This window comes from Rousettus aegyptiacus, unplaced genomic scaffold (assembly GCF_014176215.1).
Source record: "Rousettus aegyptiacus isolate mRouAeg1 unplaced genomic scaffold, mRouAeg1.p scaffold_m13_p_2, whole genome shotgun sequence".
Classification (NCBI taxonomy): Eukaryota; Metazoa; Chordata; class Mammalia; order Chiroptera; family Pteropodidae; genus Rousettus; species Rousettus aegyptiacus.
In genome coordinates, this window is record NW_023416295.1 from 117457299 (window position 1) to 117529387 (window position 72089).

Below are 72089 nucleotides of genomic sequence, written 5' to 3' on the forward strand. Positions count from 1 at the left end.
AACATTTGTTGGTAACACTAAAGTGCCACTTAAAAAAAAAAAAGAGGAACAAAGATGATTACATTATTGGAAATAGAGAAACATTCCAATGACATGTATTTGAAAGATGCCTTGTGACTGGTGCAGCTGAATCTGAAGTTTGTCAATGATGGTTTTGAAACAGACTTTACAGTCCCTGCACAGACTAATTAGAAGATGGTATTTCCAAAACTATCCTATCATCTCCTTAGATTAGTAGCCTACTCCTAAGAAGTATATACAGAAACAGATACAAATGAATGAAATCACTGCTGGCCTATAGCATAAGACAACTGGAGGGAACCTTATCTTGCTCCCTGCCATCAAGGATGTTGTATTCTCAGGCTATAGAGGGCTATTTGCTGCCTTGTCTTTGTTAATAGCAAAGCTATGGACTCCAACCCTCTCCTCCCATTCCCAGCCCTCTTAGGCCAGACTGTCTTATTTTTCTTTCTCCAAGCTTAATCTTTATGAAAATAATTTCACTCACATTCATGGTTTTAGTTGCCTCCTATATGTGACTTCAAGGTCAACTGGTAAAATCTGCCTCTCCTCAAAAGATATTCATAAAAAATATTTCACTTAACATAAACTTTGTCTTACCAACAAGGTTTGGCTCATGTACAAAAACCATGATTCCTTGCTGGCTTCTCTAATTTATCATCGTTGGCATTCAATCCCTCTGGTTCTGCTAATGTAATCAGACGTTTCTTTCACTCTCCTTCAGCCCCCACAGCTAAGCTATTAACCAAGTCTCTAGTTATTCTTTAAAAAATTGCTTGGTCTCCTCTTCTCATCACAGCTCCAAGCCTAACCACTTCATGCTTCCAGCAGCCTACAAGTTGGCTAGGTCAACTCTAGCTCTACCATCACTCCTCCCTGAGCTATCTTTCAGACAGCTGTAAAATCTGTTACCTTAGTTATGAGATTCTCATTTAGAATAGTAGATTGGCTGCTTGGTAACTATCTACTATACATCATCTCGATCTGATTGTACTCCACGTCCAGTAGGTAAAGACACTCATTTTTCCCTGTCAGCCATGTAGTTCTCGGTCACTGATTGATTTGCTCAGAGAACCTAATTAACACTGCCTGGAGTAATAATAGAAATATAATTCAAATAGTTCAGAGCAAAAATACAGTTGTTACTGTTAGTCACTTGCATTAGTATGAATAAAAAAGCACAAACTATTTGTGGTTAGATATCAGTTATTAGATTTTCACTTGATACTTTTAAAAAATGAGTTTCAAGTATACAGTACATTAGACATCTATAATGTTCATAAAACGACCACCCCAATTACTCCCTCCCTCCCCTTAGCCATCATATTGTTAACTACATTCCCTCTTCCATGCTCCCCATGCCCAACTATCAATTATTAATTTGCACTTCTTTAATCCTTCACCCCATTCTCCCGGCCTCCCAACCACTCTCCCCTCTGTCCATCACCAAAGTGTCCACTATATTTGTGAGTCTGTTTTTGATTAGTTCTTTTTGTTCCTTAGATACCACATGTAAGTGAAATCATATGGTATCTTTCTCTTATTTCACTTAGCATAATAACCTCTATGTCCATCCATGTCATTGCAAATGATAGGATTTCATTTTTTTTTTAATGGCTAATATTCCATTGTATATAGGAACCATGATCTTTTTATCCAATCATGTCGGTGGGCATTTAGGTTGCTTCCATATCTTGGCTGTTGTAAATTGTGCTGCCACGAATATTGAAGTACATAGATCATTATGAATTATTGTTTTGATTTCCTTTGGATAAGTACTCAGAAGTGCAATTGCTGGGTCAAAAGGTATACCCATTTTTAATTTTTTGAGGAACCTCCATACTGTTTTCCATAGCTGTTGTACCAATTTGCAATCCTATCAACAATGTATGTGGGTTCCTCACTTATTTGATACTTTTTGACTGCTCTTCCCCACCATCAGTGCACTAAGCACCTTTCGAGCAGGGGCTGAGGTTACTGTATCATTTATTGTTTGCTACTCCACTCTGCCCCAAGCACAGCAAGTTGCACATTCAAAAGTCTGACAGTAGTCATGTGCTGCTCAATGAAAGTATGTTCTGAGAAATGCAGTTAGGTGATTTTGTCACGTGAACAACATAGAATGCACTTACACAAACCTAGAGAGGATAGCCTACTGCACACCTGGGCTATACGGTATGCCACCATCGTATATGTTACACGTCATTGATAGAAACATCGTTATGCAGCACATGACTATAATAGTTTCTTGTTCTGAACTAAGTGCTTACAAGGGACATAAACTACCACACTACAAATAAAAATCTGAACGGTTAATAATGGCAGATGACAAAAATATTAGCCTTTGATCTTTGCCTATGTAAAAACTGCTGTAAGTTTTTGACTTAATATATTATCCACTTAAAAATACTCTAAGAGCTGTCTGTGCTTTTCCAAAACACCTGCATTTTGACCCAAATAATAAATCTGGGTAATTATTCATCACTGCATAAGGAAAATTAGGTTAACCCAGGTTCGTAATAGACGAAGAGTAAAAATTCTCTCCACATCCTTTCAGACAAATCAGAAATTACTGATATCTATATGACAAAACATGTAGATATGTAATACTGAATACATTTTTTGATTCTTAGATACAAAAATCAGGTACAGTTCTCTAATTTGGGGCAAAATCTTTTAATTCTTAATGTCAGTAATCTATAGGCTACTAACAAGGATGTTTTAAAGGAGCAAGCTCAAATTATGTGCAACATGTGGAAAAGACTTTTTAAAAAAACCTGCAACATTTAAGAAACACCTGTTTAGCAGTAAATATTTTATTTCTACCTTTCAAAGATAAACTAATGTCAATCCTACAAATTCATTCGCTCCTTTAACAGGTTTTGTAGCCAATTTTGACAAGTACCATCAATATCCTAACAAATACTCATGTACTTTTCTCTAGACAGTCATGTTAAGAGAATACAGGTTTAGTTGTATTCCCAATTTATTACACTTCTCTCATGCATGCATAAAATACCAGCTGTATCGATGCACTGTAACAAATTCCAGGAGATTTTTAAGTTTGAGTCCTATAAATCAGTTTGTTAAAGCTTACTGATAGTTTAAGAGAGAAGACTGCAAACACTAAGATTTCTAAGATAAAGCTGTAAAAAGTATTAATTATAAAATACTATAATTCCTTCTTACATTTCCAAGATTTAAAAGAGAGGAGAAAGAACAACAGATGAAGACACAGAGGTTTAAAAAAATATTGCAGTGATGAGTTTTGAGTCTAAGTTTGCTGCCCCACATCTAGTCAGGATGATTAAAAAAGCAAAGTAAAACTTACTTTCATAAATGGAGGTTTTGAAACTTTGTACTCATTATACATGTGGTAAAGATTACATATTTAAGAAAAAAAGCTGAATAAACATGAAAGTCAAAATAGGGTTTTTATATTGCTTAGAAAAATTAAGTGAAACACCCTTCTGGTTTTCTACTAAAATCCAAGTATCCTAGCCTGGGGAAAGGACGTAAAGGAACTCAGGGGTTTTCTGACTGAATTATTTTACTGTTTTCCCATTAAAGCACCAGAAAAGTCCATTTACATATAATTTACATGTCTAGGGTTTTGTTATTATTTTAAATGGGAGATAATGGTACTTTTGGCATAACCACAGCCCTATTTCTATTAGTAAAATACAGAATTAAAATATATATATTTTTAATCTAGAGGATGGTACTGGCATTTCACTTTTAATTTAATTAAGAATGCGTTATATTATCATTCCCATTTTACAGATGAGGAAATCAAGGCACCTAACCAGGGTCACATGCTAGGAAGTGGCAGAGCTGGGATTAGAAACCCCGGAAATTTGGTTTGAGCCCATGCTCTCATTTACCAAACTATCCATTTGTACCCCTAACATTCACCTGTAATTAAAACAGTGGTTCTCAATTGGAGTGATTTTGCCCTTCAACACCCCTTCTGGCCATCCCTGAACCTACTAGAAGACACTTGCTTATATCTGAGACAATTTTCGTTGAAACAGCTGGCGGGGGGGGGGTGGGGGGTATGACTGGCATCTAGTGGGTGGGGACCAGGGATGCTACAAAAATCCTGTAACAAACAAGGCAGCCCTACCCCCTCAATTTATTATCCAGTACAAAACATCCGCAGTGTTACAGCTGAGAAACCCTACAGTAGAGTATAAATTCTAGGAGGGCAGGGTCCTAAGTTGATCTCAGTTGCTGCTCTATCCTCAGACCCAGAACAATGCTTGACGCAGAAGTACTTAAATTTTATCTGTTGAATATTTAAGAGCCTAGAACTCAGACTGGTACACAGTTGGTAGGCAACAATTAAAGATAACTGAATTAATTGGGGTACCCTCAAAGAAGGTCAAATGGATATAACAGGACAGTAAATTGAAGTGATTTTAGTGTTCCACAATCCCACTTTTGGGGGGGTTTTCTCTCGATGGCTCTAAATAAAACCAGTTTTGCCAAAGGGAGTCTCTTAGGTAAGTAGGACTTCTGTGAAAACAAGCTTTCCTTTTTTTTTTTTTAGATACATGGAACCTTTAAATAAACGAATCTCTGCGAGTGAAATATATAAGGAATGAGACCCTTTTCTTCTTGAAAGACTTTAAATATCCCATTCAAATAGCATTGTATTGAGGGGATTAGTAGGCCCCCTAAATTAGATGGTACCACGAATTAATTGCTATGTTCCAGTGGCTGGCAAATCCTTACAAAGTTTGAGTTAAGATTTGTTTAGAAGTTTCAAAAAAGAACTGAATTACAGAATGCACAGACAAAGACATATCTGTTATCTAAAAAGAAAGTAGTACTTTGAGTCCACTTCATTCAAAAAGTTTTGTAATCATAATATTCAAACTTTATCCTGTATTTTTTAAAATTCCATAAGCATAACATCTGTTAAAGTACTTTAATTCTTCTCCTATGCTCAGAGCTACTGAACATTACCCAGAAGGCATATGTTCTTAAATAATTTGCTTGATTTACAAAATTCTTTCCCAAGGAAAAACTCAAAAAAGGTGATTATGTGGATATTCAAACAATACTAGGAAAAAAACGTGACATCTTTCACTCATCATTTCTGTACTTAATAAATTTGGCTTGCCCAAATGTTAAATTATGAAACCACACTACGTAAAATGCACCTAGTACATTGAAAAAGTTAAGCCTATATTTATTTACTAGCACTGTTAAACATTACAGAAAACACATTCAAGTGGCAAGTAATTATAATGCAAGCCCTTGCATGGCAATCCAAATTTATTGAACTACTGATGCTAAGTCATACAAAATTGCACCACTTTAATTAAGGCTTTTAGTTTACATTTGGCCACCTCAAAGTAGTTGTAACATTAGGTTGGTCAATTTAAATACTGTGGCTCCCTGTTGGATAGACACACAATCTTTACACCCAAACGTTAATGCATACAAAGCAACAAGGCATTGTTAAATAAAACAGCAATAGGTACTGCAAATTCGGCCTTGTGACCAATTACACATGATTAAAATTACTTCCCACATTCACATCCACAGTACTCGTCCACCATTTAACATCTCAACCAAAACGTTACACATGTGAAACAATCACTAACAGGCAAAAATACTAAACCTGTATATTTGGTATTGCAAATACACTTATGCATGAGCAAGCAAGGGATTCACAGTGAGAATCTACAGCTGCAGAAGCCTGAAAATGATTTACAAAAATTGTTAAATCATTAAAAAATTGTTTGAAAATATACACTTCTTGTTGTAGACCCCCACTGTACACACAACTATAAACATTGTTCCCTATGTAAACAAAAAGGAAACATATAATAAGAGATTTGAAAAGTCTGGACATTTCCTTCCCAACAGATATTAAAGGCAACGTCTTTAACCTAAGACATTATACTGAAAGGACTATCATATTTTAAAGACAAGATCACTGTCTCCACAGGTTTTTTAAAAATTAAAAAAACTATATAGCTGTGTTAATCAAAGCGCTTATTTGTACAATACAATGATAATGACCTCGAATTTCTTAAAAAAAATTACAATAAGCTACAAGTATCAAAGAAGCAAAGTTATCTGGAGTAGTCTATATAGGAGCTCTTTGGACTTTCTTTTATTATGCTAAAATAGTGGTGCTTTTAGGATTTACATTATTGTACTCTCCAATACAAAGTATGGGGTGTGTTAAAGTATACAGTACACCATTTTCATACATGTACAACATTGGTGGATGAAAAATGTCTCTTAGCAGTAATACTGGATTGTAGCCTCTGGTTTTACCAGCTGCATACTCTAGAACTATTATGTAAGTAAAAATCTCTCTTGTGATACTGGAAAGGGATTAGAATGTGCAAACTGATGTAGTAGCTTTCATCCGCCTCTTAAAGGGTACCACCACAGAAAGTCCATTTAAGATGTTGGTAGGTTTAACAAAGTTGGAATGCTGGCACTGTTGAATTGGGCAACAATTCCTCAGACCTGTTGAAAAGAAAAAAAAAAAATGAAAACATGGGTTAAAAATAAATAGCACACTAAAGATCCAAAAGAACACATTAAGAGCAGTGTGAAAGTGTCAGAAATGAATATAATTCAGGCTCTTGTCCTTGTCATTACATTAATGACAGTGTTCCACAATTCACAGCAAAGCAAAGCATGGGTAGACATTTTCATTTTTTTGGAATGACTTCATCATGACTTCTGCTGCCTTCTTGAAACTCAGTCAAATAAGTTTTTAGTTATAAAAAGGGAATGTAGCTCCGTGCAAATTTCTGTGTATTACTTTCCAAAGATTAAAAGTGGGGGAACAAAAAACTCACATTAGAATTTTAGGTCAGGCCAACTTTATTAGAATTATGATTAAAAGACAGACAGCAATATTAACAAAATGGGTGTTCCTGTGTTTACAATCCTAGAATTATATCATGAATACAGAGTGCACATCTCACCAGGGTTTCTAGTATCAGAAAATCAAGACCTTTCTTCCTTACTTTTCCAATAAGAGTGGCTAAAAAGCTGGTTCAGAGAAGCTGACAAAACAGAATTTATTTCATGATGGCTCTTTACAGTCAACAGTTATGTACTTTCTAATTTCATGTTTAAACTGATTCTATCAACTTTTAGATATTATGTCATTAAAAGTTGGTATGATACTAAAATCATATAATAGTAAACTTAAAAAAATTGTGGGATGACGCAAATAAAATAAAATCAGAATTCACTGTCTGCCCAATGTTTACTTTAGATGACTTTCTGCATACATGCCTGGGCTAAAACAGTTTCCTTTTTTACTGTTTTTCTGATGATTGGACTTATTGCACGTTCCAGAAACATTGTTATATGTATGTGGCTACTGAAATAATTTTCAGAAATGCCTTGAACTTTAATCCCTCATTTAGAGTCTGAATGAGTTCACTAAATTTCCTAAATCCTAGCAGACTGATTTTAGCAAACTGGAAAGGACAGATGGGAATGTGTTAGCTCAGGGACATGTGTGCTAATAATGGGCATTTGGTCAGGAATGAGAGGATATCAGAAATGAGAGGATATCTCTCTAAACAGAAAGCCTTAAACAGAGAGTAGGGTCAAAAAACTAAAAAGACACAGGATCGGAGTGCTATGAGAATATAGAAAGCAGCAGAACCACAAACACCAAAAATATCTAAGGGTAAGAGTATAATAAAATATGGTTTAATGATAACTGAGTAGGAAAACATTATCACTGGTAACTAGTAGCAGCTAATAATTGAGGGTTTAATATATGCCAGGCTGATCTAATTGCTGATCTAACTCATTTAATATGATTGTTTTCAAAAACTATATAAAAATGTGATATGCTTAATTTTCATTCACTATCTAATTTCTGGGCTGTATTTGTGGTTCTCAGCCTGAGAACTTGTCATCCCCTACACAACTTCTACTTATGCTTTAGATGTCAGCTTAGGTGTCTCTTACTCCGACAGATTTTTCCTGGATCCAGAGTTCACATCTAACTGGTTTGGTGCTCCAGTTATATGTTCCTATAGCACAGTGACCAAGCAGGAACTGGGTAGCCAGTCCATGGCTCAAATTCTGAGCCATGGTACTCAGATTACTGAATTCAAATTCTGGCTCTCTATTTACTAACTGCAGGGCTTGAACAAGTAACAATATTTTTGTGCCTTAGTTCATTCATTGTAACATGGTAGTAACAATAGTTCCTGCCTCACAAGACTGTTACAAGAACTTAATTAATATATAGATAGTACTAAGAGTATTGGTATATGATAAATGTGTCTGGGGTACTTAATATCAGTACCACACTGGATTTATTCTATCATAGCATATATCCTATTTTACAATTGTTTTAACTCGTCCACAGACCTGAAGTAGCTTAAAGCAATGAAGAGGCAAAGACAGACTGACCTTGTTTATCACTGTATTATCAACACAAACCAGTGTCCTATTGGGGTACAAGTATATACTGGATGAACTTAATCTAGAATACTCATTTATTTGGAATAACTTACTTCTGACAATGATATGTAAGTGAAATAAGTCTTTCAATTACTAGGGTATCACACTAACTCATGGATATCTTTAGAAAGGAAGTAACCACTTCTTTTTTAGAACAAAAAAGTCTATATTGGCTTTCTTGACAAGAGTGCCCTAAATGAAGTTGAGGTTAAAAGAGGAAAGGGGGGAGGGGAGGAAAAGATAAATCAACATACCTGGCTCAGAGCTACAATTCATTTAGTATATTAAAGGAGCTGACATGATGACTTTTTGCGGGCCTTCCCAGGCACTGGAGTTTTTCTGTTAATTTGCCGCACTAGGTCATAAAAGATCTGCAAACATATTATTTTTAATTTACAGGAGAAAAAAAATCCAAAAATAAAAAAATAAAATGAAAAAATTTAAACTTTCCATGGATATAAATGAACCCCAGAAAGCAAATATTCTATTCAGTTACGAAATGAAGGGGGAAAAAAACCAGGTATTCTTGTAACTGCCAAGTTCTTTTCTGTTTTGTTTATTTTGTGGGAGGGCTAACATTTTTCTCCTTAAAATAAGTTCTAAGTTGAAGGAGTCACAGAGATCTTAATCTTAGTTCATTTAGAATATTTACTATCATCTAAAGAAAACAATCCTTTACTCTTCAAATCTTTTTGTGTATCCTTACAACATGACTTTAAATCCCTCTAGGCAAGAACCATACATGCCTTTCTGAATGTCTCTGTCTTTTATATAATATCCTTCATACATCTGAAGAATTAATCTGTTTTCCCCATCCCTATCATTTTCTGTCAAGCCTCCCTCTTTTCATGGTACGTTCTACTGTACCAGCATTTAATAAAGAGGCTAAAATGGTACTGCTGCTTATTATAAACATGTATATATTTATTATTATAAACATGTATGTATTATTATAAACATGTATATATTTAACTAAAGATTTCTGTCTATAAGATCAACAAAGCATCCTGAGTACATATTACCTTGGGGCTGTGTTAATACACATTATTTTCCATTAATTTTGAACACTGAATTCCAAATAGAGCTTTTAAAGGATATTTCACCATACCTCATTAACATTTATTTTTGATTTTGCAGAGGATTCTAAGAATGCACAGTTGTTCCATTGTCTTGCTAGATTCTGACCTTGTTCCTTTCCTACAACTCTTTCATCTTCCAAGTCACACTTATTACCAACCAGAATCATTGGAACCTAAAAGTTTATTTGTGAAGATAAACAAAAATAGGTAAATAAATAAGTGACATAAATTCATATCAAAAAAATTCTAAGAGTCAACTCTAAGGATTTTTTTATATTATGTCAGAGAAAAATACTAAATTAATAATGTATAATAAAATTTATGGTTAAACATGAAAGCCTTAATAATGCTAATTTAAGAACTTTTCATGTGAAAGATTTAGGAAAAAAGCTGTGATCTATTTAGAAAAGGGGAAATAAAACCCTTAAAATTACATCACAATGGACTTAGCTATTATAATAAGCAAAACACAAAACTTTTTTAAAAGGAAGTACAAAAGAGTGTTGCTGTGAAAAGCCAATATATTTCAAAATTTTAAATGTTTCTCTTAGAGATGTGAATCAACTTCAAGTTTTCTGGTTTCCTCACGTGTAACTTATCAAATAATTGTTCTCAATTTCATAACACAAAAAGCAGAAATTTGGAAAGTCCCTAAGGAAGAATTTTTAGTTTCTCATACAGTATACATTAAAATGCTAGGAAGTAATATCATGTTCATTTACTAAAGATGTAGGCCACATTAATTATATGTTTGGATACATGTGATATTTGTAGTGTTAAAAGGACACTCTGGAAAAATAATACTTATTTTGCAAAACTCTATTCATCATTTAGAGATTAACTTTCTAAAGAATTTTTGGAAAAAACCCCCAACTAAAAAATCAAGAATTTTGGCTTTTTAGAAACACGTATAGACTATTACCCTAATAAATAACTTTAATGTAAATGACAGAAGAAAACTACAGTAGTTGCTAGAGGTAGTAGAAAATAGATTTAGTAATTGAGAAATGCTCACTCAGAGTGTTTGTTGTAAATATGTACAGTCTTCCAAAGTTCTTGTTTTAGAAGTCCAAGAAATGGCAGCGTTTCCCAAAAGTGGCTCTGAACTCTCGTAATAGTTGATATAATTAAATTACAGAAAGTACAGTGATTTTAAAAGTGTGGTGCCCAGATCAGCAGCAGCACAACTTGTTAGAAATGCAAATTCTAGAGCCCTATCCCAGACCTACTGAATCAGAAACTCTGGGAGCAAGGCCTGGCAATCTGTTTTAACTAGCTTTACAGGTGATTTTGATGCAAGATCAATTTTGAGAAACATAACTAAATATAGAGTGATGAGGAATTAAAGTCATCCTTTTGAAGTTTCCTACAGGGATTAAACTCCATTATGGTGAACTCTGAAGGGGCATGTAAATTAACATTAGTCTAATATATTTGTTGGTTTCCTTTAAAAATTAGTTACTATGGTCTATCATAATTGCTTCAGACATGTTCATATGTGGCACTAATTCTTATTAAAAAGGCTCTTAATCTATCAGAAATATGGCAAATCAACATTTGCTCTATTAATAACATTTGCCACCCACATCTCTCCTTCCTCCCCACCAAAAGCATGATTTAAAAATAGGAAAGGTATAAAATTTATTTTAGACAAGGTAAGGGACAAGGATGGTGTTTCTTACTTTCCACATTATGTATATTTGAAATATGTATGAGTGTTAAAGATATATTTTTGCCTTTCAAAGAAAAAGCTTCTGAAAAACTAATCCCCCGAAATAAATCAACTTTAAACTGGATTTAAATACTAACTTTTAAGTTGGGTATCACTATAATAAGGGTTTAAAATAAAATATATTTATTTATTAGGAAGCCAGCTTACATCATCAGTATCTTTAACTCGAAGAATCTGTTCTCTCAGATCTTGTAAATCATTAAATGTGGACTGTGCTGTGATGGAATAAACTAATGCAAAGCCTTGTCCATTTTTCATGTACAAATCCCTCATTGCTGTAAATTGTTCCTAGAGTAGAAAGAAAGAATCATTAAAAAAATAACAATATTGTGAGTTAAGTGGACAATTTTCAAAGTCTAAGAGCTCAATGAAGAATATTACAGTATTATGTAACCTTTCTTTAAATTATAGTCTGTGTGGCAAGATGCTATTTGAAAAGTTGGTATTTCAAAAATTAAGTTTTTAATTTAAAAATGAATATCAAAGCAGATTTATATGCAATAAATATACTCAAGTGGTATGGAAATATCCTGTCTCTAAAAGCTACTCAAGGGTAGCCTTTTAATATACCACAATGGACAGGGCACCCAAATCGAATCCTCATTACTCATAGCTAGCTCACAGCGCTCTAGTTCTATGGGGTCCACCAGCATGCACACCTATCTTGCCATTTTCCCATACTTTTCCTCCTTCACTAGACTGTCACTTTTGAGGGTAAAAACACAGCCCATGGCACATAGCTGGTACTCAAACATTAGCTGAATGAATATAATATATCCAGAATAAATCTTCCCTTCAGATACTAGCTGGTTCATAAATACTTTGAAGGAGGAAAGATACCATTTGAAATGTTTCACCGAGGAATAAATATGTTATTTATGTAAATAAATAGGTAGACAAACAAACCCAAGTATTTGCCACATTATTTAAAATATGGTAATATATTTTGTTTTATAAGTACTAGTGAGACTATGAATATTCATCCATTTTTGTACTTATTTCTTCAATAATTGACCCATTGTAATTATAAAACACATACACAAAAAGCAGAATTTAAGAGAATAAGAAAAACGGCTTTAAGATTTAATGCAAGCAGCATTTTAAAATAAGCTTAGCTAATATATGTCTATAGAGTACTAGCATTTACAAGGTTAATATCGCACAAGTTGTGCATATATTTTGGTACTTTGTCTTACATACCGTTCCTGCAGTATCCAAGATTTCAAGCATACACTGTTGTGCATCTACTTCAACTTGCTGGGGAAAAAATTAAAACACGCCTTCATTTTTTTAATGTAAACAAAACGTAATCTACACAAGAGCTAATATGATATTTGAAACAAACACACAAAATTATAGAAACTCTAATCTCAAACAATACTTTAACAGGTGAAAAAATAGCTAGATAACCAAGGTCCACCATCTCCTAAATTGTATTAAGCGCAAAAACCATGTGTTCTGATTCAACACACAGATACCTACAAGAGCCAAGCTCAACATGAATTGCTCAGCACTTAATTCTGGAAAGGAAATGATTTTAAAATAGCTCAAAATAATATTAAAACCAGTAAAAGTTCGGATAATATCAGAAGTAATTCTATCTCAATTCTGCCATACTTTAGATATACCTACATTTCCATAGATAACCATATCCCTACCCCCTTCACTGTATTGATATAAAATTTCTAGTAGGAAGGAAGCAAAAGACAGCTATCAAATAAATTATTCATTTCTGTTACCCCTTTTCACTTAACATTTCCTAGGGAAAAAAGTAACTTAGAATTAGATGTGGAAATAAAAGTTACGTTGCCTCACAGCTGGCATGCAGGAAGGTGTTTCCCGTTTTTACGGTAAGCAGTGGACACAGAGTAGTGGGAACACTGTGGCTGCACAGCAGAGGGGTTGGGCTGGCTGCTTCATAAGGTGGAAGATAAATCTTCCAGTGACATTAACAACGTCTAAGTTTGATTGTCATGTTGTGTTAGTGGACACAGAAATAAAACTTTCCATTATGGGCAGTGCTACTTTCGTAAGGAATTATTAGCAGGAAGGTTAGGGAGACTTCTGTACTTACATCTTTAAGTTAAAAAAAAGGGAGCCTGAGAGTATTTAGTCTTTGGGGTGGGGGTACAGAACATGGAGCTACCACTTGACATAGATGGCCTCGCTCTCAAGTTTGTGTGTCAAATTACAATGTTGGGATCAAGATAAACTTAAAATTCTCAGAGAGAGAGGATGAGAGAGAGGGCCAAAGAGAGTGAGAGTGTTTAAGATTCTCATAAATCGGTAAATACGCTATGCCAGGCAATAAGGAAGTATGAACGTTCCCCACAAATTTGATAAATTAACTGTTTCTTCATCTTACTTTGTAAACATTCAATAATTATAAAACTAACAATGAGAATTTATATTTATAGTAAAGTCAAAAGCAAAAGCTCTTTTAAAATAGCATACCTTTCTATAAGAATCTTCTATCGTAGGATCATATTTTTCAACAAAAATTCCTTGAACAAACTGTACAGTCTGAAAAAAAATAACATACCACTATACGTGTAAAGAAGAGAACAAATTCAAATCTATACTTTTAAAACTATTAATTTCTCATAGGTCATTATGTCACTGATGAAAAAACACAACCACCACTATGAATTTGAATGTATGCATTTGGTGAGACTACCTTAGAAAGCTTCTTTTATTTTTTTTTTTAAATCAATAATCAATATGTTCTTTATTAGGTACTTCAAAATTTAGAGATAATATGTTTAAAAATTTTTAAATGTCTCTAGTTTCAGTCTTAAGGGTATACATTTGAATTTTTATTAGAAAGTGGCTAATTATTTTTTGTATACACACTGCACTCAAGACACCTTCCCATCACTTTGGATACAATTACAACTGAATAAGCAGCACATGCCTTATTGTACATGTTTCTCAGGTTGATCCAAGGATGTCAAGTTCTGTGCTAGGTGGTCACTCTAAGTGGCCAAGTTTGATAAGATGGCTGATCTTATTGTGGGGCTTTCTTAAACTCTGAACTATTAATCATCAAGTTATTTTCCCTAAGTTTCTTCCCTTCCTCACCTACCACTGAGTTGTGTTTTTTTTTTCTTGCTATACTATTTCTTGACATAGAAAAAATGACTTGCTATAATAATGTAAGAACTGGAGAGTCAAAGGTAATATTTGAACAAGTGTTTTAAAATAAGCTTTATTTAATATTTTCTAGCATAAAAAACATATATGATAAGCCAGCTCTCAACGAGAAAGATGAAACTTCATTCCTATCAGGCTCTGAAATGAAGACAGAAACACATTCATATGCTCCTACCTCTGTGCTTAGCTCAAACTGTATTCTGGCATGTCTCACGTTGGTCTCGAACCAATGTTCTAGAGAGAATATGATCTACCAAGATACAACTAAAAGTTGACTTAAATTACAAGAAAAATATTATACTGCTTCTAAAATCACTATGAGATTTCATTTTAACAAATAAATGAAAACAAATAATCAAAACCTAAAACTTAAAAGAGAAAAAGAAATGTCTTGGGTGGTGGTGGTGGTGGTGTGTGTGTACACACACAGCTTAGGTATAGTCAGATAGACTTACCAGAGCAGATTTTCCAACGCCTCCTGAGCCAAGAACGACTAGCTTATATTCACGCATGGTGCAAACTTGTCAAAAGCTAGTACCTTATTAAAGAAAAGAAAAAACGAATTCTTAATATCTTTGTATTTATGTGCTTCTTATTTATAAGACATTCAAGCAAGTAGATTTATTTAAAATGATTACTATACCATATTAAATGGAGCATTCCACAAACAAGAATGCTACTGGTAGAGCTCTAACACATCAGAAGTAAAAAGAAACTGCAGAATTACAGACATGACTTCTAGCCACATCCTAAATTCAATTAGAATAAAATATTTGCTCTATTAAGAAAAAAAAAAAAAGAGGGGAGGAGGCTGAAGAACAGCATGAAGGGGGGTAGTCTACTGATTACAAGATGACAAGATGTTAGAGATAGACATGTTTAATGCCCCTTTCCTTAACCACCTGGAACCTTGAGTAAGTTGAGTGCCTACTAAATAAGTACAGGGCTATACCAAATGAAAAAAAAAAATCCTTCCTTCATTTAGCTAATAGTCTAGAAAGATGAGTAGGATAGGGCAGGGGTCTGTAAACAAATCCAGTCCACTACCTACTTTTGTACATAAAGTTTTATTAAGTATAGCCATGCCCATTCATTTGTGTATTGTCTGTGGTTCCTATCTTGCTGTAATGACAGAGTGAGGAAGTTATAGTAGGGGACATCTGGTCTGCAAAACCCAAAATATTTACTGTGGCATTTACAGGAGAAAAAAAAAAGTGCCAACCCTTGAGATACATAAATGGTAAATAAGTTAGTACAGAAGGCAGGCCAAATATCTATTAACTGAAGTGGGGGGTGGGGTGCCTAAAGAATCTGAAAATGGTCAGGAATCAGAGGCAGAACTGAAGAGATGAATGCCCTGGCAGATAAACTCCACTAAGTGTTCACTATCATGAAATACTGGAAATCAATATAAAATAAAACCAAAAAGGAGCAACTCTACCAAGGCTTATCATTATAGAATTTCAGCATACTAAGGACAGAGAAAGAAGATCCTTAAACATTTCCAGGGTTGGGCATAATATGAGAATATAAAGTTCTTATGTTCTGAGAAAAAAATAACTGGTCAGTGGCCACAATACCAAAGTAGCCACTAGAACAGGTTTTAAACCTTCTTAATTAAGAAGTGACAAATCTTTAGTCATAGTATCAACTAACTAGCAGAACTGGCTTAAACACATTTAATCAACCAATAACCATTTGTTTCAGTGAATATATCTCTGTAAATCAGCCAATTATCGACAGCCCCTTACATCTGAAAATCAGTCAATCGAGAATGGCTTCACTTTGGTGTATTTCTTTGTGTTAAATCTATATGTTCTCTCCTTCCAGCCAATACTTAGAAAAAACGTCCTGTATTTCACCCATTTCTCCATGCAATTCGTTTATTTCTCCTTAGAACGCCATGTTTAATGCCATGGACTTCCTTTCAAAACATTTTTCTTCACTTCTGCCTTTAAATCTACTATATTTTTTTCTCTTCCTGAATGGGGACCCCCCCAAACCCACAAAAAGTTCATTTCTATTATCAGTGTCATGTAGACATTACCTAACCACATAGATCTATAATGATCTATTTGAGAAATATTATTTAAAAAACTTAGGGTTCTAATTAAAGATGCCTCCAAATTTATGTTTCTGAACCCAACAGAGGGAATGTGGTAACTTTGGAATTTCCTAAACATCCCAAAGAGCAAACCAACTACTTCAACATGAGTGAGACTTATCTCCCTGCAGTTTTTTTATCCTTTAGAGTCCTGGGCTGTGCCACTTTTTGATGACTTCTCAGCCATTTGTCTTTATCTACAAATTATGCCAACCAATCAACAATTGTTTTGCTTGAGTGACAGTGCTTCTACAGTAGACATTAAATCACTCTTGCATTTGAAAGTTTGTCTATTTTTGAACTCTAATTCCCCCAAACCATGTATGACCAGTAGTCTGCTTTGCTCAGAGGAGGCGGTGTCTGACTGGGATAGCTTTTCCTTAAGTAATCAAAAACTTCAGCTGTGTGTGTTTTTAAAATTAATTTCACTTAGCATGATTATCTCAAGATCCATTCATGTTGCAAATGGCAGTATTTCATCTCTTCTTATGGCTGAGTAATATTCCATTGTATATATGTACCACAGCTTCTTTAGACAATCATTTATATCGTAGGACACTTTGGTTGTTTCCATGTCCTGCCACTATGAATAATGCTGCTATGAATGTTGGTGTGCAAATATCTTTTTGGATATGAGTTTTCAAGTCTCTGGGGTAACTACTCAGTAGAGGGATTGCTGGGTCATATGGTAGATCAATTCTTAGTTTTCTGAGGAACCGCCACACTGTTTTCCATAGTGGCGGTACCAATTTGCAGTACCACCAGCAGCGTATGAGGGTTAGCTTTGTGGTTTTTGTTTAAGATATTGAATGGTGTCTCTCATTCTTTGATAGTTAACCCAAGACCTCATTTGACATCATTCCAAATGATGCCCTTTGGCAAACAAGTGTACTGAATGGGCTGCTTATGATAAACTTGTTTGTTTTTTAAGTTTGCTATCAGATGAGTCAGTCTCAGTAATGATGGGAGCTCCAATTGGTTCACTGAGCTTACACTGCTGAATTTATTTTGTTATCCTAGGATTTGCACCAAATAGGTCTTTGTATAAGGCAATTAGGCCTTTTGGTTCTGGCCTGGAGGTATGCTATTTGGTAAATATTTTTGCCATTAATTTAATTCTTCAGCTACTTGATTTGCTTTTGTTCATCTATTCATGCAAAATTTTGTCTCATGTTTTTTGTTTTATCTTGGACAGTTTTGTTTCCATTCACTGAATAAGTGAGTGCTCCATTTGACATGGATGGCACTGCCCTGATAAGCCTCCAGTCCAATTCAGACTAGCCCCAAGTACTACAGGTTGAAGATGAGTAAAACCAGGGACCAATTCAAGCAAAAGGTAAGGGAGTGTCAAAGTTCACATTGAGTCACAAAGTCTTCATGGTGGCATATTATAAGGTCAAAAACTGTGGGATTGTTGATTATGTAGCTCCTTTCTAATCTCTACTTGGTCAGAGAACCTGAGAATCTATTTGTAAGACACACCTGTTAAAATTTTTTTTTAAAAAATCACCCTTATATCATTTTTATTTGGGAATTATTTATATCCAGTAAAACAAGCCAATCTTAGGCATTACAGTTAAAAGAGTTTTTACATATGCTCATATCCTTGCAACCACAAACACCTAATTACAATGTAAAACACTTCAATGACCCAGAAAGTTCCCAGTGTGCCTCTTCCCAGGAAATTACCATGACACTATTTTTCTTAACTCTAGTGATCTCTTATTTGTCAAAGCCAAAACATTCTCTAGGAAGAAATTCTGTGTCTTTTATTAACTTCCAATATAATCCTGACTCTTATACTTAAACTGGTAAATGACAAAAACTGTGACTTAACAAGTGTGACTTTAACGAGTGTGACTTAACAACTGGACTTATGGCTAACCTTTGAAATATCAAAATTAATACCTTAAGAGGAACTTTAACTATAAAAAAATTATGGGACAAAATAACATTCAATAATTAACTTCTATAATCAGAACCCTAAGGCCTCAAAATATAACCAATATAGTCTCTATTTCTCTCTAGCTCAAACCTTTGGAAATCTACCCTTGAATTATTCTATATAGACTACCTACAAAATCCTTCCTTTTATTTTGCTCCTTCTCCTTACCTCTGCCTGACATAAACTATATTTCTTGAGGGTCTCTCAGCAAAGGAGCAATTATACTAAACAATAAGCAGACCCTTTAATTGCTAAAGTAGAAGGCAGAGCTATAAAAACTGAATTTAAACACTGGTCTAGAATTTAAAGTTATGTTTAAGGATTTTTCTTAATCTGAAGAAGTCTGATAGAACTTTGTTGAAGAATTCCAACTTAATTACTAATTACTTAACTTCCTCATAAAGGAAAATGGTTAAAAGTAGCAGGATAAAAAAGACCAGATTCAAATACCTTAAAAAGAACTGACCTTAGAGAACAAGAATCTATTTAGAAAATATACTATAAGTCTTTCTTAGGGGTAGATTGGTAAAGATTTAAAGTTGTACACAAAATAAAAATGACTTGGTAGAAAACAAAATTAAAGTTGACTTTAGGAAACTTAAATATTCTGTGGTAGATCCTATAGCTAAAGTAAAGGGAGTGATGTCCCTTCTTCCTGTAAATGGGCTCAGACTTGAATAGAAAACTTAAAATGGAAAGTTGTTAATTTAGAAAATACATAATTGCAGAGCATTTCAGAGACCCTCACAAAGTAAACGAGCTAGAAATAAAAACTAAACCAAAAGTTCCTTGTTTTCTAAGAAATAGGAGCCTATGGTTGAGGGCACCTGTACCTACTGCAAGGAGAAGAGCCACAGGAAGAACCAAAGTCCCATGTTTACTAAGAAATGGAAGTACAAAGATCCTGTATCTGTCCTGTAATGCTACTCCAAGGAAACATGAGTACCCAACAATTCCCTGCCCTTTCTCTACTGGAGGTGGGAGTGGACTGACCAGAGAATCAACAAAGAAATATTTTAGGGTGATAGAAGTGTTCTAAAACTGGTTGTAGTGTTAACTGTACAACTGTATAATGTTACTAAAATCCCAAAACAAAAACACTGGCATACCTGACTGAATTAACATAAAAATTACCATTTGATTATATAAAGTAAACATTTATGGGAATTGCATATCTTAATGAGATGGTTGGGACCCTTTTTACCAGTTGCTTCATTTATTGTTGCTAGAATGAGTCACATTCACTCATATTATTGCTTCTATCAGTAATTTGTTCCTTCTATTTTTTAATATTGATAAAAAATATACCCACTGCATTGATACATGACATTTTATCCATTCGTCAGCTGGTAGACACTTGGATTGTTTTCAGTTTGTGGATATTATAGATAATGCTTATCAAAATTTATTTTAATTTTAGTAACTCAACAAAGAATTTTTACCACAGAACCCAAACTCCATAGGAAATTGAAAACAATTCACATTTTGAAGTAGAGAAATATAAGAGGAGCCAGCAATAGACTTTTAAATGTAAAAACATAGTGACAACTATGTTAAACACATCTAATTCGCCAATAAGCTTCCTAACAAGTAACACTGATAAGGAAATACAACTAAGCATAGCCATTATTTCTAATTTTTTACCAGTATTTCCTTATGTGGAGCACACAATGACAATATTTCAATTTAAATCCTGATAAATACCAATGGGGTATTTTTTCCTTAAAAAAAGTCTAACAGTACGATAGCCAAGATCTAAACTAATATTGACTTTCCGTGCTTTCTACCACACCAGCTTTGAAAAATTGTTTACAGATTCTTAGACTGAGATTAAAAAATGAATTTCATTGTGAATGCCAACTCTGAGTGGCAACGGACACTAGTTCTGTAGGATTGGGTGGTTGCATCTAGTTTTAGCAAAAAAGACAATTCTAACCAGTAAGTAATGTCTATCACTGGCTTGTTAGGGGGGAGTAGAGAAGAAAGTGATGGCACTGGTATATTTGTGAGCTGTTGGCCGGACCTTGCTGTACAAGTGTTCTTAACTTGAAGCCCATGAATAAGCATTTGGGCATCTGTGAATTCCCAAAATTTCATGCACAATTTTAAGATGGAGAGAATTAGAATTTCACTAGGATTTGTGATAACTACTGTTTAAGGCATTGAGAAGAACTGTTCTCCTTCACTGATCTCCAAAGAGGGGCAATTTTGACAACATAACATAGTGGTTTCACAACACCGAAGTTTCAAATCCTGGTTTTGTATAATCTCAAGCAGTCATGAAAACTTTCAGAGCTTCTCTTTCCTTACAGGGAAAACGGAGACAGTAATACATTTGATAAGGTTGCGAGACAGATATGCAAGAATGTAAACTCCACAGAAACAGGCATTTTTGTTTGTTTATTCATCACTAGATCCTCAGAACCTGAAATAGTACCTGGTATATATATAGTATGTGCTCAATTAATTAAGGAATGACATGTAATTTTCTTTAAGAGGCCTGGCATCTTGCACATATTAACAAAGTTCTGTGTAAAGTATAAAAGATAGTTTTAAAAAAAAATAATAATAATGATAATAATAATAATAGCAGCAATGGTCTGAGCTACCTACCACTTAATACGGTGTTACAAAACTGATCCCACAGTTGAGGATCACTGCTCTACCCTTTTACCTACTGGTTCAATAAAACATATAATGCAAGTGGAGACTACTGTCCAGCATTAGTCTGATTTAGAAAGTTTCTTCTAGGTAAGTGAAGAGATACAATGTATAAGTTAAAGCTATTTTTCAACCATACATAGGTTTCTATTCTTATTTCAGTCTTCCTGTTACTCACTGCAACCAGTTTAGAATATGTTAAAATCAACTAAACTATAAATCTTTAGCTGTAGACTCCAAGGCTTACTACTATATTCAGCTGAACACATTTTAATATCTCTGAAATTGGAATGTGCCTTACAGTAACCTCCTACATCAACACAAAAGCAAAAGGTTAAGTACATATTAGTATTTTGAATCATTTAAAAACATAGTTTAGGCAGAAAGAATGGGAAATAATCTTCTTGTAAGTCTTAAAAAAAACATAACCACACAAAAATCTTATAATGCTGGTATTTTCTCTGACCCTGCCTATTAATCACACAAGCAATGATTTATTGTGCCACGAGTTAAACAGGCTGCAATTCTGACAGTCCAAGGAAAATCTGTTACTACTTTAGAAGCAGTGAGAAAATCTTGAGATTGTAAAACAAAACGAATTTTAATTTTCTTGAACTTAAAAAATATACATGTTAGGTGGTGGGATTACATTTCTTTTATTGGTTATGATTTTCCTGACAGTTTTAGTATTAATAAACAGTAAATTTGTAAAACACATACATGAAAATTAAAAACTGAAGGTAAAAGAGTTGTGAAGTTGTCTTGTAATTATTATCATGTTATAATTTAAGAATGTTGATAATTATTGGCATTTTAAAAAAATGGCCACTAGAAACTGAAAAAATACCAGTTTAGCCATTCGACTCAGAAAGAATTATAAAATATTAACAGGATAGAAAAAAAGCTATGTTTTAGATAAATAATATAGTTCTGATGGTGACAGCACATGTTTAAAGAAAACAGGCAAGCTTAAAAGAACCAATTAAAATTCCTTTGATACTATTTTTAAACCTTAATAACTGTATGCCTTTTTTTTTCTTCAAAGAGCCAAGAGATACCTAACTACTAAAAATTATAAAATTAAACATTATTTTAAGTGCTTTATGGAAAAAATATTCTAAACTATATAAATACTAACATTTTAAACATGTCCCTTCTTATGTCAAAGCAGCATGTCTTTGTCATATTTATTTGCATGTCAAGAAGTCTACCTAGAAACAAAAGACGAATAGGGTGGCAAAGGATTTAAGTAGTACTTTAACTGGCATGCCACAAGTAAATAATTGTATTGAAAAGCTTGCTGGTTTGCAATATCTTCTTATACATCAGCAGAAATCACTGATTAACAGCCCCTCCCAAGATATTAAATAAAATTAGGGTATGTGGTATTAGAAATTAACAGAGTTCTGACCATTACATATTATTGCCATGAACTGCCATTTAAAGAGATGGGAAGACCAATTAAAACTATTTTATAATCAACTAAAAACTTGATATTCAAATTTTAACAACCTTCAAGAAGTTATGACAATACTATCCGAAAGTGTTAAATGAATATGTGTGCGCAATAGGGGATGACCTTGGTTAAACATTTTGCCAAAAATTATAGCGCTATCGGTCAACTGTAAAACGTTCTAGCTTTAATTTCCAGTACAGGTGATGGGATTTCATTGGTTTACATATGCTCTCTTTTATGGTATTCCTTGTAAATAACAGCACTTGTATGTAAAAACTGGATGCAGTTTGGAAGTTATTGTAAAATTAAGAATCGCTAATTAACAATGACTATATGTTAATATGCAAATACAGCATTACTTGAATCAAGCTTTAATCTCTGAACTCACAAATGACATTAACTCTTTAATTAACGAGAGGCTCCTAGATTCCCATTTTCTTTGAGTGGTTAAACAAGCAAGAATAAAGCATACATGCAAAAATGAATTTAGGAGTGTTATCAATAGTGCTACTGCTCACTTATGTTATACTTCATCAGCAAGAAAGTACAACTTCTATGACAAGCAGGCACTTACACAATTATAAATACGAAGCATGATTCACACTGCTTCTCTAGCAATCTAAAGATTATAGATGAAGAAAATCAATTAAATATGTAAAAAACTATCAAAACACTGAAAATTCCACTACTGTTAAAACTGGCAACATTTTCAACACTACTTTTTCAAATGCATAAATACTTCTGCTACTTATCTTTGAATAAAATTTTTTGGTAATTTTAAGTATTATATGTCATTTACATTTAAAGATTCTTAATTTTAGTCATTTACATAGAGCCCCTAAAATTTGTGTGACTACAACCGACTCTCAATCATAGTAACTGATAGCTCTTATACTTTCGGTATTACCTGCAAAATTCTTGGTGGGTACTCTATTCATTAATTTAAAAGGTTGTTTGATTACTGCCTTCTACAACTTTCTTTTTCTTTCTTTCTTTCTTTTTTTTTTTAACACCTACAGCACCTGGTCTTTTTAGATGGTCTCCCATCCAAGTACCAACCAGGCTCGATCCTGCTTAACTTCCGAGATGAGATGGAATCGGACACATGCAGGGTGGCATGGCTGTAGTTCTACAACTTTCTTAATTTACTGTACAGACTTAGCTTTCCTTGCATTGGTTCATTTTCTCAACTTAAAAAGTTGTTTAGTTCCAGTCTCAAAGAAAATCATAGCAAAGACATGGAAAGACAAAACAAAACCTCCTACAGCTCCTTCCAAATCAGGTTTCAGTAGCTGCTTCATAATTACTTGAAATGGAAGTTGAAAAAAGCAGAAACAATCATATTCTACATTAAGTTCAGTAAACTTATCTAAGACAATATTCCATTAATAATAAATTGGTATTTTCACAAAAACAAAATAATAATGGATGCTATGATACTGAACAGAAAATTCTGAAGAGGTATGAGTCAAAGGAAATAAAAACCATGAAGTTTTAGTCTAAAATGTATTTCTATGTAAAAGCACACAATGAAAAGCAAATAGCTAATTCAATTATCTATCATTCTGAATTACATATATTTTTCACTAATAAGTCCGGAGACATATTCAACTTGAGATACTACTGCCTCTACTTATGAATTATAAGAGTAATTATGAAAATCACTGGGGAAGTAAAAAAGCATAACGAAATGATAAACTGATGTATTTAAAAAAACTTCTGGTTATTTACTTGGTGTTGACATTTTTTGAGGATCGACTGTCATCCAAAAATTGTGCTAGAACCTGAGGATTAAAAAAGGAATTCTAACAAACAGTATCTTTTATCAAGATTACTGTGATATAGCATTCAATAGTCAACTTCAATATATACTGAGTGCCTACTACATACTAGGCACTGCTCTAGGCAATGGGAATAAAACAGTGAACAAATGACCTATCTTGAAAATTATAATCTGGGGGTGGGAAACAAATAAAATCAATATAAAATGTTAGATGTGATAAGCACTATGGAGGAAAAAATAAAGCAAGGTAAGAGAATTTGTGTAGGAATGTAGGGCTTGTTTTACACAGGGTGGTTATAGAGGACTTCTGTTAAGACGAAAATAATACATGGCTTGGTACCAAAGAGTCTTTTCTCAATGGAATTATATTAAATTCTGTTTCCAACAAAAGGCTCTTCCATTAGGCTTTGTTCTGTTTAGTATTTTTAAATCAACATCTCTGGTGGAGTGATGTGCCAATTAAATTGTGGCTGAAGTTAAATTTGGATTTGGAAGAGTCATAGAGATTTGTCTAGGATCCACTGGACAGCTCATGGCAACAAAACAAAGGAATTAAGAAAACGTACTAACCTAGCAACAAAATTTGTAACCAAGGTTATCTTGAAAGTGCCTGAATCAAGATTATCTTGAAAAGCAAAGAAATTGAGTCATTTGTTTTTTTGAAATGGTGGATCTATGTTGAGATGAAATAAAACAATCTTATATTTTAGAAGATGAAAGCAAATAACCAATTGACATTTTTAGAGACTTAACCAAGTGCAATCAATTCATTATCAATAAAGAAAGAAGCCAAACTTACTTTTTCCTTATACACATGAAATTAGGAAATAAGAAGACCTACAATGGGCTATCTGTGCAGTTTACCAGAGGGTTGCCACTTATTTCTAGGTTTGCGTCTTAATCTGAAAAACATGGACAATGATACTGATTTCACAGAGCTGATGGACAGATTAAATAAGAATGTATGTAGTCTATAAAAGCCTTAAGTGTCAGTCATTACCATCATCAACTAGATGCACTTATTTATTTTGGTGTCCTCTATTTAGTCTAGAAAGGTTTGTTGAATAAAAGACTGACTAGCTAAAGACTAATAATTCATTTCCAGCATAGAAAAGAATGATTTAGATTTTTAAAAGACCACTAACAAGTTAATTTTTTATAGGTAAATTGCCATTTAAGTTCACATCAATTATTGACAGATGTCACAAATCCCAAATGAAAATGAACCACACAAATTTGGCATAAAAAATAGTTCTCATACGTGCCTTGTAGAGGAATTATAATTCCAGTAGAAAAAATACCCTACAGCAGGAACAGTGTCAAAACCATCAACTTTTGAGTTCCAGAGACAGCCCTTTCAACCTCGTAATCTGATTTATCCTTTAATCTCTTTAATAAATGTAAAAACTAGGTTATAAGAATTAAATCTTTGAAAAGTGATAAGCAATATTTAAAAGTACAATTCCTTTCCACTGAAATATTATGTCAAAGGGTTTCCAAATAGCTATAGTTAAATCAAAACTTTCCCCAAACAATGGTAACTTGAGCAAGTCTATCCTCAAGCTGTTTCACTAAAACACCTCCCCTCCACCAACCAGTCTGAAATTCTTAAATCTTAAATTATAAAGGGCTAAGTAAAAACACTTAACTACTGGTTCCTCAAGTCAAGTGACATTACTTCTCCCACTGAACACTTTCTGGAAGAGATGATACTTGATTTCTTCTTACCGCCTCCAACTCCCAAAGTACTATTTTAGCAGCTAAAAAGAATTGCTGTGTTCTCGTCTCATTCTCAAATAAAATTAACTAATTTAAATGTCAGAAGAACCTGGTATTAATTTGTTGGACACAATGAAAGAATTCAAAACTGAGCAGATTTAAAAATTATTTTTGGAGTAAGGACTAAGAAGCCTAAACACTACCTCTCATACCCTCTTTTAATAATAAAACTTCTAACAAGGAACTACAAAATAAACAGAAAGCTGTTAAAATGAATATTACCTACCATATTTACTTTGAGTTGTCTTTTTCTCTCATAATGAGGGCACATGGGAAATGTCTCCAATCTTATATTCTGCTGAGGAAAGTCTTCTCTGTGAACTAAAATTCTAAATCTAGTCAAATGTAGAATTTGTATACTATCAAACTGTTTAAAGCATTATCTCTATACTGATTATAATACCAAAAGTAAGAAAAAATTCTTCCCTTGACCTTTTTGTGGATTAATACTGACAGTAAATAAAGCTTATTCTAACATATACTATGATATACAATTGAAGGTTATGTTTTCCAATTTTATTACTATAGTAGTTACCTTTCAGTTCAGTACTTTATCACATCTCTGAGAGAATATATTAATTAGAGTATTACAATTTATTAGTAATCTGACAAACACAGAGGAACCAATTTCTTAACCAATTTCTCAGCAAAGTCAATAGATGAGCAAGGTAGTTAAGTGACAAAAAGAGAAATGGAAATTCCAACAATGTTTCAAAAGCAGAGAGAAGAAATAATGCAGGCTTAAGATCACCTTATTAGTTTGATCAGGTCCCTCCCAAATAGGTTGGATTTGTGTAGAACTCTCCCCTGCTCCTAAGACTTCTTTGGATATGACCTAAAAACTAACCTGTCAGTTTTTTTCCTCTTGTAAGATCTAGCTGTAAATTCTATACATAGTGACTCAAAGACCTGCTGCATCTTCCAAACACAATTTAGGTAACCTAACTATGGACATTAACTTTATTACTTGCTATGTACCCTAGAATCTGACACACACACACACACACACACAGAGGCCTTAGTTAACTATACTTTAAACTGAAAACATAATGAAAATATAACACAGTTACACAAGCACAAGCTTTATGTTTGATTTCCTTGATGAGAATGCCCGTTCTAACAAAGATTAGCTAAATGACCTTGGTCATGTTATTTAACTTCTGTACCTCATTTCCTCATCTGAAAATGGAAATAACAGTATTACTGCTTAGTTTTTAAGATTCAAATGAAAGAACTAACCCTACACAAAATGTTTAATACCAGCTAACATATAATCAGGCAGTAAATGTTACTTGCTATTTAAGAAAAAAATTTCATCTAGCTATTTACAGTGCTTAAAATTTGAAGCACCCGAAGGACTTCAAAAGCATACTCTACTCTACTCTACTCCACTCCACTCTACACACTCCACTCCACTCTGGGAAACCGTACACCTGGGGGAGCTGTAGTCAATTTGTCTCTCTTCATCCTGTTACCAAGTCTGATCCAGTCTACCTTGGTGTCTCTGGAATCAATTTCATTCTCTCCATTCCATTACCTTATAAGGGCTCTCATTACTTCTCACATGGGAAAAGGGGTATACAGGAAGCAAATATTAAGGGAAAACATTCACTTATTATATATTTGAATTTCGATGATCAGATTAGACATTAGTTTTAATTGTGATAGAGAGGTAAGGCATCCCAGAAATTTGGGAGAAAAACAAATACAACAGCTATATTTTAGTGGACTTTATACCCCAGAAGGAACTTTAGTTTGGAATATTAAAATGTTTACACAGTTCGCACTGTATTAGCTCACAATCAAGCAGGGTCTACAGAACAAATTGCTATGAGTGCAGAGAAGAGAATTCTCTGCCTGTAAGGACAGGTCAAACAGGCTTCTTGCCTAAGTGGATATGTAAACCAAATCAGTGGATGTTTTAAGAGACTAGGCGAGTTCAATGGATAATGAGAATATTCTAGGGAAAAAGATTTGCATGAGAGAATTCATCACATCATAAGTATACCCATCACAACGGGAAGGCAGGTGGGTAAGGAAGGAGACCCTCTTTACTTAAGAGTTTGACTTATTTTCTATAAGAAACTGACAGAGTTTGCAAGTTGGGAAATGATATATATAAACATTTGTTTTAGAAAGATCACAGAAATTGAGAAAACATGGTGACTGACTAGGTGGGTGTGGACAGAAAAATAAGATGCAGCATGATCAAACAGATGCATTGTGAGGCCATTATACCAGACAGGGTACCTAAGAGGAACAGATTTATTTTTATTATATATATCTTTTATCTTTTGGAACAGGTTTCAAAGACAGCGGAGTAAAAGCTGACATGGTATGGACATGGTAGTAACATCTTTTATTCCTAAAGAGATTAGAAGGAAGATGCTCACTGCTTGGTGTTCAAAAGGCTTCAGGCATAGAACAGAACATTGGTTTGTTTAGTTGATTATAAATGTACCATGTAATTTGTTTCACTCAATATTCCTGGCTTATTAACTTAAAATAATTTATTCAGATGATTACAAATCTCAATTTTAAGGTTTTATAGTTTTAGTTGTAAGATTTCATCAAATGAACTTTGATGGACTCTTTTGCCAGTTTATGAGAAATGGAAATATGAACAGAAAAAAATTAACATTGTATAAAACCCAAAATCTTCTAGGCTTAATGGGTTTCTCAGTGTAAAACACTCAGTGACTAGCTTGTATTGTACATAAATTATACATATAAAAATCATTTGCCCACACGGTGCCTTTGGACTTGCTCCTTTTCCTCTTTATCTAAAACCTTCTGTGAACAGGAGAGTAGCATTTTACAACCTATTTTTGATTTCTCTAGGAATAAACAGATACTACTGCTATGGTGACATCAATGTCAGTGATTACTTCATATTTTTTTACAGTCTAAAAAAATAAATGTACCTACTAAAAATTAACCAAAATGATGATTCTACTACTAATATAAGCAAAGTATAGATTTCTTCCTTCTCTTATTAAAAAAAAAAAAAAGCCATTCTTTCTCAACTTAAATTTTCCCATTTTCTTCTTTTCTCATCTTTTCCTCACCCAAATCAGATCTTTATTCATTTCTATACAGGCATATAATGTTAGATACATTTGCTTTAAAGGCACAAGTAACTTTTGTACAACAATGTGGTCCAGGATAAAAGCTGGCGAGTCATGTAAAATGGTAAAAAGAAACACAAAAAGCTAAAATAACATCAAAAGCACTCTGTTAACATCATTGAAACAAGAAAAAAAAACAAATAACAAGCAAACGAACCATATCGGAAGAGCCTATTTTAGCCTACAAATTAATCAAATTAAGGACATTTATTCCATGTAGCCCCATGAGGTACCTTAAAATTTAATAATTACAAAATGGGAAGAACCTGCAAAAAAGGGGGTAGGAAGTAGAAACCAGGTTTTAATGTCCTTTTTAGTATAAAATATCAATATTTTTACAGTGCATGTCCCAGCATAATTTATGTCCCTATAACTTAATAGCTGATAAAATTTGCAAGGATTTTTAATAGCCCCTTTAAGTTATATACCTGTTATCAGATCTCAGCCATGGGGTTCTCTGATTTATATAATATGAACACCTACAAATGCTAACTCCAGCAAAGGAATAAGGCACAGACTATCCTACACATTTCTTTAGACACGCAGTCTCTTCAAATCTATGACCAAAGCTTACATCACTTTAAAGAGAACTAAGAGGAAAATTTCAGGCCACCTCAGACTTTACTGTAGCTAATAAAGTACCTTTAAATAAAGTAGTAATCATCTAAAAGATTGTTAACTTTTTAATTAAAAATTTGAGTAGCAATAGCTTTTGTTAAGACCACGTCGTAAACAAATATATACCTAAATAGATGAATCATTCACTTTTCTATTTTCATTTGAACATTAAAGAATGTCCAAAATAAGTAATATTCAGAAACAATAAAAGCCCAAGTGCCCCCAATACCACTCCCACAAAGTCACCTAATTACCAGGCATTTATTACACTTCCTTGAAACTACGCTAACAGTGATAAGCAAAGGAGATGGCTACATCATTAAGTGAAATCAGGGTGACCAGCAGTCCTGGTTTTAGCACTGAAACATCTTGTGTCCCAGGAAATCCTCAGCTCTGAGCAAAGCAAGACGGTTGGTCATCTTAGGCGGAACACATCTGGATAGGAATTAGCTTCCTCTCATGTTTCATAATCTTAAAAAAGATGTGGAACTGTGAAGGCTTAGAAAACAGCTTGCAAACATTTTGGGGTACCACATAAATTATTTTTTCACAACAGAATCATACTCTTCTCTGAAATAAAACATGGAAATAAAAAAACAAACTGTGTGCAGTACTTCGCATAAGAGCCAAGTTTGAGTGTTTATGATTAAAGACAATATTTGGTACAGCCTTTACAATATATGATGTATTTTGATGCTTCCTCATTTATTTATCATGAAAGAATACTTACTTGGTTAATCAGAAAAGTGTACCTTTCATCTACTTAGGATGTGAATATGTATTAAGTGCAAGTCACCATGAAGGTTAAAAAGATGAACAGAACATACTTGCTCTCAAGCTTAGAATTATGTAGAAAAGATGAAACATTAAAAATTGGAAAATATGAGAAAAACAAAATTATGTGGATTCAGAAGAGAGGTCAGGAACAGATTTATAAAGGAGGTAAAAGAATAAAAGTTACAGTATTTCAATAGAGAAGAACATACCAGGGAAAAGAAAAATGAGACAAAGGCACAGAAGATAGCAAAATTGGAATATGATTAGTGTACAATGGAAAGCACAGTCTGACAATATGTGTACAAAAAAACTGGGAAATAACAACAGACTGTAATCTATAATTAAGATAACAGAAATCTTTGAGTACTGGTCAAGAGCCTTGAGTCATTTTGTAAGCAATAGTACTAGACATTTTGAGGAGAAACATACCAATACATAAGAAAATAAAGGTACTTTTTATATGAATAAAAGTTCTAATAGAAGTTTAGACAATACATTTAGAAGTGTTTAGCATTGTATTAAAATATGATTAATATGCTGCCTACTTTTAAATGCATGAACTGGTATACTACAGAAACCTATAAGATGATGAAAACCAAAATCAAGAGGTCAGAAACAATATACACTGCATAGATTTGAAAGAAACTAAAAGACTGACAAAAGATAGTTAAGATAACTGGTAATTTCTACTTTATTATATAATAGTGTATGAATACTAAATATTCATACCTACTATGTGCAAGCAAAGCAGATACCAGGTGCATACTTCTTAGGCTCCCTATTTTTCAGAACAGGATGTTAACTTTGATACCGCAGCATCTGTTATCTAAAGAATATTGAGATTCCTTTTAGTTAGTACCACTAACATAAAACATGGCACTTAGGGTATTTGCCTACGATCTCACTTGTATTGACAAATAACACAGATTTGGGGCAGACCATATTTTTCTTGAAAAGCTGCTTTTCCTGTCCTTGTGCATAAAAAATATTCAGATAAGGCTTAAATACCTCATGGCCAGAGTTCTATGTGTAATGTTAATTGCTGCATAACCAACACTTAACACAGTGCCTGCAAATACAGAAGGCTGAATCAAAACCAGTTTCTTGCCAGCAGGGGCTGGCAAACTCCAGTCCTCAGGCCAAATCCCATTTGTTGCCTTATCTTTTTCGTAAATAAAGTTTTTTTTGAAACACAGCCATGTAACTGCATATTGTCTATGGTTACTCACAATAGCAGAGTTGAGATAGAAACTATATAGCCTAAAATATTTATTGTCTGACCCTTTACAGAAAAAGTTTGCCAATACCTGCCCTATAGGCTAGCGCCTAAAAGAGACAGGGATAGATCTTGTCCATTAATTCACTAGTAGCAAATAGGTTTTAGCTCAAACATCAACTCAATATATTAACGGCTACTTGGTGGGCAATATAAAGAATGATTTTGAGATTAACTCTGGACTCAAAGGGAAAGAGTACAGTTTTCAATTATCAATGTCTATAGGTGTTTAGGAGAAATAGGGTTGTAACTCTAAAACTGTTGTAGAATACTTTAAATAGCTAGTACTATTGTCTAGCTGCAAAATAATATGGAAAAATCCTGAAAGAAATCACTGAAAATGGCCCATCTGAATGCTAGAAAATCGCCTACCAAAAACAATGATTTGGGTTCCAGCATAGCTAATGTTGCTCATTTTTACAATATTCGTTCAACAGGGACCTTATTCACTAGTCAACGGATTAAGTTGTTTAAGGCCATTAGTGGGGATGATAAAAGTGTTAGTAGGAAAACGTATGGCAAGAAGGTAAACCCCCAAACAACTCCATCAAGCTTTATAGATAAAATTGAAATGAAAGACATCTTGGGTAAAGTATGTTTTTGCATATGAAGCTAAATCTGATCTACTAAATCTACCCACTTTAGATTCTGAAGTAGTTAATATAATAAACAGTCCAACAAAAGCATTCATGCCATTGGGAGCTCTGCAAGGCTTCCCTTCATATTATTTTAGAAAAATCCTTTTTGCCAGGCCTACATCAAGTACTTGCATCCTAGCTACAAGGGAAACTGGGAGCGCTAGTACACGGCATTTTCATTTTTATAAAGTAAGGTTGTCTGCCAAAACTCACTTAGGTCTGTCTTCAGACACTTGTGAGTCTCTAAAGATAAATGTGAACACATACACATCTGTAGGGCTATATAATAACATGTTTTTAGTCAGATGTTACGTTTCCGTTAGATGTAGTCTGGCCCATGTAGGTCACACCCTGGCATGACAGGAAGTAAGGGACCATGCAAGGGGTACTTAAAGAAGTGGCAAACAAAGTCACTGCTGGGAATGGTGGCAGGGGAGGATCTCAAAGTGAGATCAAATTTAAATATGAAGACCCAGAAGCCTAGGATAGTTAAATGAGATGATAGCCCTCATTATAGTAGAGATTTTGTGTTTGTAAAAGTTTTTAAAAGCACCTCTGGAAACTCTGATAACTCTTTCCTTCCCAAGACCATAAGACCTATATCCTTAGCAAAAAAAAAAAAAAAAAAAAAAAAAGGTCAGGGACCACCAGAGACCATCTTATTCATCTTTTTGTCTCCAAATAAGTGTTCCCCAATTTAGTATCAAAATAAAAAAAGTCTGTTATTCTTCATGTCTCCAGAAATCAGATTCTTCAGTAATTTAAATAACTTACTCCTAATGTATTAGCTTCCATAATCACAGAATAAAGACATCTCCACTCCAAAGGGATGACCATTATTGGGGGGTAAGAAGGGTAACTAGATATTATTCCGAGCTAAAACCACATCTCCTCCATGTCTCCAGAATTTTTGAGTCCAGAATTTAACACTAACACCAAAGGTGCTCAATAATGCTTCCTGAACAAGTTGCAGAATGAGATAGCCACATGGATCACAGATATATATCCCCAGTAGTTAGGGAAAATATTGGTTTTCAAGTATTTTAAACAAGTACTACACTAAGTACAGTTTATGAGCTGTTGGGGCAAAGGTACAAAAAACCAGAGGTGAGGCACTTTTGTACTAGCAGATTAATTAGAATTCAAGTTAAGGATATCGATCTCAGAACAAACTATACCCATTTCATTAATAAAAGAATGTCACAAACATTTCTTCTAATATAAATATTCAGATTATATGTCACCTTCTACAAGGATGAGAGAATATTTTTTTAAAACATGATTTCACGGTCTGTTTCAACATAAAGCTGAATTCAGAAATAAAATTAGTGTCTTCCATGAGAGAAGGAACACATGACTATAAAAAATACTTTATTTCATTTTATTGTTACCCTAACCAGGATTAAATGACAAATCTTAATATGACTGCCCCTGAATACCTGTGAAATCATAATAAAAATGCCATGATTTTAGAATTGAGTTCCTTACCTGCTTGACTACATTACGTTCTAAATAAAATTTTAAGACCAGGACATTCCTAATGGAAAATTCCCTAGTAAATCTGCCAAAAGTTCAGAGGAGAAAAACTGACCAATTAACAGAAAACAGGAGAAGCACAGGTACTTCTCGTAATTTTTTCTAATAATTTTAATATCTCAATCTAAGCAGCAGTTTAGCTGCACATAGCCCACACTGACTAGTGCAGCTAATTGTTTTATGAAGTTGTTTTTGACTGATTTAACAGTTCTTCCTTTTATGCGCCACCCTCTTCAGTTTATTCAAAGACACGCTTAGTAAGTAACCAGTAAAATACAGACCACTGAGAAAAGTAAAAAACATGCCACATTCTGGAAGTCATAAATAATACTTACATTTGGCTCATTCATTATTCCACTAACTGTTAGGTAAGTAAGCATTTTTTTTTTTTTTTTTTTTAAATAGCTTTGAAACATGCCTGTCTTTGCAATTCTATGAGATATCCAAATAGTGTCAAAAAACAGCACATACAAGTTCTGGACATTAGTATATGCCAAATGAATGGAAAAAGACAAAGAAAACTGAAGTTTGGGTGTTAATCAGGCTGCTAGAATAAGCAGGGCATATGGGGAAAATACAAAAAGTGGCCAAGCAATTCTTGTAATAAATTGTTTCAAAGTAGCACCTTCAGGTATTTACTTCTTTTCTTGTCGGTACCAAGTGATTCCATCGAGGATTTAAAAATAATATTCCTATTCTAACTTTCTGTTGTATTCTTACCTCACAATTAAATTTATTATATAATTCTTAGAAATTGTATCAATTGGGAGACAAACTGCATGGTATCTTATTAAGACTTTAAAAAGCTACCAAGAAGAAACTGTGGCTAACACTATTTTTTTTTAACACTATTTTTCAGGCACCAATATAAAGAAATGAATCTTCGCTATTTCCAAACATTTAACCGGACTTTAACTAAGGAATTCGGAGGTTCTTTCAGACCCTTAGACTCATCATCCTCAGCAGTACATTCCACTAAGTCGACCTTAAAAAGAATTCCTTGGTAGAGACTGTTTCTAAGCTAAATGCTTTTAAGTAACATTTTCAGGCCCTGTTGTCCTCCTCAAGAACAAAGTAATAATTTCAGACCTCACAGAAATTCTGAAATCCCCAAATCTCTGAAATCTGAAAAAAGTTTCTGAACTTATTTTGTAGCAAAACCTGACCTGATATAAATTTTTCACACAGCAAAACTTCACTTACACATCGATATGGAGCTATTTATAGTTTTTACTTAGCTTAGTGTGACTATTCATGTTTCACTCTATAAATATTAAGTGTTTGATTACTCTTACTAAAATTCAAAACAAATCTTTTTCAAATTTCTGAATTCCCAAATCCCTGGCACCTATGGTTATACAAGAGAATTATGGACCTATAATGCATTTCACAAACCTCCATTGCAGCAGCAGTCCCCAACCTTTTTTGGCACCAGAGACAGGAGCTCCTAAGACAATCCAATGCCTGATGATCCCAGGCAGAGGCAGTGATGCTAGCCCTGGGGAGCAGCTGCAAATACAGATGAAGCTTTGCTCACTAGATGGCTGCTCATCTCCTGCTGTGCAGCACCATTCCTAACAGGGCTACAGACTGCTACCAGTCCAAGACCAGGGGCTGGGGGACCCCTATAATACAGGAAAACAGTCCCTTGAATGTACTTTGCACTTTCTAATTTCTGTATTGCCACCTGCCCTGATTCGCTGTTAGTCTAAAACTTATAAACCCCTTTAATATTGTGTACAGATGCCACCTCATTTTTAATGTCTTGGACTACTAGAGCCTAAAAGTTTTCTTCTTTCTTTGACTGTAAACATTCATCAGTACCACTCATTTGGGTACTGATTATTATTTTGAACTGCTATTTACATTTTGCATTGATTAACTTTTCATGTCTTTACTAAGAACCATTTGTGCATAATTACTCAATTTAATCCTAATATACTGTAACTGAGAACAATTAGCTTTCAATAACATGAAGTCAGATGAATGAGTCCTCTGATCAAGAGACAGATTCTCCCCAGATAATGAGGAATTACAGTTGAAAATCAATATAACACTTAAAAAATTATGCAAAGGCAGCTTATAATGGGAAATGATAAGGACAAATCACTGAAAACTTTATGTATTCTTTCAATTAAAATGATTTTTGAGCACTTACTATGTGCCAATTACTGAGCTAACCATTTGAGATTGTGATGGAAAAGTGGCATGGTGTTCCTGCTCTCCTGAAACAATTTAGAGGGGAAGAGAGGATGAATGAGTAAATTATTATAAGAACTATGAAGGTAATGAAAAGGGGATACTCTTTTATAAAAAGTGATTAAGAAAAACTCTAAATACGCCACCTGTGCTGAGATCTAATGTTGAGACTGAGGCAGAATTGTAGATAGCTGGTGGAAAATCATGACAGACAGAACGCAGTTGTAAGCACCTAAACTCAAAAGGTGATAAAGGACTTGTTGGGTCAAGATCAGGAAGAAGTCCAGTATTATATGTCAATTGTACTTTAATTTAAAAAGTCTAGTATAGCTAGAGCTTAGTGAAGGGAGATAAACTTGTGAAGTAACAAGCAAGATTTGAATCTGGTTATTTTAAGCCGCTGGAGAAAAATTGGGACTGGAGGGTGTTACATGATCTGATTTATAATTTTAAAAGATGACTTTGTGTTCTGGGTAGAGACTGAGGTAGAGAAAGACAAGAATTGAAACAAGTTAGAAAGCTCCTGTAGAGTCCCGGCAAGAGATGATGATGGTGACTTAAACAAGGGCAAATCACAGAAACTCAAGATTTTAAAGCTCAAAAAGACTTTAATAGCCACTCAATTAAATTTTCTCTATATAAAGTTCTAAAAGAGGAGTTAACTTGTTCAAGGCTTCAAGACCAGTGCCAGAGACAATCTGAAGCCTAAGGCACCAAGGTTATGTTATTTAAGACAACCTGGTGGAATCAAAGGTCTAGTAACTACTCAAAATTAGCACATCATTTTCAGGTTAACCCCTCATGCTCAAAGGAATCAGCTAAAACTTATGAGTAAAATGAAATAAGTGTCCAATTTGAGCACCTGAAGGTTCACAGCAAAGTGCATACTGTCTTATTGGAGAGTAAAAAGAGCAAAAGTACTCTTAACTGACATTCTTTAGTGATTAAACTTTTATTTTAACACCATAATCTCTGAGAGAGAAGACCAATTTATTCTTTACATAGGACCCCTCTAGTAGACAAGATCTATCATTAAAGCATCACGAGTGCTTTTCAAAGTGGAGTTTATCATTCCTGTTTAAACCAGAACTCTAAAGTCAACAGCAATGTAACAGTAGTCCTGCTCATTAGGAGAACCTCTTAACCATCCTCACTCTCTTTTCTGCTCTACTTCTCGCCCTTCCATCTCTTCACTGCCCATTATTACCATCATCACTTTCACACAGACAATAGAAAAATATTATGAATGCTCTTCTGTCTTTAAAAACTTGCAAATTCTGTCTTCTCTTTGTTGAAGGATGATGAAGTAAGGTGACAGGGCTGTTGGAGGAAAAAAGCTCAAGTAATAAAAACCTGAAATAAAATTTCATACAATTTTTTTTGTTTTTAAAACCAGCAACAAATTGTATAAGCAATAATGGCCAGGGGCAACCTTGTGACTAATCTAGATGTCCTGGACATAAACTATGATCTCAGTAGGTTTCCTAATTTAGAGTAGCCAGAACAGCTAACCAGTTAATTATTTAATATAGGGAGAACGAAAGCTTCTTACTAAATTCCCTCCTTTACTGTCAGATTAGCTCCAGGAGGTAAGAGTTCTGCTATGTTTAATCCTTGAAGCTACCTTGAAGTTAGAAGTTTTGTACTTACTGCTCCCTAGACCACGCCACACCTCTTCCTCTTCCTCTGAAGTCAACCCCGTTCTTTCCAATAGTAGTGCTCAGACTCAATACCTTCTTTCTTCACAGAACACACCAATTTTATTATGTTTAGGGAAATGACACTAAATTTCCAAGGAACTGAGTAGAGCATAAACTATAATTTATCTTTCTTACTTCTTTCATAAAACTTTCTTTCTGAAACTTGTTACTTGAACTTAATGCAGGTTAGTCTAAAAATCCTTTAAAATTTGGAACCATCCTATGACATGAGGTTTATAAAAATAGTTGTTTAACAAGGATTGCTACAATTGTTCTCAAACAAACATGAAAAACAGCTCTCTCCTAGAAGCTAAAAACATTATCCAGTAACATTTGCTTCAGAGAAGTATCTACTGAAGGTAGACAACACACCAAATTCTCAGGTCCAGAAGACGTTATTAAACTTGATATGAGAAAAAGTCCACAGCTTGATTATAGGAAAGCTACCACATACCCTAAAATTGTGAAAGTCAACTATTAGAAATCCACTCTTTTAAGGTTATGCCAAAACTTGGACATACATGCAATCTATCTAGAGATGAGTAATCAGGTGTACAAAACAAGAATTAAAACAAAAAGTAGGTTTATAAAATAACAATTACCCAATCTATTACAGTGATGAAAGAATGGACTACTCAAAGACCGAAGAAATTAAGCCTAAACCAATTCTATATTAATAACAGTTTTCAAGATAAAGCACATAACACTGCCTCATATTTATCTACGGTTCCTATTTTTCTCATCTCAAAATAAACAAACTAAATAAATCAAAGGTGATGCTAAACACTCAGAGTAAAGCATTGAAAAATGAATACCAAAAAAAAAAAAAAAAAAAGTGAATGATAACCAGACAGTGGGAATATTTTAATAGCTTTTTCAGATAAGTGTGGATATTCATCTTTAATACTACACCAAAACTCAACAAATGGTTGCAATATATTGAAATAAGAAACCCTATCAATTAATTTTATGTTCTCTGTAACATTAAAATCCATTGGTATAGCTAGAACTTTGGAAGCATTTCTTACTCATCATGATTTTCTAATATCATGCACTGGTCACCTGGAAAACCTTGGTTCAGAGAATTATGCAGATCTTCAAATATTGACACATTTCATTATAAGTTTCTTTTTTAAAAAAATGTTCATTAATATCACCAATACCAGAAAAATCTTTTAAATACTGAGAAGCTGGCAAGAGCACAGTGGCTGATAGTTTCCCAAAATTCTAATTTTCGCTTGAAAACTAGAACTTATCATTGACCATAAACACTGTCAACCTTTTCCTTAAAGCAATGGTCTCATTTTATTTTGCAGAAAAGTGTCAGCCTAATACCCAAGTCTGAATAACCATTGTCAGGCATTCTTTCAAAAAAAAAAAAAAAAAAATGGTGCTGATGGAAAAAGTGTCAAGTCCAACTTGCAACCCAAATGCCTTTCTATTTTACTTCAGGATGGCGGCAAAAAGCATTTTACCAAATACTTCCCATTTTGTCACAGTATATTAAAACGTGTACAAGAGTTGAGATCTGATTTTAAAAGTTTACTTCTTCATCTAATACTTTTAGGTGAAAAATGTTTCCCTCCCTAAATTGTGAATGTATTGAAATGAAGAATTTAAAGTCTACTAGTACATTTTGGCGCTCTGACCTGATTCATTCTAAGGTGCCAGAAGTCTTATCCATCATTGTTTTTATCCCACTAGTACAAATGTCAACACAGCAATAAAGGCAAAGAACATCTCAATATCACTGTAAAAAGTTTTGTACATGTGGACTCCCTAAAAATGTCTAGGATTTGTTGGATCATACTTTGAAAACCACAGAGCTATATAATTTATTTGTTTTGTTCACAATCACAATTATTCTTTCTTATTTCCAATTCATACCTTAATGGGAATCCTAAAAATCAAATAATCAAATCAACTTCAATTAGGAGTAGCAATGCTACAGGGGAATAAAAACTTTATTATAAATAATACTACATTAATATATTCTTTTATAAACATTTATGAATAATACTCCATTTAATCCCCAACAACTCTCAGCAGTATATGTCTTTCTTTTTTCCTACTAAGAAAGCAAGGAGGTAGGAATGATTCAGAACAAGAATTATAAATTTAGCTTAATAATTCATTGTACTGGTAGAATTACAATACTAGTTTTCCTCTTTATACGTTTCTGTATTCTAAACACTTGAATAAGAAAATTAGAAAGACAAACATATAACTTACAATCTCAGAAGCAGCAGCTATAACTATGTCAGCATAATAAAGTAATAGTAATATTCTCACTGCAACCTTAAAACACAAGCTAACAGATGGCTGTAATGTGCATATCACTTTGACACCCAAAAACTATTAAATGAAAAGAACTTATATTTGTAGACTTTACTGACACCCTCAGTCCCATTAACTAAGAACTTTACAAAGTCACCCTATTTTTTCAGAATAAAGTGACTTGAAAAATATATTCTAATGAGAAAGATAAATTTGAGAAGATACAGATAATTAGAATTTTATTTTACGTAACATTTTCCATTTCCTCTCCAGAACCTTTTGCCAAAAACTGCTATTAAATGGACAAAACAGATTTTCTTTCATCTTTTTTCCCTTCCTACAAGACAAAGAAAAAGAAAACAACAGATAGAGGCAATTCACCAATAAGCAATCAGTTCATTGTATATTTTCAAAATAAAGTTATTTCACAAGAGCTAAGTTTTAAATATAGGAAACTAATTTTATTAAAAGTACATGTTTACTAATATAAATTTCAAACCAAGTGCTGAAAAATTAAGCAAAAGCTCTGGGCCGTAAAAGTGATGACTTCAAGAAGTTAACAATTTAAAGTGATCAAAATTACTCATAACTGCTTTTTATAGATGCTCTCTTCCTTTAACATCTTTATTTAGTCTACTTGTACACAGTCAAAAAAAAAATTAATCCCCCACCACTGGAAAATATTACCTAACAAGTTATCTCATAAGATCAGAATCCAGTTCAAATTTAAAAGGTCTCACTGATACAGCAGTCGGTCTGTGTGCGTGCACGCACACACGTGCGTGCATTTAGTAGCATAACTACAGAATTATAGAATAGCATAACTATAAGAGTAGGTTTAAGGAATCAGCGCAAAGAAAAACTAAAAATCATAACATTAGGTAATTACTCTACTGTTAGACTAAAACTCTTAATTTAAAGTGAACATATTTCTAGCATTCAAGCACCTAATATGCAATCAAACAATTTAAGCACAGTAATACTCTCGGATATTGTTCTGTATAATAAGGACCAGATGGAAATTCTGTTATTCATGATGCATTTTTTTATATTATTATTTTAAAACCTGGTACATTCCCCTAAACTTTCAGTTTTTTTATTTTCTAAGTTTTAAGCCTACTTGGAAACAGTTTAAATTTTTTGATCCTCTAGAGAAACAAAGCAAAAATCCAAATCATTTCCAAATCATTACTGAAATAATAATCAGTTGCTATGTATCTTCAATTTGACTAACATTAGGAATAAACACATCAGTGATAGGATGTATGGAGAAGTGGTATTTCTTTTTGTTTGCAGTACATTTTTTAAAAAATTTTAATTTCTTAAAGGTAGCACATAAGTTCCCCATAACCTTTCTTTAAAATAAAAATTCTATGACTGAAGGAATTGGTCTTAGAATCCAATGTTCAACTAGGTTCAAACAAAGTCCAAGAGATTATATAGCAAGCCAGTCTTTACTGCAAATGGATAAATTCATCCTATGTAGCTACTGTTTCCACTGCATTCATGAAATATCCAGAGAATAAATTAAAAGACTTAAGTCCTCAAAAGGTAATTAGTACCTTTCAATACTATTGCAAAATATCTAAGAACATTGAAAACATTAGGCTTTCCGCACAAGGGTAAGCCAAGGAAAACTTTCCAATGGTACAATAAATCATTGCATCAGACAAACGTTTGTTACTTAATTCTTCCTAAAAGAAATTCACTGTAAAAAAGATTAACAGTAAAAACTTCAGCCTAATCTCTAGGACCATGGAGTCCTCAAAAAATGATAGTGGGGGGAAAAAACCCCAAGACGTGTATTTAGTTGCAACCTTATATGGTCTTACAAGAAAGATCACTATAAAGCTTTTCTAGACTGAACATGTGACATCGTTGCCATAATTAAAAGACAAACAGCTTTTGAATATTTAGTTCATAAATACTAAATTAATCCTGGTGCCAGTCAAATCTAGACACTACAGATCACTACTTACCCTCTTTATCAACACATACACAGAACACATTATTTTAAGTCTTTTGGAAAATGATACATGCATAAGGAAGATCTTGATAGTCAATAATAAAACTGCCTATTTAAACTACACTTTTGGAAAAAAACAAAATCACATCTTTGTAAAATCAGCCAAATTTGTATCAGATCTAGTTCCACTAATTAACTTCATTATCAAGTATCTACAATTAAAGTCAAAGCCGAACATGAGCAGTTTCTCAACTAAATGTTAGACTTTAAAACATGTATAATTAGTTATCATGTTATCAACCTCTGCATAGGCCTTCTACCAATCTTGAATTACATATGAAAATACACTTGATAAGATCCTTATGAGCATGAATGAAGGTTTTTTATGATCAATTCTTTATTAAACCTGGCTAGACCCTCCTTACATGGGTGCTCACCTTCCTTTCACAAAGCTAAAATACTGAAATTCTATACCAAAAGGATAGTTTTGAAGATAAAATGGAAAATCAATTTGTATAATTAAAGATTCCAAAACCGATGTGGAAATGTTTCTTTTTGAAGGAATACAAAGTCTCTTCAAATATCTTTTTAACTGTTTATTACAGTTAATCCCTGAATCTAAACACTACATGCTCAGGCAAGCTTCTGGGAACTAAGACTATATAGTGCAGAATGAAAAAAAATCAAGTCCCTACCCTCATGGTGCTTCCATTTAATAAATTGGTATGGTTTATGTGCGAGGTACCTGCCAGCGCTTTGGGGCATACAAAGAACACACCTTGTCCTCGGAGAGCACAATTTAGTGGAATAGGTAATAAAAATACATATAAAGATAACAGAAGATAGAAATTGACATGTGTCATAGATAGGAAAAAAGAGAGGGCTTTCATGGAAGAAGGTGAGCCAAAGAACATGAAAAGCATTCACTTTCAGGCCTCATTCCACATATTTAAATTACACCAACTTATCTCTGGGCTCTTCAGTTGTATTCTGATACCCAGCACATTAAAACCAAACTGACTAACATATCTTAAAGATTCACGTTGAGGATTCCTCGGATAAAGGGGCCTCACAATTTATTGTGAATGCCAAACAAGGTAATGAAGTGAAAACACTCTGAGTAGTGCAGAGATTAAAAGCATGGATGGACTCTAATAAAACTATCATTTAGGGCTCTGTGTCCTTAACGTTATTTAATCTCCTGAGTTTCAATCGCCTCTCTTAAAAACTGGGAACGAAACTATCCAAGTGGTTCTTCCACACTGTGTGATTAAGGTACATACCTCTTTTGGGGGTATATTGGGAATATTATCCTCTGTAAAATGTAATTCACCATAAAACTGTTATATTTCTTTTTCTAGGTTCCCTATGATGGATAGACTACTGTCTTAAAAGTCAGCAAGACCTCTAGCCAGTTATCCTTTCTAGGCCTCAGTTTCCTTCTCCATAAAATGAGAGCAGGACTCAAGGATCTGAATTGTCCTTTCCGGGCCTTAAAAAGTCCCATGACTCCATTATGACTCAAATACTATTTTCAAGAGTCAGCTTTTGGGAGTGATATAAGCTTGAAGTTAAATGAACGTCTACCTTTTTATAAGTTACTTCTTGCTAAGACAAGGTTTTGTTGAGCAAGTCCAAAAAACATTCTAATTACAAAAAAGAGTTCAAAATGAATTTACGAGTTAGAAGTTTTAAGCTATAAGCATTCGATATATTTATTACATGCTACTAGCAAAACAAAGGTCAATTAGACTGAATTAATTTTAAAATACTAAAAATCACAATCTTCATTAAGTGTCAACTTTCTACCCCGTTAAAAATGTGATTTCCCGTTACTGTAATACAGAACTGCTTATGTTCACAAGAAACAGGAATAGTAAGGCAAAAACGTTTTTGTAAATTACTAAAGAGGATGGGAGGGGGGCAGGCGAAAGGAAAGCAAATCATCTGCTTAAACTCGCAAGGATGATCTTTTCTCCAAAAGCCATTAGTTTTTCCCCCTAGAAGAACAATCCGGATGGCCCACTCCACTGGGGGTATGAAATTAATGGCTCTGACGGTCAGTTCTAGAATTAGACAGACTGAGATGGCGAAAAAGAGAAGAGTTCGAACTTCCTGGATTTTCTCCTCTCTGTAAGAGAAAGAGATTTCCTCTTGCTGACGAAGGGAAAGGCCCCTTTAACAGTTTTTCTCTACGCCGTGGTTGCTGCCAGACTAGGTGGGGCTCCCTCCGCTGCCGTCCCCCTTGCCACTTCCCGCAACAAATGGAGCAAACCAGCCCCGTTTTAGGCAAACTTTTTCCCTGTCAGGCTAGAGCCTGCAGGGCGCCGGGGAGTGGTTTCCCCAGAACGCTCCTCGCCCTGGCTCAGGGCTGGGGGAAGCTGGGTCTTCGCAAAAGACAACTTTCTGGTTTCCGTTCTAACTTCCACCCACACCCAGGAGAAAACCGAGGCGGCCAGTGAGGGGGGCTCCGGGGCGGGGGAAGACTTCAAGGGGAGAGGCTGCTGCGGTCGCGGGCAGAAGGGAGCGGGCGGGTGGGGGGGTCCTCGGGCTCTCACTTCCTCCGCCATATTTCAGACATTTGACCCCTTCCGCAAAGCGCGCTGTTTCCCCGCGGCGGCGGCAGCGGCTCGCCCCCACCCGTCCGGGAGGCAGCGCGCTCGCCGGCCGGGCGCCGGGCCCTCGCACCACCTGCCGCGCTCCGAGCAACCTCCTTCGCCGCCACCGCCGGGGCCCCTGACCGCCGCGCGCGCCCCGCCCGGCCCGCGCCGCACCCCACCCGCTCCTCTCAGCCGGCTCCCGGGCCCCCGCCCCGCGCGGCCGTCGCCGTTCCCCTCTGCAGCCACGCGCGCACTCTGCGAACCTCTCACGCTGTCACCGAGTCCCCGCAGCCAGCGTCGCCTCGCGCTCCCTCCGGGTCGCTGCTCCCGGCGCCACGGCGGTCCTGCCGCTGCCGCCGTCGCCGCCGCTCCGGCTGGTTTACACGCCTGACTCTGGGCGAGGTTTGGCGGTGTCGCCTGACGTCAGGCGTTCGGCCTCGCTCTCGCTTGCGTCCGCGGGCGGGGCGCGCGGGGCGGAGCGAGAGAAGCCGAGGGGCGGGGCCTTCCTCGGCGCCGCAGCCCCGGCCCGGCACGCGCGGCGCTCTTCGCGGTGGCTCTGTTCCGCCCCCACCGTCCCTTCCACCTCGCCTCAGCCCTCTGGCTCCAGGAGGTTTCCTGGACGCCAGCGGGTTACAGTAGTGCGAAGGGCTTAGAAACCCTTGAAACTCAAAAGGTGCTTTTAATGCAAACTGTAATTCAATCACCAACGCCATCAAACAGTTGGTGCTTGCATATTCCTTTGTGTCGGGGAAAGTGGCTGTAAAAGTAGCTGATTCGCGTAGTTTCCACACCTAGAGCCCCGTGAAGGGGCCTAGGTAGGTCATAGACTTTTTCGTTCTTGAAATGCTTTTTCTCTTGAATTGACAAGTATTTCATCCACTGGTGTCTTCATCCAGGTGAACTCTTTCCAAATTACTTTGACAGACTCACTTTACAAATTGATGATCCCAAACAACTCTGTACTCTACTTGAATCAACTGTTTATATGTATAAAATAAATTGGATATTTAAATGCACGACTCAGGAGCTTTAAAGGGTTACATAGGTTTATCATGTGACTACAGGACAGCAGAAAGCACGTTCTGTTCCAGAAATGGCTTCTTCCCAAAAGGGAGGAAACTTAACAAGGGAATGCAATCATTATTAGAGAAAAAACTAAAATATAACTACCCTTAGAACAAGACTTTAGCTTTTTTTTTTATGAAACGAGGTCTCAATGGGCAGAAATTCAAAGAGAGCTAACTGCCAGGAAAAGTAGGGTTTGGGGTGGTCATCAAAGACTAATTGGTTAGTCATAGTTCATACTATAATTGTGCCCAATATAAACTATTCTTGAAATAATTTTTATGAACTTCAACAAATTTGGAAGATTAATGAAGAATACAATTAATTTTACTCCTTTAAAACATGCTAGTAATTGAAAACTAACCTAAGTTAAAAGGATAGGTAAGAATGAGTTATTACCTTGTCTTCTGTATGTGCTTTCTAGGTGTTTCACAATTTAGGTTGATTGACTATGTTACATATTTTGGTAATTTCTGTTTCCTTAGAAAACCATTTTTGTAATGGAAATTTCAAGGGCAAATCATAGAGCAGTCTGTAGGAATTATGAATTCTGAATGAATGAATTGCAAATAAATTTGACTTTACTGACTTTTCAAGTGTAACATGAAACTTTAAGAAGTCTGAAAGCCTGAAACATTCCTGGAAGCAGATGTTACCTAGGTATATTGCATTTTTTTCCCCTTTCTTTCTTTCTTTTTAAAACCCTCTTTGACCTTTGGGCAATTTTTTTTCTTCAGGCAGTTTCAGAAGATTGAAGCAAGGATTATTTAGAATCTGAGAGAATGTGTAAAATAGTTTAAAATACACTTGTTTTCTTCTGTTTTACTGGAAATCATTACATTTGTATCAAACTATTATCTCTATGCAGATAATTCAAGCAGTATGTTAGAATCTGCTTTTCTTAGCATTGAAATCACTTTGGGGTTTGAGAGCCTCATTCCTTATCTCCTTGAAATCTTCACTATGATATTCCACTGGCAGCTTGAACTGGTCATGTGTGCAAACTAAATGCATCATCCTTGTCAGCAAATCAGTTTCTTCTCCTTTTCATTTGTTAAGTGTATCACGGTCTTTAAAATTACTCAGTCTTCAAACCTGGTGCTCTGTTTTCTGCCGTTTCTCCAACCATCAGTCAATTGGCATATCTATTAGTAATTCATTTCTACTAAGACCACATTTGTTTTGGTTGACATTACTTCTCAACTCTTAGACTTAAGCCACACCTTCCTACTGCCTTGTAGCCTCTGGTCTGTTCCTGTTGAGATCCATTCTACACATTGTTGCCAGATGAACTATCTTAAAGCATACTGAGCATGTCATTCTCTTCCTCAAGGAGCCTTCAGTTACTCCCTCGGCCCTACCAAAATAAAGTTAAAATTCCTGTGTCTTACTTTTCCCTTTCACTTAAAACTGCTTTACAGTCAGAATGGACTTTTTTATTTGGCCCAAATATAGCGCTTTCTCACTCACCTGGTGTGCAGAGGTGATTTCCCCTGCTTGAAATGTCCCTTCCCATCCCTGCCCATTATTCAAAGTCCCTTCACTTTCTTCAAAAAAGAGCATCTTTTCTGATATTTCCAATCTAATGTGGTTTCTTCTGTTTTGAATCCCCATAGCACACTAGTACCTCTTTCTTTTGTCACTTGTTTTATATCTTCGTAGTAGAACAGGGGTTTGTGAATTTTTCTGTAAAGAGCTAGATAGTAAATATTTAAGACTTTGTAGGCCGGACAGTCTTTGTTGCAATTACTCAACTCTGCCTTTCTTTTGCAAAAACAACTATAAGATACATAAAGAAAAAGTATGGCTGTATTCTAATATAACTTCATTTACAGACACTAAAATTTGAATTTTATAAAATTTTCATGTCACAAAAATTCTTCCTTTTTTAAAAACCATTTAAAAATGTGAAAACTATTCTTAGCTTATGGCTGTACAAAACCAGCAGTGGGCCAGTTTGGGCCAGCAGGCCATTGTTTTCCCTCTTGTACTCAGGGTCAGCTTTGTGGGCTTGTGACAGGGCCCTGTGCTTGATCAGTTTAATGCTCTGAGGTCGCCATCTTGAAAATTTTTAATAATTTTTAAACAAGAGTCTTGCTTTATCGTTTTGCCCTGGGTTCCTCAAATTATGTAGCCAGTCCTGCCTGTACTAGAAGATAAAATCCATAAACTCAGGATGTATATTTCTCCTGTTTGGCATGGTGCTTTTCACATAATAGGCATTCACAATGTAGTCATTAAATTTTCTTTTCCTAAGGTACTGTAGAATAGCAGAGAACGCGAGAGTCGGCGTTCGGCTCCACTATTTATTAGCTGTGTACTCTTGGGCAAATTTCTTAACTATGTCAAGACTTAGTTTTCTCATCTAAAACATGAGGACAATAACCTCTGCCTTATAAACTGTTGTAAGATATAGTACAGAAAATAGCCATGTCTTAGCCCCTGGGACTAGAAGAAGCTCAACATTAGTTTTCCCCCTTTTAGGGGAAGTAAATAATAGTGTGGTCACCTAACTCTTGATATATTTAACCGAATACAGTATTTCTAATTTTTCATGTTATTTGCCTCTTTAAAAGTTTTACTTCAAATAATATCTATACCTCATTAGTTTCATTTCAAAAGTCCATATAAGTAAATATCTTATTGCAAATCCAAAGTTAGATTTAAAAAAAAACAAATTTACAATTTTCCTAGTTACCAGTTAATGATAATTAGCATTAACAAGAGTCATGGTGTTTAACTTCTAGTTAAGAATGATTCTCAGTAGCATTGATAGTCATTAACCTTAAATATATTATTTCATTCACAAAATAATATTGAAAATTGATCCTTTCAAGGTACTTTCTTACTGGTTTTCCCTCTGTTGTGTGTGCATTCATATATGTGTATGCATGTATTTTTTTGTGTATACAAACTATATAATTATGATAGCTATAAATAGTACATAATATATAAATATATAAATATATATGTGTATATATAGTGTATAATATGTAGATATAGTCCTATTCCTTTGTAGCACCCTGCATAGCTGGAATTGGAGGTTGAGAAGGATAAGAAGGCTGCTTGTTGATGCAAAAAAAGAAAAAACATGGCTTAAATCTCCAGTTAGTTTCATTCTGTTTTCTTGGTCAAAGATTGTATTCAAACTTTGTGCAGTTATTTTATAAATTATAGCAGTTAATCATTCAGGTAAGAGCATATTAGAGCATTGCTATTATAGGAAAACAACTCAGAACTCATACTTTCCTAGGGTAGTTTGTGTTCCTTTAAGATTTCTGTCTTGGGGAAGCCAAGTACCTTTATGTAAGAAAATATGAGGAAGCTTGGCATGTTTTCTACTCTGTATAATAACTGCTTATTTGTCTCAAGATATATGTCAAATTCTGTCTGTACTGTTTCAGTAGTCATAGGCTTGGCCACCAAACCTTCCTACACTGCATTAAATGAATCTAACAGTTTTATAATATTATCATTGCTAATGTTTGTGATGTAAGGAACAGATTATACTTAAAATTTCTCCCTTTCTTAAGCTGTAGTGAAGGAAAACTATACAAATGAAAATGACATTCCCAGAGCCATCATGTAAATGGGTGTTAAAGCAGAAAACCACCGAAAGAACCAATTTCATGGAATACCCCTTGTTATGAAATTTTCCAAAGAAATTTAAATTAAAGAAATCTTTAAAAACCACATATAAATACTTTCAGATCCTGGGGTGGTCCCAAATAAAACAGCCAATATAATCATGCCAAAGATGCTCCAGACTTAGACACCCCCTCAGATTTTATTATTATGATAGTATTTAGCTTCTAGTCCTAGTTACCCCCGAGTTCTGTGTATGAATCACATACCTCATAAGTGATTACCAAATTGCAAGAGGTAGCTCTTAATGACCCATTGTACAGATGAGACTAAAGCTCAGAAAGGCTAAGTGACCAAAGCTATTTATAAATACATAGGCAGAGTTTAAATTTCTTAGTCTGTCTGCCTTCTTTTGGCACCATGCTACCCTGTTATTTCTTTAGAAATGTCCTTTCAGCCAGAAAAATCTTTCCTGTCTCTTTTGTATTATCTAAATCTTAGTAATTGTTCAAGACCCGGTGGTTTCTTACTTCTCAAAATTTCCCTAATGATTATTGTTTGTACCAGTCATTTGGTATTTATCAGACATTGCTTTACTTAAAGTGCTTTTATCTTCCCCCCATCCTGAGATCCTTGAGAACCAAAACTATACCTTAATTTATTTTTACCTACCACACTGCCTGGCATATTAGAAATAAAATAGCTAGGAGTTGGGGGAGGGAGTCTTGCTAATCTTGGTTAGATTCTCCAAACTGATTATAGTGGATTCGTGACCTCTGGCAGTTATTTAACCTTTCCAAATTTCATTTTCGTAATCTTTAAAATAAATGCACCTAACAATATCAGTAATGGAGCGCTTTAAAATTTTTTAAAATAATGGACCAGATCTAAAAACAGAAATACCTATTGAGAGCACCTATTTAGTGGATTGACTCTGGAATCAAATTGCAGGTGTTCAAATACAGGCTTCATTCATCCTAGGGAATTTACTACTGGCCACTCAGTTCCCTCATTTGTAAAATGAGTACAATTATAGAACCTACATTATTGGATTATTGTTGAGATTAAAACAGTAACAATGCAAATAGAATAATGCCCACCGCAAAGTATGCACTCTATAAATGTTAGCTATTGTCATCTAAAAGATTCTCAGTAAATGGTCCCTGCTAAATCCTCTGGTACAATAAAACTTTGTGAAAACAAAGCAAGAATTCAACAAATGTTTGTTAAACTTTCTTTTTGTTTTGCTTATGACAATTACAAAGTGATTGTATTCTAAAATTTATGTCAGTAGCTTGTAACTTGAATATATTTATGCAATGAGAACAATGTTATAAAGTCTATAGCATGGATAACTTAAAATATGACTTAATTAGTAGGGATGCTAAAAAAAGCCTATTTTAATTCATAGATACTAAAAACAGTTCTAAAAGTACTATATCAACTATGACTAATCAGTATTTATAACACTGTTCCTTTAGTTTTCACAGCACCGTATTCTTGTGGGTTTCTTCTTTTCTCTCTGGCTGATTCTTTTTACTCTTTGGGCTGTCTCTTCTTTCCCCTGACTTTTAAGAGTTGGATTCCCTCAGAGCTTGATCCTGGGCCCTGCCCTTTCGTCGTGTATATTTTCTTCTGGGCCATTCTAGTCTTTCTCATGGCTTTATATGCCATCTAAATGCCAATGGCTCATAGATCTATATCTGCAGTGCAGACTTCTTTAGTGAACTCCAGATGTTTAGAGCCAGTTGCCTCCTGGAAAGCTTTCTGTAGTCTATTTCTCCCAAATCGGCTCTTCCTCTATGTATCCTTGTCTCAAGAAATGGTGGCAGCTCCCCAAAACAGAAATCTGGCACTTCCTTTTGCTTTATTCCACATATCAAAAATTTCATTAAGTCCTATTGATTCTACCTCCAAAATCACTAAAATATGACCACTTTTCTTCATTTCCATTGCCTGGTTGGTTTTTACTTTTACTTTTGTCCCTCCTCCCATCCTCTAAATCCCATTCTCTTAATTTAAAAAAATTTTTTATAATGGAAAATTTCAAATATACGTAGAAGAACTTAATGAGCTCCCATGTACATATCACCTAGTTTCAACATTTCCCCTAATTTTTGCTACTTTTGTTTCATCTGATTGGAGCAGTTTCAGGAAAATGCTAGAAATATTTCAATATGCATTTCCCATAGATAAGAACATTTTAAAAATAACCATAATGCCATTATTTTACCTAACAAAATTTTAAAAAAGATTCCTTAACAAAATATAAATTTAAAATTTATATCTAAAATTTCTTATTTAAAATTTCCTGATTGTATCAAAGATGTTCTTATTTAAAATTTCTTTAAAAATTATTTAAAATTATTTAAAATTTCCTGATTGTATCGAAGATGGTTTCTTCCGGCCAAACATTACATTTAATTATTATGTCTTTTACATTTGTTTTAACCTCTAATAGTCTTCCTGCTTTTGTTGAGTGAATGACCATTTGTATATTTTCTTTTGTGATATGCCTTTCCTTAGCTTTTTAGCTTCTGTATAAATGACATCAGTTTTGGTCAGTACCTTCGTAACTTTTCTGTGGCAAAAATCCTATAACTTTTATGTTATATGTCTTTATCTATAAATACAAGATTTAGAAAGTAAGGACCTTCCTTTCACATATTTATCATAAGTGAAGAAAATATGGAAGATGTATTGAAAACTATTCATTTATCTCCCAATCTAGACAAGAAGTGCAGTTTTTAAGCATGTGCTACATACTAGGAACTTGTCTCATGTGAGTCTTTAAAAATTCCCTTGAGTTGGGTGTTTTTGTCCCTACTTTCAGGTTAGGAAACAGATTGGGCAGGCTAAGTGAAAAATATGAGGCTACAATGTCAGTCTGAGGCAGGGCCAGGACTGAACCCCAGGTCCAGAGACTTTCCCAGTGGCTCATCATCTCTCTACCCTGCTGCTATAGTAATACAGAAAGTGATAAAGTAGTGAAGGACTATTTAAATAGAGGAAAAACTACCAAAGGACAATTCTGGTAGTGCTTTACCCTGTTAAAGAAGGAACAACAAAAAAAAAGCCTACTTGGTTGTATGTCAAGGGGAATAGATTACACTGGCTTAAGGTAAATATTTGAGAAAATAGTTATTAGTGAGATTCTGAGAAAAACTGGTAAAAGTCTGCTAAAAGTTTAACAGTGACAGAATAGCCTTCTAAGGGCATTTATCTCTCAGTGCCCTGCTCTAGCTGATCCTGTCCATTTTTGTCTTTTTAAATTATATCCTTTTGCCTTTTTAAAGATGGACTTTAACATCACTAATGTGCTTATACATTTCCTTCCTGCTTTTCAGTAGACCTCAGAACCACAACTGTTTTTCTCTAGAATCCCTTTTCCCTTCTGTCTCTATCTTAATTCTTCAGTGACTTCTCATGCCCTTAATGCCTAAAATAAGCATGTCAAAGGCTTTGTCAGCCTTGGGAGATAAATTGTATTTAAAATATATTTGGCCTGAAAAATGTCTGTTTCATCTGTCTGCCTGCATGTGCCTACATTTACCCAAGCTGTGAGCTAGCCCAGCCTCCTGCTGTTTTCCATGCTACTAGCTTAAGATGATATAAGAATCTCTCTAATTGCATGTTTGTAATTGTTTCATAAATGGAGACAGCCACAAAAAGCAAACAAAACACAAAGAATAATTGGCCAATAATAAAAAGAAAAAAACTATTTAAAATGTCTTGGTTAATGGGTATATTCCCAAAAGAATTGAAAATAGGGACTATAACAGATACTCAACACATCCATGCTCATAGCAGCATTATTCATGAGAGCCAAAAGGTGGGAGCAACCCAAGTGTCATCAATGAATACATGGATAAACAAAATGTGCTATATATATTCACTGGAATATTACTCAGCCATAAAAAGGAAGGAAATTCTGATACATACTACAACATGGATGAAACTTGAAGAAACTGTGCTATGTGAAATTAGCCAGCCACAAAAGAACACATATTGTATAATTTCACTTATATGAGAAACCTAGAGTAGTCAAATTCATAGAGACAGAACGTAGAATGGTGGTTGCCAGGGACTAGGGGGTTATGGAGGGACTTAGTGTTTAATGGGTACAGAGTTTCAGTTTGGGAAGATGAAAATGTTTTGGAGATGGATGATAATGATTTTGTAGAACAGTGTAAATGTACTTAATGCCACAAAACTGTACACTTAAAGATGGTTAAGTTGGTGAATTTTAAATTATGCATATTTTACTACAATTAAAAAATGTCTTGGTTAAGAACTTAAGTTCCGAGTCAGAAAGCCTGGCTTCAAATTCCAACTCCATAACTTATTAACTGTGAGAACACATGCTTTTTTCACATCCTAAATTTGAGTTTGTTCATCTAAACAATTGAAATAAAAATAGTATGTGCCTTATAGACTTATGAAGATTAAACTTTAAAAAATCTATTTAAAATCCTTTGTACATTGCCTTGCATACATTCAGCACTCGATAAATGTTAGCCACTACAATTTTTTTTTTAAACCATTTATTTACATCTAGACTAACTTTTAAAGGTTAGATTGGTAGATTTTCTTATGGGTTTTTAGGAATTCACTGCAGATTTAGATCTCTTTATTATGTGGTTCCAGGGATGATATCAGTATCTACATCAGCTACAAAGGTAACTGATCCAGAGACACTGATGAATGACATGAAGTTCTGATGAGTTGGTGAAATTCCATGGAAAAAAAGGTATTGGAAAAATTAGAAAAGTATTCATTTATGTTTGGAAAATGAAATTTTCAGCCACTATCTTGCAACTGTTGGAAAATGGTAGCAAGAAAAATAATATTGAGTTTTGAGTATTCTGAAACTTTAGATAGTTTTTCAATTGTTTGGTAACATTCGCTGCATAATCTAAGAGATACTCTCCAAGTTGCTACTATAGGAAAATTTCCTTTAGCCTAGATCTTGGCTTTCTAGAAAACTGGCACTGAATATGCATCGGCCGACTTGAATAATTACAGAACCAAACTTGTGAAATGCCTCAATTTTACACTCAGAATTATGATCCTTTTTCAAATCATTTTGTGTCTGTGTTTGTGAGAGAGAGAAAGAATAGAAGGAGCTGTGGAGTTGCTGCTGTTTGAAAATAATAAACCTGTATAATAGTCAGGAGACAGTGTGTCAAGCTTTTTACAAATGAATCTTCAGCCCTTCAATGTTGCCACTATCATTCAATTGTATTTTAAAGTTCAGGAAATAAGCCCAGAACTTGTCTCTGTGTGTAGCAAGCTGGAATTTGAATATAGGTTGATTTGGCTCCAATGCCTGTGGCTCTTTCTTTCAAACCACACGCCCCAAACCATAACTTCTTGCCACTTGTTACTGTCACGGAGCTAGAATAAATTTTGGAGCTGCTGCAGGTTCTGAAGTCACTCTCTGTAAGTAGTGCTGTCACTGGTGGAATGTAGTGGTGGTTCTTTGCTCACCAGCCTGCCCTCTGCTAAGGGGAAAGAAACTACTGTTCAAAGAAAGCAAATGGAGGAGCACAATAAAGCCCCTGTTGCCCAGAAATATTCCTTCACTCTTTTTCTGACCTGAAATAGCTGCTATTAAAGCTACGTGGTTTGGAAAACAATAGTGCCATTGTCTTCAGAAATACTCTGTTACAGTAAACATATGCTACCTGGGAATAAGGAGGGACTAAAAGTTTCTTCCAGTTCTCTCTCTCATTAGCACAGTTTAGTTTATCAGATAAGCTAGTTGTCTCCCGGAAAGCCTAGAAAGTCTATCTCAGTGCAGGCACACTTGACAAACAAGTGTTGCCAGTGCCCAGTGAAATTTCAGTAAGGCCTTCAGGTCTGGGGAGGGGTCCTGAAACTCACAGGGTGATGGGGTAGCCTATGGACCCTGGGCAAAGAGAGTGAGCCTCAGCCATGGCCACCTGTAGTTGTGAAGATTTATTGGTCGAAGTAACAGATACTGACCTGAACTACCTTAAGCAGAAAGGGAGTGTATTAGAAAAATACAGAGATATCTCAGCGAACCGTGGACTTACGAAACACGCAGGCCTCAGGAAGAGAGAAGCCAAGGAAAGTCCTGGGACTGCAGTGGCAATTGGTAGAGGTCCCAGCCGGTAACAATCCAGTAACGTGGCTTGACTCCCAATTCCAATATTCCTTAAATCTCAGAAAGAGTGAGAATTTGATACATTTAGCTTCCGTTACTGTTCTCAGTTGGCTTAATCAACGATGGCTGAGTGTGGGGAGGGGAAGGGATGAATGCAGTGGGAAGTTCACACTACAAAGACAGGAATTCTCCCTGTAGGCAGATCAGGCAGTTTCCAGAGAAGAGGGCCCGGGTGATGCTGTTTAGACACCCACTGCACACCCAACAGAAACATCTTATTCAAGGAGTCATTCTGTAGGGGAAGTTGCTTAGAGTATAGCATGATGTTTGAGTGCAGGTTTAGGAGCCAGATTGGTCAACTTACTTAAGAATTCTGTTTGTCTGTTTGCTCACCTCTAGAGTGGTGATAATAATGGTACTTACTACATGAGAGCATTAAATAAGTTAATACTAGCAAAGAGCTGAAAACTGTACCTGGCACACAGTAAGCCTTTGATAAATCACTATTATTATCTAGACTTTGAGGCATCTTAATATTTATTGAAATTGTCAAATTGTCTACTTTACTTTAAAAATTCCCACTGGGGCTCTTTTAACATGAATTTTATAAAAGAAAGAATAGTGCAATCAGATAAACACTTTGTTATGAAATATCTATTAAATTTAACTTAAGCATGAATATAGACACAGAAAATGAAAAAATATATTGATATAAAAATATAAGGAAAAGAAATAAAACTAAGAAAATAAAGACAATAACAAAAAAAGAAAAATATAAATGCAACACCAAAAGCACAGTTCATAACAGAAAAAAAGTTGATAAATTGGACTTTATTAAAATTAAAAACCTTTGTTCTTCAAAAGGTGCCATTAAGGGAAAAAAAAGACAAGTCACAGACTAGGAGAAAATATTTGTAAATCATATGTCTAATGAAGGACTTATGTCCAGAAAAAAATAATGCTTAGAATTTAATAAAATGAGACAAACTAATTAAAAATGGTCAGAAGATCTGAAAGACATTTATCAAGAAGCTATGCAAATGGCTAATAAACACATGAAAAGATGCTTGACAACCTTAGTAAGGGAAATGCAAATTAAAAATCACAATGAGCTTTCAGTACTAGCTCACTAGAATGACTGATTCAAAAGACTGACTTTATCAAGTGTAGGAGATGTGAGAAAACTAGAATGCACACACATTACCAGTGAGAACGTAAAATGGAGCATCTGCTTTGGTAAATAGTTTAGCAATGTCTTAAAAAGTAAAACATGAATTTAGCATATGACCCAGAAATTCCTTTCCTAGGTATATACCCGAAAGGAAAAAACAAAAACAAAAACATGTTCACACAAAAACTTGTATAAAAGTGCTTTTAGAATCATTATTTATAATAGCTAAAATAGGGATGCAACCCAAATAAATGCCCATTGACCAGTCAAGCAAAATGTGGTATTATACAATAGAACACTACTCAGCAATAAAAACAAACAAATCATTGAAATATGTACAATGTAGGTGAACCTCAAGCACATCATGCAAAGTGAAGGAAGACAGATACAAAAGATTATATCTTGCATGATCCTATTTATATGAGATTCCTGGAAATGGAAAAATCTGTAGAGACAGAAAAGCAGAATAGTAATTGTCTGGGCAAAGCATGGGAGTGGGGATTGACTGTAAATGAGAACAACAAATTTCAAGAGTGATAGAAATATTCTAAAACTAGATTTTAGTGATGGTTGTACAACTGCACGAATTTACTATAAAATTGAAATGTATACTTGTCAAAAGGTGAATTTTATGGTATGTAAATTATACTTCAATAAAGCTGTTTCTGTCCTTTATTCAGTCATTTTGACTGAGTTACCAGAAAAACAATAGCTAAAAATAATTATAAGTAAATATCTGTCAGTCCAACACTATTTGCTAAATCTCTTTTTGATTCATAATGTTTTATTGCACTCCATCTACCCAACTGGTCCGCCCTAGAGTAGAGACTTTCTATTTTCAGGGTTGATAAATCATGCATAGACAATAAAGTCTAAGAGTACTCTGCTTTGAGATTTGGGGTAGGGGTCATCATTAACTGCTATTCCCTTTCCTATTTGCTATTGTACAGATTCAAGCATTACTGGAGTGTAAGAAATCATTCTGCAAGGAAACTTTTCCAGTGCTCATTTCTATATCTGACTGCTAATACCCAAGAACTTCTTCTCCCTCTCTTCACTATTATACTACTCTAACTTTAACAGGAAGAAAACAACTTGCAGCTTGACTGCTACATCAAAAAGGCTTCTCCTGTTAAAAAAAAAAAAATCATTTGCTTGATAGTTATTTCCTGTGTCAAACTATCAAATATTTCCCCTGACTTCAGCCATCTGGGGGTTTGTGGTTTGTTTCATGCCAACATGTTAACATAAAGCACTTGAAGGGAACAATATTTACTCATTTACCCATCCATCCATCCTTCCATCTGTCCATCCACCCATCTATCCAACATCTGTACACTCAACGGTGAGTTCTTGAGTACCAGCTATGTATCTATCGTACACTATGCTAGATATTAGGGATGCAAAAATGAGCAAGAAAGTCATAGTCTCCACCCTCACAGAGCTTAGAGTCTTTTTCAGATGGCAATGAAAGGCCAGGACTTTTGTTTTTTCACTTTCTAGATTTGCCTTGGCTGGCCTTTGCTCCTCTAGAGGCTACACTGGTGGCATTTCAGGTGACTTGGTAAGTATGTGATAGCTCTGATAGTGAGGGCGAGGTGCTCCCAGATGCTGGTAATGGTTTGAATCCTTTGGCAATGGTCACTTCGGCAGGTTCCAAGAGACAGGCTTTGAAGCAGCTTCCTTTTTAATGACAAGTACAAAAGTCTTATGGGTGGCCACAAAAACTTTGGTGGTGATAGCTGTAGTTCTGTCATTGTCAGAGATGCCTCTAACACCTTTGTAATTAAGCAGAAGTCAATGTAAGTTATGAGTCTTTTTTTTGAAAATGTGCTTCCTGTACTTGTTTGAAAACATACCAGATCTGTTAGGTAGAGAAAAGAATTCATCTGTTTCTTAAATATTTTATATTTCTGTGAATATGCAATAAATCAACTCTTGCAGTAATTTTAGCTCAGTGATTTGTCGAGCTAGGCGATGACATTAAATAACATTGTTTTCAGAAATTAAAAACAATATGTCTAGTTGGGACTCAACAGAGAAAAAAAGATGGTAAGTAATTAGCCAATTTAAAACTAGGACCAAAGATAGAGTTCCAACCTTTATTTTGAAAGAAACAATTAAAAAAATATAAAAAGGCAACAGTGCTTTAGATAACATAAGTGAGTTAAAACCTCCTAGGAACATTGTATTTGCTGGATAGCATTTCTGGCTTAACCTGACCTTGCATACGGTAGAGTCTGAAGTTTCTCAAGTTAATTAATTTGCAGAATACCAGAGTCTGATCCTTAAATATGACAGTCACACTGGACTGTGTAGTTCCTTTCCTCTGGCCTCTTTGTAGATTCCTACCATTTAAAGCACTTCCTGTGAAGTCAGGGATGACAAATACATGGCAGACACACCCATGCCCAGAGCACCAACTATCTATTAACCCCCCTTCACCCGCAAGCCCAAGTACGGCCTCAGCATTCGTATCAGCTCAGCAACCCAGACCACACTACCAGTCCATTGAAATTAACACATGAGATCCAACCTACTTATCACCCTTAGATTAGGGAATGAAAACAGGCCTTAACTTTAAAAGGTCATAGCGAAATGAAAACAGGCTTATTGGAAAGAAAGAGATTGCCTCGATCAAGAGTAAGAGCGCCTTTTCTATGAGATTAATACCTGGTCCTGAAGTATGAGGACAGAGAGTTTGAGTAGGAGGAAGACCAGAAAGGCAGTGACCAGGTCTGGAGGCCTGAGGGGCAGGCATGGCCAGGCAGGCAGCACAGAGGAGTCGAGATTAGAAAACCCTCACAAGTAGTTTATTTCCAAATTCCCTGGGGTCATGATGTTTCAGTTTAGTCTTTTTCTTAGAACTATCCCGAGGAGTTTAGTGGAGAATGACTCAGAATAAAGGCTACTAACAGTGAGTCACCTGCCACTTCCTGCATCACCTGGACTTTTTTGGAAGCCTTCCATCAAATCTGGTTAGGGCAGCCCAGCCCCACCTACCTTGTGACAACTGACAACACAGTGCTTTGAGGCAAATCTGAGTAAACAGAGGGCAACTATGATGTGCCAATCATGGTGAAACTAAAAAAAAAGCTTTTAGTGACCTCAGAGGTTTGCGGCTTTACAATGAATGGCCTGAAGTCATACGAGAGTAGCCAGCCAAATCTGGGAACTTCCACTTAAAGTTTTCTGATAAAGTAGCTTAATGATGGGAATAATTTTATTGTCCCATTTAATAGAATGATAAAGACCATGAAGTAACCTTGGGAATTGCCACTTTCTCCCAACTGTGTGATATTGGCAAAGTCTTGTTATTTCATTTCCCTATCTATAAAGTAGGATAATTCCTTTTGTAAAACTAAAAAATGATAGCAAAATGCATTGAGTATACACTATCTACAAGACACTGAGGTTGGCCCTGGGGAATAGTCAAAGATGGAATAAGCCTAGAAAGTGCTTTCAAGGAATTTAAGACTTAACAAAGGAGAATAAAGACAAGTGGAACAATGACAATGCAAGGCAGACTAGGAGATGGGTCTTAATGGAAATGCAAGAATTGAAGTGTTAGAGGATGGATCACCCACCCCTTCCAGCCATTTAACTTATCCTGGTCGGAAAGGTAGCAAGGGCTGGTATAGGTGTTTTTTCTTTTCTTTTTTCTTTCTTTCTTTCTTCTTTCTTTCTTTCTTTCTTTCTTTCTTTCTTTCTTTCTTTCTTTCTTTCTTTCTTTCTTTCTTTCTTTCTTTCTTTTTTTTGCCAGTGGAGAAATAAAAGACTAATTACATTTATTTTATTCTCTTATGCATTATTCATAGAGAAAAACAGTGAGCTGGTAAATAGTTTGAAATTAATAAATGGTGTTTGGTATATGTTTTAAAGTTCTAAAGAGCTCAACCACAATTCATAAACACTGGGAAGGATAAAACTTCCTCTCACAGAAGCCAGAGTCTTGAGAGCTAGTTATGGTGTAGAACAAGGAAGAGAACACAGATCGAATGTCTTCAAATCAAACTCTCTGCGCATTAGAACAAAGCTGTCAGTGTGAAAGAAACTTTAACCTTTTGTTACCTTAAAAAACATTTATTCTTCTTTTGACTCCAATCTGAAAGAAGCACTGGAGAATTTTATAGCACCTAGCTAAAAATAAACTAATCTTCTATAGTCCTTTGGCAGTAGGAATCTAATCCAATTAACAAATTGATTTAAATGAAAATAAAATTGTGATCAGTTGTTTTCTCCTCCACCTTGCTGTTTAAACCCAGAGTAATCAGTATTTGTATTTTTAAATGTCTAACTTTAGTTAAGGAAACAAAATTGAGAATGTAGGTCATGCAATTTCCTAAAACTTTAATTTTGTTCTTGATTAACAGGCCTCCTCACCCCCACATCCAATGTACTTTATATTTCCACAATTTTTCACGCATTTTTCTTCTGGAACATGAAGAATAAATCCAATAGAAGAACCAGGTAGCAAGAATTATCTATTCACATCTTTTCTTATTCACCTCACATGTGGAGCAATCCATCATATTTGAAAACCAACTTAAGTACCTTGAAAACAAACTTAGTCAAACAGAAATGAAAATCATGTCTCTGATACTTCAAATTGCTTTTCTAAATTAAGAGTTTTGGATGGACTATATATCTTAACTGTGGTTGTATTATTATTTCTGATGCATTAAAAGAGTTTAATAATTTACTGTAAACCACATAGGAACTTAAATAGCCAGGCCGAAACAGAGCCCAGAACTAATGATTTCTAACTGGAAGGAACATCTCTGCCCTGCTACATATGATGTGACATCACATTCATTGCCTAATGTCCACATCCACAAGCCTGCAGACTCCCTTCCTAATTCCTACTAAGTGTTGTATTTTATTGCCAACGATACCACTTACTCCTTGTCCTCGTTTGCAGGACTAGATTGGTTCTCTCCTCATCAGAGCTATAGAATGTATACTCGAATTTTAATGTATATGAACAGGGTGTTCTTTCCTCAGTGCTTCACTTGTTTTTAATCTTTAAACTATTTTATGGACATCTTTATGTATTTATTTTTTCTATTTATTTTTGAAATGTTCTAGTATTGACTTGGATGTTTGTGGCTGTATCCTTTTGCCTTAGCTTCAGCTCTTTCTCTCCCTACCTTCCACCCCTTCCACCTCCTTCCCCTTTCCTTTCCTTTCCTTTCCTTTCCTTTCCTTTCCTTTCCTTTCCTTTCCTTTCCTTTCCTTTCCTTTCCTTTCCTTTCCTTTCCTTTCCTTTTTCCTGGATTAGTATCATTTGGTAAAAATCGAACTACAAAAAACTAGAAATCTAATAAGAAATGCCTAAATATTTTTTCCTAAAATGGGACTAATTTTGATTCATATTATGTTCAAGCTCAAGGGTCAAGTTCAGACTAAATTATTTGATATCAAAAACAAAGGCAATAGCCAAAGTCTATTTACCAAATGTCAGAAGAACAAATCAATGGGTGAGATACCCTCCCCCACCTCCCTGTAGCTCATTTGGTAAATGGTTGACAATTTTTGTGGTGAATACTCTAGGGCATGCTATTTAAAACAGACCTTATTTAAAGCTTCTTTGCTTAAAGTAGGTCATTTTATACTTTCTAACATTCTGACACAATATTCTCTACAAAATCTAGGACTTTTTAAGGCTAGACATTAATTTCACTTTATCAAATAATGTGTTGACCAGTTTCTTAATATAAATCTCTTTAAACATTTATAGGAGTGAAAGAAATATACCTTTATCAAGTTTCTCATCTATTTCAGGCGTTTTATTTTGAGTCTAGGCCCTGAAGATAGGTTGAAATCTGGGCACTGCTACTCTACACCTACATTACTTAAGTATATTACTTAATCTCACCGTATCTTAGTTATGTTATCTGTAAAATGGGGATAATGATAGGACTCAGTTCATACATAATTGTGAGGATTAATGAGATAATACAATAAAATATTTAGCACAGTATTTAGTCCTTAATCAGCATCCGTTCTTACTGTTGTAGGTATCTTCACTTACATTAGCTCCTTTAGTCCTTATTATTACTCAGTGAGGCAGGCATTACTGCATCTATTTTACAGATAAGTAAGCTCATGACCAGTGAAGTTTAGTAATCTACTCCAAGTCACAGAGCTTGTCACCAGGATGGCTGGTATTTGAACTCTACCTTTCTAGTTCCAAAACCTATGCACCTCGGTGTGCCAAGTTCTCTCTTTGTATATAGATTACTAATCATCATAGGATGTTTTCTGTATGATTTTTGACTTTTAGGATAAATCGGTAAATTTGAATTTATTAGATACTCAAATAACCAATTAATTTCAGTAATGGGAATGCTTGTAGCCATTCTAAGTTTTCATTTTATGAGAAGGAAACAGATAATAAAAAAATTAATTGATAGGGAAATTTAGGTGAATATGAAGGAGGCAAAAGGAGAAGGGGAAGGAGGAAAATTACACACACACACACACACACACACACACACACACAAACCCCAAGGCATATTTCAAATTTGGGACAGATTCAAACCTATCTCTTACCCATTTACGTTATGCAAAATTATTTTGGAGGCATCACACTGTGGCTTAAAGAACACAGGCTTTGGAGTCAGAATCCAGTTATCTGAATTCCAGCTTTGCTGACTTTGGGATCCTGGGCTTGTTTTCTTATCTCAAAAATTAGGGCAAGGGTACATTTGTTAAGAAAATTAAATGAGATCATATATGTGAAATGCCTAGGATAGTGCCTAGGACAGATCTGAGGCCCAGTGAATGGCAGGCTAGCATAACATAGGTAGTTTCTATAATAATTTTTGAGGTTGTATATAAGGTTTTACAAAGTCTCCTTAATAATGTTAAGGAGGTCCAATATTAGTTTGCTCACAACATTGCAGAATTTTAAAGATGGGTGGTAAATTAGAGAGCTTTCTAGTTCATTTACTTCATTGTATGTTTGAGAAAATTGAGAACCAAAGAGACAAAGGGAATTTCCCCAAATCGCACAGCTCATTATAATCAGAGTTGGGACTAAAATTTGGCTTCTTAATTAATGGTTCTCCTAATATTTTTAAAGTTGCGAGTGAATGATTATACCACTTGAGCAATGAATTATGAAATATGAATATCTGTGAACAGAGTTTAGGATTCTAATCAAATAACACCTATAATAAAGTTAGACCTATATTTAATGATAGCCATAATTATTATTGTGCAGCAAGATAACAAGGCATAAATGGTAAGTAGTACAAATTAAAGGTCATTGTAATTATTTTGTATAAGCAAGCCATGAAAGGGAAAAATAAAATGAGGAAGAGCAGAAAACTTCTCTGAGGGCCTCTTTGAAGGGTCTCGAATCTGTTACTCAAGGGCCTTGGAAGCTGTGTTTTTCTGGAAAAAGGTAGGGGCTGAGAAATAGTTTTGGATGGAGGAGGACAAGAAATTCCTTTGAACTCCTCTTCTCTTGGAAGGAGGAACTAGAGCTCACCTCCTTCCTTATTGATGAAAGAACCAGCCAGCATTTTCCTTCTCTTTCTCCATCACCTTCTAGCTTGGATCTGGAAGTTTCAGCTACGGGAGCCAATCCTTAACAAACAATGCTAGAGTCATCACCCAGAGCAGAGTGATGGAATAACTTTGCTTTCAGCAAAACTATCGCCTGTTTTCTATTATCACTGTGTTCTGATTCCCAGCACTTTGCAGTTGTTGAACTGATGCACCGAGGGCCTCAGAGACCACCCACGGCATGGAGCAACTCTACTTCCCTCAAGTGGAAAGACTTGGTGGCTGCATAATTACCCCTGTGGTCCTTGGAGAAAACCCAATTTCTTTTTCTCTTACTCCCAACAGTAGCGAGTGAGACCTCCCTTTTCCCCATGCTCTTTATTAGGACTTGCTGAAAGGTGTGCTCAAGGAAAGGCTTTCTGCTCAAAGATATTTTCTCCACAGTGCTCATATTGTTCCTGTTGGATATTCATCTAGAGGATTTCCTGAATGAGGATATCTTTCATTTACACTCGAAATTACTTTTCTAACACTTAAACTGAGGGAAAGGGACTTCTGAGGAGGATGAGGAGGTGAGGGAAAAGAAGTATAAAGAGGTACATTTTGAGTGGTGAGAGTTTTAGGGGGAGAAGAAGCCTTTATTGGGGCCCTAGAAGGCAACTTTGGTCAGCCAGATAACAGGGATGAAAGAGAAAATGTGCCCAGAGAAAGGAAAGTGCAAATGCACAGAGAGGCAGTTGGGATTCTAAAAACAAACTTCACGTGCACCACAAAATCTTTCTAGGACCTCTGTTTCCCTCACATCTCTCTCTACTCTACCTCAAAAAAAAAAAAATGCTGATATTTAAATCTGATCTAGTCCCTGACATACCTCATTCCTGGAGGAGTGAGACTGCACAAATGCTTACTCAGGGATAATACGTACAAAGATCTTTGCAGAGACAGGCCCAAGATGATCTTTGGGCAGTGGTTAAGTGTATTTCTTGAAAAGTGTATGGGGATATGCTGTGCCTGTGTCTGGGTGCAGTTTAGCTGCCTCTGTCGCTAGTGACATGTCCCCGGCACCTTGCTACTTGGGTCTAATTGGCATTTATGCTCATCGATAGGTCTGCCTTCTTTATTTAGGTCACCCAGTCAGTGTGTGCATATCTAAGTGGGGCATGGGAAGGGCTGAGGTTGGCATTCGCGATAGCTCTGCGCTTTGGGCCTCCTCTGAGCTTCATTCCATGGGCCTGGTGACAGCTGTAGCTTTCCCATAGCTACTGTTCCAGTCTGAGCTACCTTGTTGTTGCTCTTATCACTCAGGTTGCCATTTTTACTGTTCTTGCTTTATTCCCCCATTTACTGCCACCAGCAGGAATGCTGTCAGCTCTAACATGCTGGTTCAGCATTGCTGCTCTTGCTCAGCCGACCCTGGAGTTAGGAGAGAGATTTGCTCCTGAATGGTGATGGCTCTTTCTATCACACTTGACTAATCTGACTTTAAGTGGAGGATGGAATAAGTTTTGGAACTGAGAAGACCTGAGTTTGAATCTTAGCTCTTCAACCTAGTAATGCCATGACCTTGAGCAAATTATTTAACATTTGGGACTGTTTTTTTTGCTTACTAACTGGAAATGATAATACTTGCTTCACAGAATTGTTTAGGGAAATAGGGGTATTTTATGAAAGATACCTGACATATAGTAGGCACTTAATTAATGGTAACTGAGATCATTATTTAAATAGGCACATCTCTTTTTAGCCAACATGAGATAGCTCAGAATTCCAGAGGTGGGCATGGAAACTGGGGCACTCCTCATGACCTCGTTATAGTTAATTGGTGGTTTAAGGATGGTATCCAGGGTAATCTTTGTTCCCAGAGACTGTAGCTAAGTTCAAGATACTATTTCTAGATGTTTGAGATAATGGAATTTTATGGAAAACTTTTTTTTTTTTTTTAACACTAACAAATTAATAGATCATTGGGCTATCGAATCTTTTCTTAATGAACCCAGCTTGAGCATAGAAATAGATGGCCTTTTTGAGCTGGGCTGGTGGCTATAAGGACCAAAGGCAGTGTGACTATCTTAGGTATATTTAGTTCCTTGCTGGTAGGGTGTTATTGAGAGGGAGAGAGTTATGTTATTAGTATGGCCTGGCCCTATCGCCTAAACTCAAAGACAATGGCACTGAGTCTATGGCCATGGCCTTGCCCATATGTAGTCATGGAATCGTTGGTTTGGAATTCATTTCTAAGATATGTTCAAGGAAAGATGATGGGTCTCAGCTCTTATTGTTTTTTGAGACAAAGCAGGAGAGGAGTTCTTCAGAGCACCAGCATCTTGAGGAAGGGCTCCACATCCTGGCATGCCTTTCAGGATAACATTATACCAATATTGATATCCAAACCAATACTAATGCCCACACTAATAACAATACTCTATTAATTCTAATACCAACACTAAATCCAATATCATTAAATGCCAATACTATCAATACTAATACTTCTATTTCTGATACAAATACCATTTATTGAGATTTTTTTTTTACCTCCAAGGAGCTTCATTTTTTTATTAGTGTGGCCACATTAAACAACTTGAATAATTCAATCCTATGAATGCTTGTGTAGAAACTGAAAAATAGAGAATGGTGTAGATATATCCAAAATTTGTTCTGAAATTCTATTTTTTTCACAATATATTTCTGAAGATGATGATTCAATGGTGAGACAAAACACCAAAAGAGAACGTATATGTCATCCTACATTTAGAAACATTTTAAAAAACATTAACTGTGATTTGAAAACAAAAGTTTGCACAATCTGAACCAATGTATCTCAAAGTTGAACTGTCAAAAAAAGACTTTTAAAAAGCTAAGAGACATACCTAACCTGCTACTGAAAATTGGAAAGATTTTAATTTCAAGTCTTTTTTATTTTTGAGACAGAAAAATATATGGAATGTAAATGAAAACATCTAATTAATAAAATTAACAAAGCAAAGTAATTTCGTTATACAACTTAACCCATTTATTATAGGCTCGAGATGTTTCAAACAGTGGAGCTTCTACTGATTTTTCAATTCCTTCAGTTTTCTGGTGGTGGACTTTACGGTGATGGCTGTTGTAGGTCTAGCCACCACCGGCTACTGTTTTCATGCAGGAACTACAGTGCCAGATCCCTACAGCTCATTGTCTTGGTTTTTTGCCACAGAAGGAGCAAGTGTACTCGGTGTGCTGGCTGATTTCAATTTTCACCATTTTCCTGAGGGAGGCGCCATAACGGATCCGTATTTCCCCCTGATTGTGACATCATCCTAGGTGTGTTTAGCCATGTCGCTGCGAACTAAGTCGGAACCCAGAGAACTTACTGAGCATTAAGTACATGCCAAGAACTTCGTAGGTAATATCACATTTAATCTTCATGAGATTTTTTTGATGCTAAAAATATATAGTACTTAGAATGAGGTGAAGAATTAAAGAAGTACAAATTAGTAGCTGATGGATGGTCATCGGGATGGGGAGCACAGCATAGGGAATGCAGTTAGCATTAATACGTTGGCTAGGTAGAGGGTCAGGGGAGGGAGGGAGCAACTGGGGGGATTGTTTTACAAACTATGTAGATGTCTAACCAATGTATTTTATACTTGCAACTAAAATAAATAAATTAAAAAAATATATAAAGTGCTTAGTATATACTAGGCACTGTTCTAGATGTTTTACAGTTATTTGCTTACTTTATTCTCACAACAACTCTAAGAGGCAGGTGCAATTATTATTCCTATGGATGAGAAAATTGAGGATCAGAGAGGCTAAGTAACTCCCCCGAGCTCACACAGTGAAACATGTAGCAGAGCAAAGATTGAAATAGGTTTCTCTGATTCTAAATCTGGTATTATATGGTGCATTTGTGTGTTTAGAATTGCCAGGACACTTTTATAAATTTTCTGTATGATTTCTGCATCTGTTAATGAAACTTCTGATAAAAAATTATCTGAACAGAACGCATCTTTTTGCTAGAAGATAATTTTACCCTTGAATTTTGCTCCACTTGGAAATATCTTTTAAATGAGAAATATGTTCTCTCGATTTTTCTTAATTTTACTGAAACAATTTGAATATAAGCTTCAAAAATTACTTCAGGATTGGGTTACAGTTCATTTTTATGGATAACACTGAGGCTGTCTTTTAAATTCTCTTATGGTTTTGATACAATTTAAAACATATTCTTTGTGATAAGCACATCATCATATTTTACTTGTGTATGTCTCTTTAATAGTAGACAAAGACACAGAACTGTTTGTTTAAATTGTTCTCATTAGGCACCTCTTTATTGTAGAAATTTCTTTTCCTAAATTGGATTTTAGAGAGAACGTAGAGATTAATGTTTATGGAGACTTTTCAAAGGAATTTGATTTTTATAATTTTTCTTAGTTTCATATTGATTTTAGCATTCAGAAGGATGTCCCAAATAAGACCTTTGAGACTGAGGTCTTTTATCTACAGTTCTGCCAAAATGTAATCTGTACCGAGTAAAGGCATAGCCATTTTCCAGGGTCTCAGTCCTCTACTAAAGAGATCCTTAAGGGCCTAGCTGGTAATTCATTTTCCCTTTAATCCATGCGTTGGCTTATCACTGCAATCTGATGTCATTTGTCATTTGCAGTGGAATTAACATTTTATAGCCTAGGCTTTTCTGAATGACAGCGACTGGAATTAGACATCCATGCATTACAACTCTCACAAGGTTCTTGAACTGTGAAAGGTGCTAAAATTCAGGGCCAATCCCATCAGGCATTAATCATATCACAAACTAGAACTCTTACGTGGTCTCTGACACAGAATGCAGAAATCACAAGTAGGGTTCTTAACATGGGATTCATAGACTCTCAAGGCACCTGTATTTAGAATTAAGGGCTCCACGAACCTGATGGGAAAAATATCCACATATTTGTTTTTACTAATCTGTAGTTGAAATTTAGTATTTCCTTCCATTGTAAATGTAGGCCACAAACCACAATCATATTACCTATTGATAATACCATGATTCTGACTATAATAGAAATTATAGATATTTTCCTTTTATATTAGAGTCGTTACTGATATCACAAAATATTATTTATTCTCCGCTCTAATATCATGGTAATGATTAGACATAACTGTAACATCTTGAAATTTAATGCTCTAGGAAAGAAGTACATATATTACAATATCAGGTAAAAAATATATGTTGATAAATGTATTTCAATATAATTGGCTTGCAGTCCTGTTAGGGATATATGGAAGAAAATAGGTTAAAAACCCCTAGAGAGTTAACACAAAAGCGTGTGGATCCAAAGCACTGTGGTCAGATGTAGCCTTCCAGCCAAATTCTCCGTGTGGTGCCCAGAGAATCATATGAAAGGTGAGGAGAGCCTCATTTGCCTTTCCAGCTTTCAGGCAAGGATAACTGATCCTCTAACAGATGTGAGAGCAGGTCCGAGGGGTCCACAGCCAAGGGTGCTTCTATCTATAGTATATCAGGCACGAATCCAGGTAGACTGTGGTGTTTCTATGGACTGTGCCAAGTAGATACCCATACAGTTTTTATACAAGGTTATTTATGTTGGTAAGTGGTCCTGTACCTGGCTTGAGGGAGGATACATAATATGAAAACACAGTGACTCAACTAGAATACTTATTCTTAAAGATGCATACAGGAGAATCTAGCTTTTACGCTTCAAAATTTAATATGGATCAAAAAGTATATCCGGAGGCTGACTTGTAACTTTGGACAGCTATTATCTTGAGATAATCACTTCTTTCTCTTATTTCTCATTGATGAAAGCATTATTTAAAAGAACATAATCTTAAAATAGAAATAATTTGGGAAAATTGCATGTATCAGTTAAGATTAAAATCTGCTGCATATCATTGAAAACCCCAAATCACAGTAGGTTCAATAAGATAGGTATTTATTTATTTTTTGTAAAAGACAGTCCAGAGCTAAGAAGTTCAGGAGCAGTCATCTCTGTGAAGTCACTGACCCAATCTCCCTCTAACTTTTTGCTACTTCATCCTTTGCAAGTGACATTTATTCTTATGATTCAATATGACTGATCAAGTTCTCGCCATCATATCTGAATTCAAGTAGCAGGAAGAATTTGAGAAGTTCAGTTTGGGTCATCTTGGATTGGCAGTGTCAGAAAACAGCAATGGAAAGTGCCAGGGAAATGATTAGAAAGGCTAGCTTATAACTCAGAGGAATCGCCTGGTGGGAAGTACAGGACCAAGAGTTGACTATGTATGAAATGCTTGGCACTGAAACCAGGAGTATGCATAAGATGACCCTGATAGAGTGAAAGCCATTAGGAGAGGGCCAAGGAGAGAGCCCTGGATACATTAAAAAAATTAAGGGTTTTTTCCCCCTCAAAAACAGAAGAATGAAAGAGTTCTCTCAGTTGAATCAGCTTCTTTTTAGCAGCCTTTTCAGTAAGTAAGCCATTCAACTTTTCTGTTTATATTTCATTGATCAGTACTTAGTCACATAGCTCCACCTAGATTTAATGGAGAATGAGAAATGTAATCTCATAATTAGGTGTATTTTTGCCTCCATTCAAATTGGGGTTTGACTTCTAAAGGAGAAAAGGAATGGCTATTAGGTAGAAGCTATGGTCCCTATGACAGTATATACATGGGATCCAAAGTATATACATGTTTCAGAGAAGTACTCAAGAAAAAGTATTGGACTAGCAGACAGATCCTAGTCCTGCCTCTACCTTTCATCTAGAACACCTTAAGCAAATCACTTAGATGCATTGAAGGTTTAGTTTTTTCATTTTTAATGTGGATGTGATCATTTCTTTCCCTTCTGCTTCCAATAGCTGTGAACCTTAACTGAGGCAATGTATATAAAAACATATTTACAACTATAAAAACATTGCATAAATGCAAGGTATGTTGTGCCTTCAGGATACCTGAGAGCTATAATTAGAAAAGAGTAGACTCGGCAGATCTCCCAGTAGACCAATCGCACCTAAAAACCAAGAAACAACTCATCTCTATATTGACTTATCAACTTCCGATAATGCATTTTCTAAGTTTAGGTGGAAATTAAACTCTTGTGTCATCAGACCATTAAATAATGCCAGCTACATATACTATAATTATAATATGGGTAAAGAAAGTAATCCTCAATGATAGTATCTGATGAACAATGTCTTAAATGGAAGTCTTGGTCACCATTGAGAGGTCAGAATCAACTCCAGCTAGAAGCAGAATGGAATATTTTCCAAGATTTAAAATGGCTTACAGCATCATTGGGGATAGGAAGTTGAAGAAATAGCTCCTAGGCTGAGCTTCCATGGACAGGTCTCAAAGCCCCCACAGAATTGCCCTGCTGCTCTTGCCGTGATCAAAGAGTCATCTGTTAAATCAAGTCTTGTTTGAGGTCCTGGATTCAGAGTCACTTGGCAGCAGCCTGAGTCAGATTCAGCCTGATCCTCACCAAAAGGTGCCTCATGGTTTTTTTTTTGCCCATTTGTCTGTATTCCAAAACCACTTCCTACATGATTGCATCTGATTGGTGGGTCCTCCATTAACCCAAAACTCTAATTTCAAGAGAGTCTAAGAAATATAGCCTCTGCTTTTACAATCTTTGCTAGAAGAGTGCTGGAATATATGTTCTATGTGTCAAATGTCTATCCACAGTATCCGTCAGAATGAATTTTATATATACCTATGAAATGGAAATTGCTATTTGAGGTCC

General features: G+C 35.2%; 1 protein-coding gene and 2 pseudogenes across 1 annotated transcript; all 3 read right to left on the reverse strand.

The window, feature by feature from the left end:
* Positions 1-5193: 5193 nt before the first annotated feature.
* On the reverse strand, positions 5194-45298 carry RAP1B (RAP1B, member of RAS oncogene family). Its single transcript, XM_016148470.2, has 8 exons — positions 45161-45298; positions 14910-14992; positions 13756-13824; positions 12502-12558; positions 11449-11589; positions 9599-9742; positions 8745-8861; positions 5194-6516 (listed from the first exon to the last, which is right to left on the reverse strand). Exons 2-7 carry the CDS (start codon positions 14964-14966, stop codon positions 8775-8777), a joined length of 555 nt encoding a protein of 184 aa, XP_016003956.1. The 5' UTR covers positions 14967-14992; positions 45161-45298; the 3' UTR covers positions 5194-6516; positions 8745-8774.
* Positions 23631-23749, reverse strand: LOC118614002 (annotated as a pseudogene).
* Positions 45299-67410: 22112 nt separating the features above from the next.
* On the reverse strand, positions 67411-67677 carry LOC107512679 (annotated as a pseudogene).
* Positions 67678-72089: the final 4412 nt, after the last annotated feature.

What these genes read in the sequence shown, in the direction of transcription:
- RAP1B (XM_016148470.2), bottom strand. Translation starts at nt 14,966, where the DNA reads ATGCGTGAATATAAGCTAGTCGTTCTTGGCTCAGGAGGCGTTGGAAAA. An exon ending in GAGTTAAAGATACTGATGAT is followed by an intron (nt 9,743 to 11,448) that starts GTAAGCTGGCTT and finishes ATAAACTTTTAG; the next exon opens with GTTCCAATGATTCTGGTTGG. An exon ending in CAAAAATAAATGTTAATGAG is followed by an intron (nt 8,862 to 9,598) that starts GTATGGTGAAAT and finishes ATATGTTTGCAG; the next exon opens with ATCTTTTATGACCTAGTGCG.